Here is a 72,089-nt window from a genome sequence, read left to right as displayed (position 1 = left end):
ATCCTATGTGGAATGTTGATTAAATATGTATGGAGAGAATTGAGGGACAAGAATGGTGAGGGTCTGGAACCATATAACTAACTCATTTTTAAAATACTTAATGTTGTTATGTTGCAGAAAAACGGCAAGGACCGAGAAACTCAAGCGGCACGCAGAGATCAGGGAGAACACAGCTTTATTACGTCGGCGGGCTCAGCGGGATCCTTCCCAAAAGACTGAGCCCCTAGCAAGGTTTTAAGCAGGTTTTTATGGGTTGGGGACTTCCTTGAGTCGTGGAAGGGGTAGGTGTCGTCTGGTGATTGGCTCAAGGTGTGGCTTGGAGGGGTTTATGCAGAAGTGGGCCGGGGCTTAGGCTGGGGACCTCTCTCTCCACTCGGGACACCATTTTAGGTCATTTTCATGTGGCAGGGAACCATTTTAAGGTCAGTTTCCCCATCATGTCCCCCCTGTTGATGATCGTAAGCGGTAACTTAGAGATCATCATATTATCTAAGAGGACAGTAACAACTTAGAGATCATTATATTAGCTAAGAGGACGATAACCCCGTAGGGCAAGGATCCGGGCTGTAGCCCGATGCGTGACGGAGGTCTCTATGAAACGTAAGTACGAGAATGTTGGGTGGCCAGCAAATTTTTCCTGGCAGCCTGAGGGACAGGAAAGGGAGGTTGTGACTCCATCCCGGGGAAGAGATAGTATGAGAAAAAGCCAAATCATGGTTGCTGCCTAAGACAGGTTAGGGAGAGGAGGCAAGCAGCCCAGAACAGAAAGTAGAACCCTAACAGTCCCTTTTCCAGTGGTGACCAGCTCGGTGGGGAGGATGCAATGAGACCAGCAAAGGTTAGAAACAATAGGAGTCAAATAATAGCGAAGACGGAGGCTGGGCAGACAACGGCGAGGCTCATCTGGGCTGTTTGGTCCAGGCATTGGTCTCTGGCTGGGCTCCTTTAACCCAGGTGTGATGGATCCACAGGACAATGCCTGAAACTTTAAGAGCGGTGGGAGTAACAAGTATGACAGTGTGACAGCCTGTCCACCGGGGTCGGAGGGGCTCGTGTTTCCAATCTTTGACCCAGACTTGATCTCCCAAAGGGGTGTACCGGGGCCCCAAGGGAAATGGGGGCCCTTTCCATAATGTAAGCACGTACATCTGTGAGGACCTTGCCTAGCGCGGCCATCTGGTTTTGGAGGCTGGAGAACCCCAGCTGGCGAATGTCGCCAGGGAGACTGGTTAGCAGGGGAGGGGGCCTCCTGAACATAATTTCGAAGGGAGAGAATCCAGATTTGCCAGGGGTGCAGCGCGCCCAAAGGACGGCCAGCGGTAGGAGGTCCACCCATCCTAAGGAGGTCTCCTGGTAGAGTTTAGCCAATGTCTCCTTGAGGGTACAGTTCATGCGTTCAACTTTCCCTGAGCTTTGTGGTCTGTAAGCTGTATGGAGCCTCCAGTTGATGCCCATAGCTCTGGCTACCGTCTGGAGTAGCTCTGCTATGAAGGCTGGCCCATTGTCACTGTGTATGAAAAGTGGAATCCCGTAATGGGGGATAATTTCCCTGAGGAGGACCTTAGCTACTTCGTGGCTTTTTTTCAGTCCGAGTGGGGAAAGCTTCGACCCACCTGGAGGAGGTACAGACCAAGACCAGTAAATACTTAATGCCACGGCATCTTGTCATGTCGGTGAAGTCAACTTCGATGTCCTCAAATGGGGCGGCACCACTTCTCTGAATCCCGGGGATGGGGCTAGGGCCGGACTTTGGATTGTTCTTTACACAAGTGAGGCAGTTACTTGAGGACCTAGCAGGGCTGGGATGAAGAGTCTTCCATCAGGCAGTTGCCACCACCCTTGTGGCAATCTGGTGGCCTCTCCTGACTTTGCCCATCTGAGTTTTTCTTTTGTGTACCACGGGAGGGACATGGTGGTAGTGTCAGTGACCAAGCGTAGCTCACTAAGACTTCCCATCTCCACTGATTTGGCCGTGGTGTCGGCGAGCCTGTTCCATAGTCAGGGCCACCAGAGGGGCAATGAGCCCTCATTGCCCCTCTGGTGGCCCTGACTATGGATAGCCGCAACCTGCTGGGGAAGCCAAATGGCTTGTTAGGAGCTTAAGGAATTCTTGTTTATTTTTAATAGTTTTTCCCTCCGCTGTCAAAAGGCCTCTTTCTTTGTATATAGCTCCATGGCTATGGACGGTAGCAAATGCATACTGAGAGTCAGTATAGATGTTGACTTTTCGGCCCTCGGATAGAGTAAGGGCTCTTATTAGTGCCCATAGTTCTGCCCGTTGGGTCGACCATCCCGATGGAAGTGCCCCTGCCTCGAGTACCTCGCCTGTGGTGGTTATTGCGTACCATGTGTTCCGTTTTTCGTCTCTCAGGAAGCTGCTGCCATCAGTATACAGAGTAAGGTCCGGGTTAGGGTGTGGGCTGTCCTGGAGGTCAGGTCTGGTGGCGTAGAACTCGTTGATAACTTCTATACAGTCATGTTCTGGATCCCCTTCCTCAGTTGACAAGAAAGTGACTGGGTTCAGGGTGCGCACAGTATCTAATGAGATCTGAGGATTTTCCAGGAGTAGCCGCTGATACTGAGTCAGCCATGCATTTGACAGCCATCAGGGTCCTTGACTGTTTATTAAGGTGGTGACCAACTGGGGTACTTTAACTATGAGTGTTTGGCCTAAGGTGTCTCTGAAGAGTTGGGCTTTCTTCCAGGAGACTCTATACCCTGTCTCGGCTAAGTGGGACAGGAGTGCCCGTGACGTGGTTTGGCACTCTGTCTCAGTGGTACAGGCTAGGAGCAGATCATCCACATATTGCAATAGAGTACAGCGGTATTCTTCTCGAAGGAAGGTGGCTAAATCTGAGGCTAGCACTTCCCCAAAGAGGGTTGGGGAGTTTTTGAAGCCCTGTGGGAGCTGAGTCCATGTCAGCTGGAGCTGCCAGCTGGTATCAGGTTCAGTCCATTCAAAGGCGAGCAGTGATTGGCTCTGGGGCACCAACCAAATGCAGAAAAATGCATCTTTCAGGTCCAGGCAGGTGAACCATCCGGACTCCGGGGGCAGTTGACTGAGGAGAGTATACGGATTTGGGACTACGGGGTGTAGGGATACTGTGGCTTGCTTTACCGTTCTTAAATCTTGTACTAGCTGGTATTCTCCATTAGGTTTCCTTACTGGCAGGAGGAGCATATTCCATGGCGACTGGCACTCTACGAGTATCCCTGCTGCTCAGAGATGGGCGAGGTGTTTTTGAATCTCTGCCCTGAGCTTCCCTGGAGATGGGGTATTGGCATAGCCCTTGGGGTTGAGCTCCGGGTCTCAGTTCCACTAAAACTGGGGCCTTATGTTTTGCTAGCCCAGGCGGGTTATCTTCAGCCCAAACCTCCGGGAAATCGGCCCTGTACGCTTCCGGATTCTGTTCTTCACAGCTGGTCCCGTAAAGCCTCCATTCTTTTTCCCTCGTGGTGGTGATAGACAAAATAAATCCTTCCACTGAAGGCTGCAGAGACATGGTGGTTTGGCCTGATGGTTCGAAGGAGATTTGGACCCCTAATTTGGTAAGGAGGTCGTGCCCCAGGAGGGGAACTGGACAGTCCGGTAAGTAGAGGAACTCATGTGACACAGTGTTTCCTCCCAATTTACAAGTCCAAGCCTGGCAGAACGGTTGGCTCTTAGCTTGATCCCCGCTGGCTCCCATTATGGTGACTCTGCTTTCCCCCAGCAGTGCCACCAGCGTGCTGACTACCGAGTGTTCTGCTCCAGGATCTACCATAAAAGTCAGTGTTTGGCCCCCTACATCTAAGTCAACCGTGGGCTCGTGGGGGCTGAATTCTAACGAGCCCGGTCCTCTTTAGTCCAACTCAATTCCCGCTAATCCTATGAAGTCGGGCTCCGGGCTGATTGGGTTGGGACCAGGGGTAGGCCGAGGCTGGAAGCAGAGTGTCTGGAAGCGGTGGGGCCATGCCAGCTGTTGGCCATGTTGCGTAAGGAGGTGGTGGCAGTTCTTCATCAGGGTCCCCCTGGTAAATGGCCTTAGCCATATCTTTCTGGGCACGGCCTCGTGGGTTCTATGCAGCGTATATCCTGGACTGTCCCTTACTATTAGAGCAGAACCGTACCCAAGGAGGAAGGGTTCGGGCTATTTCCAACCACGAGTCAACTTAAGGAAATGGTCTGGATGTCCTGGGGTCCCGGTGACAACTACGTAGACTCGGCGAATTGTGGGGAGGTCAAGAGTACCTTCTGGGGGCCATCCCACGTCAAAACCTGGCCACTCCAGCTCACATAAAGCGTGGAGACGTCCAGGGGTCATTTTGACCCCGCAGTCACCTCCGAAACCTTTCCTGAAATTCTTTAACATGCAATCTAGAACCGTGGGCTTCCTGTGTTTCCCTCCCATGATGTTCGGTGTCGTGCAGACAAGGGAAGGGTTTCAATCAGGCACCCGCCTGGCCGTTTCCCTCATGGGAACTTAGGGTGAGTCTTGGGTAAGGTGTGGCTGTATAAACCCTGGGCCAATTCGCACCCCAAGAGTGCGAATCACCGTTATGCCTTATGATGCTACCACGGAAACGCAGGTTGGGGCTCACTCGGGTTCCGTAGCCGACAGGCCATGGATCCACACAGAATCCCATTCATGACCAAGCACACACACACTCATTCAGGCAGGAAAGACGCCCTCCCCCGGAATGGCCCTAACTGGAGTCCGAAGTGGAACTCATTGGGAGGTGATCAGGCTCCCCTCTGTCACATGGGACAGGACTGACTTGGACAGTGGCCCCAGGGCTTACCTGGTCCAACGGGAGGATCCAGCTGTTTGTCCCCAGTCCCTCTCAGTGGGTATAGCTGGGGAGGCGCAGGCCTCGGTCACCCGGGAAAGGTCCGGTTCGGGGTCCACCGAAATCGGTGGGGCATGCCTGTACCCTTCTCTGGTTCCCTGTCACTCCGCGGCCCGCCTCTCACCCCACACCGGTGGTGCAAGGGGCCAGCATGGTTGGGTTTCCCGGTCAGGAACCAAATGTTGAAGAAAAACAGCAAGGACTGATAAACTCAAGAGGCACACAGAGATCAGGGAGAACACAGCTTTATTATGCTGGCAGGCTCAGCGGGATCTTTCCCAAAAGACTGAGCCCCTGCAAGGTTTTGAGCCGGTTTTTATGGGTTGGGGACTTCCTTGAGTCGTGGAAGGGGTAGGTGTCCTCTGGTGATTGGCTCAAGGTGTGGCTTGAAGGGGGTTATGCGGAAGTGGGCTGGGGCTTAGGTTCGGGACCTCTCTCTCCACTCGGGACACCATTTTAGGTCAGTTCCACGTGGCAGGGAACCATTTTAAGGTCAGTTTCCCATCAGTTATATTAATAACAGCAGCAGGCATTTCTGAGTGCTTAATGTGTGCTAGTCATTATGCTAAACACTTTCTATGTTTATATTATATTATATAATATAATTTGATCTTCACAATGACTATATGAGATAGAAATTACTATTATCCCCACCCCATTTAAAGATAAGGAAATCACCTAATGGAAATTAGGTTGCTTGCCAGGTCATAGAGTCCATATGTAGTTGACCCAAGATTTGAAGCCCAGGAGTCTGACATTGGAGTCTATATTTCATCAAGAACTGAAAGGACTAAGGAACTTTACTCTAGGAAAGAGAAGGCTCAAGGAGACCACAGTAGTTATTTTTACATCCTGAAGGAGCTAGCTTATGGAGAAGCAAGAATCAATGGGCCAAATAATTCCCCGAAATGTGTCCACAGATCTGTAGCCTAGAGTGCCTACTATATATGCCAGTCATTCTTAGCTTCATTCATTTTTTTATTCAATGTCACAAAGACTTGTATGGGGATGACATGTTGAAAATGCTAAAGAACAAGACCGGAACCAGATGGGAGGAAGGTTTTGCCTTATTTGAAGAATTTTGGTTAAAATGATAGAAATTTAACCTGAATTGGATAACAACAACAACAAAAATAATGCAATTGTTCATATAACTCAAAAAATCCACAGTAGTGAGCCTGGATCCAGAGACTCAAATGACATTGTCAGATGTCTTTCTTTTAACCTCTCAGCTCTTATTCTTGTGTTTTGTTTTTTCCCCCCCTTTGGTAGGCATTCTGTAGTTTGTAGCAAAAATAGTTGGTGGCATCTCTAGGCTTACCTGGTCTTTAGTGCCTACAATTTTGAAGTAGAGAAATCTCAAAGATCATAGCAATCTCTGAAAAAACCTGTCTCTGCTGGGGCTATGTGCCCATCTCTGAACTAATCATCATGTCTGTAGTAGGGAAGACATCTCTGATGGACCAAAGTGAATCACATGCCCAGCATGGTTGTGGGATTCTATCTCTCCTAAGACTCTGTTGGACAGATAATCTAGGTTGGCCAATCAGAATATTTCAACATTCCACCCCTACTCCCTCCCTCCCCGACATGAACCAGCCCAGAGTTGGGGAGGTGCAGTTCCTAGAAAAGCAGAATATTTATCAAGGATGGAGAAATACTTGAAGGAGAACATAAAAGTGTTCAGTGTGTATAAGTGGAAAGGAGATTGAAATTCAAAATATAGAATAAGGCTGTTGATGTGATAGCTGATGTTTTAGGTAAAGTCAAAAAGAGAATATGGCTTCTCATCACAAATACCCATGCTAATAAGCTAAACTAAATATTTAACACAATCATTGGTGTCAGTAATACTCTTTGATTCTGGCAAAGGGATCCTGCCCTAGGTCCCACATTTTAGAAGAACTCATTATAAACACAGCAAAAATGAATTTATTTAAAACCACAATGGTGCTTCTGCTCTGGGGATCCAGTGTCCAGTAGTAGCCTAAGGACATATAACCTTACATCTGCTCTTGTAACTAATAATTTTACTACCCTAGAGAAATGCTTCTCCACGTTTCTTGTCTTATGTCCTCAATTGTGTCTAAATACCATTAAGTTGGTGGATTGTGGCACTTTGAAATTCTTCATAGCATGAGAAGATGTTTGAATGGCAGAAGCTTTTAGGACAGAAAAAAAATTAACTTGTCGAATTTGTCTCCTCTGATAACATGAATGTTCTTGTGTAAAACATAACATGAAGTTCTTGTGTAAAAGATTATCATGTCCCAGTAGTGTTGATTGTCCATTTTCTTGCTTCTCTTTGCATTTCAATTTGTAGTTCCACAGAGACTCACTGACTAGCACAGGTTGCACATGGTGGATGAGAAATGTTTCGCAATGTTAAACAATTCACACTACTCTTAAGTTTAGATATATGTAGCCAACATGATACTCATAATATTCAAACAACATGGCACCAATTCTTTACATTAGCTAGTAAACAGACATTAAACTCTAGAATTGTGAATATTTTTATAAACACCTTCAATATGATTTAAATAATCATATTGATTAAATCAATATGATTTAAATAAAATATGATTTTAAAAGTTTCAAATATTAATTATAAATAGCTTAAAATTTTTAAGTAAATTTTTGATACTTATTAATTATAATTTATATTTGCCTTTTAATTTTTAACACCTCTATTTTAAAAAACAACTTTCTTGAAAACAAAAATTATTTGGTTTGTAAATCTACATTTACTTTGATTTGTATTACAAATTTGTATTACAAATATATATATGTAATATACACATGCACGCAAAATGAAACATTTTTCAGCCATGAGAAAAAAGGAAATTCTGCCATTTGCAACAATTGGATGAAATTTAAGGGCATTATGCTGAGTGAAATAAGTCAGACAGAAAAAGACAAATACTGTATGAAATATTAAAAGAAAAAACAACTCAGAGAACAGATTGGTGGTTTCCAGGGTCTGGTGGGGTGTGTGTATGGGGGAAATGGGGAGATATTTGTTAAAGGGTACAAACTTGCAGTTATAAGATGAATAAGTTCTGAGATCTAATGCACAGCATGGTAATTATAGCTAATAATACTGTATTATATATTTGAATGTTGCTAAGAGAGTGGGCGTTAAATGTTCTAACCACAAAAAAGAAGTGGTAATTATGTGTTACAGAATGGAAGTGTTAGCTAATGCTATGGTGTTAATTATTTTGCAATATATAATATAAAAGTATCAAATTAATACTTTATACATCTTGAACTTGCACAATGTTATGTGCCAATTATATCTCAGTAAAGCTAGAGGAAAAAAGAAATTTGAGCTTATTAAAGAAAAAATGCTAAAAAGAAGAAAAGAGAATGAACTATTTAGAATTATAAACAATGAAAGTGACACATTTCTGATATATGAGTGTGATCCAAAATTACAGTGAATGTTTCAACATAAATAATTATTATAGTAAAAGACACATTGTCATTAATCCCCTTCAAAATATACCCCCTCGACTGGAACACATTTATTCCATCATTCTTGCCACTTTCTGAAACAGTTCTGGAGGTCCTCTTTCCTGAGTATCTTTAGTTGTGCTGTCGTAGCTGCTTCTATGTCCTGAATCAATTCAAAACACTTACCTATCATGGTCTTTTTGACTTTAGGGAAGAACCAGAAGTCTCATGGTGCCAGATCTGGTGAATAAGCTGGATTACACACTGTAATGTTTTTATTTGACAGAAATTGCCATATCAAAAGCAATATGTGACACGGAGCAGTGTTACGATGGAGGGTGATTTATGGCACACTTTAAAACACACCTTCTCTCAAACATAGCTCACACCTGATTGACTGCATCGAACAAATTAAAACTTGTTACACGCCGTTACTAAGGATCAATGTGCTGCTTCTCACATTGAAGATCCCTGACTTTCCATTGGATGGCACTCAGCACTGCTTCAGAAAGTGGCAAGAATGGTGGGATCGAATTGTGTTCGAATCGAGGGGGATTATTTTAAGGGAGATTAATGGCATGTATCTTTTACTGTAACATTTTTTTAAATTGGGGAATATTAAGGAAGAGTGTGTTTTTCCAGGACCCATCAGCTCCAAGTCAAGTCGTTGTTTTCAATCTAGTTGTGGAAATTGAACCAGTGACCTTGGTGTTATGAGCACTGCACTCTAACCAACTGAGCCAACCAGCCGCCCGTAATAACTTTTTTTTAATTTAAACATTGTTTGATCACACCTTGTACACAATCAGCATAAAATCTATGATTATGATATTATGATTACAGAAAGAGTTAATTATTTATGAAAACAATGTATAGGAACAAGGAAACTATTCTCATCAAATCAGACCTTTCATTTTATCAGGTGAAATAAAATGCTTGCAACTTCATATCCCTTACCAAATGTAAATCTAATTAATAATACAAACAATGAGAATGAGGAAGAGAATTACTCAAATCAAACTTACAATTTGTAAATATCAAATGTATATTTGACCTGCCCATTGGAAGATGAAGAAAATTACATTCATGAAATTGCAAATTACATGCCTGAAGAATGCTAAACCTTTTGTACTTTATTAGATGAAGATCTTAGAAAATGGCCATTGCATACTTTCGGCATTATATAGATATTTTGAGCAAAACAGAATTCAATTTAAATTAATATGTCTATGCCTAAATTTTAGCCAAAAATTCAGAAGGTATTTTTGGTGATATACATATATTGCATGGTTTACATTTGTCACTAAAAGTCATATCCTCAAATGTGCCAATAGAAATGACGTTCTTTGGAAAAAATAAAAAATGACATACAATATTTTCTGACTATACAAAAGATGGAATACCTTGATGAAATGCCTGTCAAATTGACTTTACTACTACTGTTGGACACAAAATGGGAATGTTACTAATCATTTTTAGAACAAATAAATTCAGGTTAAACAGGTGAAGTTCTAGAAGAATTAAGTAAAACAAGCGAAGATCTTTAAATAATGAATCATGATCTTCAGTAGAAAATAAAATAAAATTTAATTTGTGTTATCCATAGTTATTTGTTAAGAAATGTTACTTGTTGGGTCATCAAAATGGCGGCCTGAGGTGAGCCTCTGTAAAGCTTCCCTGGAATTTACAACTAATCGAAAAACAATAACTCCACAAAGGACTCCCTACACAGAAGATAGGCAAGACAAAGAGGCCCACTACTGAAATCACCGAAAGGTGGGCGAATCACGTGAGCGGGGGAGGCGGGAAGGGAGAAATGCGGAGATGAAGCCGCGCGGGCGGGCAGGCGCAGGACACAGACCTAGCTCGGTGCTCCGAGCTCGCTGCATCTCGGAACTACCGCAGCTGCGGGAGAGGGAAGAACTCAGACTGCTAAGGCTCCGCTTATGGCCCACAGGGCTGAGGGGGCAGCATATAACACGGCTGAACCCAACGCTCACGGCAGAGACCTCAGAGCAAAGACTGAGAGAAGAAGGCTGAAAACGGTGGTTTAAGCCCTCACTGCCAAGCAGAGAACGGAAGCCTTAGGCACTGAAACTAGCCGACCCCTCCAACTCTCCCAGAGCTCGCCCTGCCCCCACCTACCCAGTGCTAGAAGCGGAACAGTAGCAGTGTCAGATCAAAAGAACAGAATATTTGCTGTTCTGAGAACTGTGGGCCCCAGACACAGATTCGCAGCCCAACTAGTTCCGGCAAAGGGGAGGGAGCTGTGGAAGCAGGACCGGCTGTGGTGGTGGTCGCTGCCATTGCTCTGGGCCACCTCTCACAACTCACCCCGCCCCTGGCCCCACCTATCTGGGCGGATCCCTGCAGGAGTAAACAGAACTGCTGAAACATACGGGCTCTGAATCTGGTGCAGGAAGAGCTTTGGAACTTCAAAAGCTCTCTGCATACCCACATGGACACTGTGCCCTGTGACCCAAGCGAACTATTAACAGAGGAGAAGCCCGTCTCCCAGGGAATCCCCCCATTGTGTGAGAAGCTGGAATAGTGCAGAGAAAACATAGCACTACCTAGTGTGAGAGAGAGAAAAGGCTGCAGTCGGAGAGAAAATAAAACATTTTGCCAACAAGTACTGGAAAACGAAAGACCTCTTCCTATCAACTTGTTGCAGAGGCCACTCCTGTAGATGTCTAGGAAGAGAAATAATAAATCAGTAATTGCCATGAATAACAAAGACAACAAGACTGCTCAGAAAGAAAGTGAGAAGTCTCCAGAAAAGAAACTTAAAGGTATGGAAATATGTGACTTAAACGACAGAGAATTCAAGATTGCAATTCTGAAAAAACTCAACGAGATGCAAGAAAACACAGAAAGACAATTTAATGAACTCAGAAACGCAATCAAAGAACAACATGAGCATTTTACAAAAGAGATTGAAATTTTTAAAAAGGACCAAGTAGAATTTCTGGAGATTAAGAACTCAATAGAAGAAATTAAGAATGAAATAACCAGCTTAGGTAGTAGAGTTGACCAGACGGAGGAAAGAATCAGTGACATCGAAGACAGAAACCTGGAAATTACACAGCTGGAAGAAGAAAGAGACTTGAGACCTAAAAAAAATGAAAGAACTGTACAAGAACTTTCTGACTCCATCAGAAAGAGCAATATAAGAATAATGGGCATACCAGAAGGAGAAGAAAGAGAGAAGGGAACAGAGAATATATTCAAACAAATTGTTGATGAGAACTTCCCAAACTTGTGGACAGAACTGGATCCTCGAATCCAAGAAGCAAATAGAACACCTAATTACCTCAATCCCAACAGGCTGTCTCCAAAGCACATTGTACTGAAGCTGTCTAAAATCAATGACAAAGAAAAGAATCCTCAAGGCAGCCAGGGAAAAGAAGACGGTAACCTACAAGGGAAAGCCCATTAGATTATTATCAGATTTTTCAGCAGAAACTCTACAAGCCAAGAGGGAGTGGAACCAAATATTCAAACTATTGAAAGAGAGACATTATGAGCCAAGAATAATGTATCCAGCAAAGATATCCTTTAGATATGAAGGAGGAATAAAGACCTTTCCAGACATACAGAAGCTGAGGGAATTTTCTAATACACGACCTGCACTACAAGAAATACTATAGGAGGCCATTCAACCACCAACAACGGACGATTTGTGGCAACCAAAACATAAAAAGGGGGAGAGTAAAGGCCTGAACCAGAATATGGGAATGGAGAAAGTAGGCATGCTGAAGAAAATGGAATACTCTAAATATCAAACTTTCTTTTACTTAAACTTAAGGGTAACCACTCAAGGAAAATCCAGAACTGAAATATATACTGTAATAAAAGAAGAAACAGAGGGAAACATCATAGAATACCACCATACAGAAATAATAGACAACAACAAAAAGGCAAAGAAACAATGGAGACACAGCCTTACCAGAAAACTAAAGATAGAATGACAGGAAATCCTCACATATCAATAATCACCCTAAATGTAAATGGACTGAACTCACCAATAAAAAGGCACAGAGTAGCAGATTGGATCAAAAAACTAAACCCAACCATATGTTGTCTCCAAGAGACACATCTGAGCTACAAGGACAACCATAGACTCAAAGTGAAAGGGTGGAAATTGACACTCCAAGTAAATGGTACCCAGAGAAAATCAGGTGTAGCCATAATGATATCAGATGAAACAGACTTCAGGGTGAAAAACATAACAAGAGACAAAGATGGACATTTCATTATGGTAAAGGGGACTATACAACAAGAAGACATAACAGTCATTAATATTTATGCCCCCAATCAGGGAGCACCGAAATATACCCAGAAACTACTAACAGAACTAAAGGGAGAAATTGACCAAAACACAATTATACTAGGGGACCTAAATACATCACTGACAGCTATGGATAGATCATCCAAACAGAAAATAAATAACGAAATAGCAGCCCTAAATGACACATTACATGAAATGGACATAATTGACATATATACAGCACTTCATCCTAAAACATCAGACTATACATTCTTTTCTAGTGTAAATGGAACATTCTCAAGGATAGACCATATATTGGGACATCAAATCAGCCTCAGCAAATTCAAGTAGATTGAAATCATACCAAGCATATTCTCTGATCTTTGAAATTGATCGGATATCAACTGCAAAAAGATTGATCAGGCTTTGAAATTGGATATCAACTGCAAAAAGAAAACAGGAAAAAACACAAATACATGGAGATTAAACAACATACTTTTAAAGAATGACCGGGTCAAAGAAGAAAATAGAGGAGAGATCAAAAATGCATAGAAACAAATGACAATGAAAATACATCCTACCCAAATTTTTGGGATGCAGCGAAAGCAGTTTTAAGAGGGAAATTTATATCATTACAGGCCTATCTCAAGAAACAGGAAAAATCCCAAATAAATAACCTCATGTTACACCTTAAAGAACTAGAAAAAGAAGAACAAGGGAAACCCAAGTTCAGCAGAAGAAAGGAAATAACAAAAATCAGAGCAGAACTACATGAAATAGAGAACAAAAAGACAATAGAAAAAATTAATGTGACGAAGAGCTGGTTCTTTGAAAAGATTAACAAAATTGACAAACCCTTGGCTAGACTCACTAAGATAAAAAGAGAGAAAACACTAATTAACAAAATTAGAAATGAAAAAGGGGAAGTTATCACGGACACCACAGAAATACAAAGGATCATCCAAGAATACTATGAAGGACTATATGCCACCAAATTCAATAACCTAGAAGAAATGGACAAGTTTTTAGAAACATATAGCCTTCCAAGCCTGAACCATGAAGAACTGGAAAATCTAAACAGACCGATCACCAGTAATGAAATTGAATCAGTCATCCAAAACCTTCCCAAAAGCAAAAGTCCGGGACCAGATCGCTTCACTAGTGAATTCTACCAAACCTTCAAAGAGGATCTAATACCAATCCTGCTCAAACTCTTCCAAAAAATTGAAGAAGAGACAGTACTCCCTAACTCATTTTATGAGGCCAACATTACTCAGATACCAAAACCTGGTAAGGACAACACAAAAAAAGAAAACTACAGACCAATATCTCTGATGAATACAGATGCAAAAATCCTAAACAAAATTCTAGCAAATCGAATACAACAATGCATTAAAAAGGTCATTCATCACGACCAAGAGGGGTTCATCACCGGGGCACAAGAATGGTTCAACATCCACAAATCCATCAATGTGATACATCACATAAACAAAATAGACAAAACACATAAACACATAGACAAAAATCATATGATTATGTCAATTGATGCAGAAAAAGCATTTGACAAGATACAACATCCATTTATGATTAAAACACTTAATAAAATATGTATAGAAGGAAAATACCTTAACATAATAAAGGCCATATATGACAAGCCCTCAGCTAATCTCATAATTAATGGTGAGAAACTGAAGCCCTTTGCTCTATGTTAAGGAACACGACAGGGCTGTCCCCTATCACCTCTGCTTTTCAACATAGTGTTGGAAGTTCTCGCCAGAGCAATCAGGCAAGAGAAAGAAATAAAAGGCATCCAAATTGGGAATGAAGAAGTTAAATTGTCACTCTTTGCAGATGACATGATGCTATACATAGAAAACCCTAAAGACTCCACCAAAAAGCTATTAGAAACAATCAACGAATACAGTAAAGTTGCTGGCTACAAAATCAACGTACAAGAGTCCAATGCATTCCTATATACTAACAATGAAATCAGGGAAAAAGAAATACAAGAAAGAATTCCTTTTGCAATTGCAGCAAAAATAATAAAATACCTAGGAAGAAACTTAACCAAGGATGTGAAAATGAAAACTATAAGACATTTTTGAAAGAAATTGAAGAAGACACAAAGAAATGGAAAGACATTCTGTGCTGATGGATTGGAAGAATCAACATAGTTAAAATAGCCATATTACCCAAAGCGATATACAGATTTAATGCAATCCCCATCAAAATCCCAATGGCATTTTTTAAAGAAATGGAACAAAAAATCATCAGAGTTGTTTGGAACCACAAAAGACCCTGATTAGCCAAATCAATTTTAAGAAAAAAGAACAATGATGGAGATACCACACTCCCTGACTTTATCTTGTACTACAGGGCTACAATAATCAAAACAGCATGGTATTGGCAGAAAAACAGACACATAGACCAATGGAATAGAATTGAGAACCCAGAAATAAACCACATAAATATGGACAGATAATTTTTGACAAAGAAGCTAAAAATATACACTGGAGGAAAGACAGCCTCTTCAATAAATGCTGCTGGGAGAATTGGAAAGTCATGTGCAAAAGAATGAAACTGGACTGCTATCTGTCACCATGTACCAAAATTAATTCAAAATGGATCAAAGATTTAAGCATAAGACCTGACACAATAAACTGCGTAGAAGAAAACATAGGTACTAAACTTATGGACCTTGGGTTCAAAGAGCATTTTATGAATTTGACTCCAAAGGCAATGGAAGTAAAAGCTAAAATAAACGAACTTAAATAAACGAAAATGAACGAAAATAAATGAAACTTAAAATCTTCTACACAGCAAAAGAAACCATTGACAAAATAAGGAGGCAACCAACTGAATGGGAGCAAATTTTTGCAAACAGTGCCTCTGATAAGGGGCTAATATCCAAAATATACAAGGAACTCACGAAACTCAACAACAAAAAAACAAACAACCGAATTGAAAAATGGGCGGACGACCTGAAGAGACATTTCTCCAAAAAGGACATACGAATGGCAAATAGACATTAAAAAATGCTCAACATCACTAATCATCAGAGAAATGCAAATAAAAACCACAATGAGATATCCACCTCACCCCAGTCAGAATGGCTATCATCAACAAGACATAGTAAGAAGTGTTGGAGAGGCTGTGGAGAAAAAGGAACCCTCATACACTGTTGGTGGGAATGCAGACTGGTGCAGCCATTATGGAAGGCAGTGTGGAGTTTCCTCAAAAAATTACAAATAGAATTACCATATGACCCAGCAATCCCTCTCCTGGGTGTCTACCCAAAAAATCTGAAAACTTCTACACATAAAGACACGTGTGCTCCAATGTTCATTGCAGCTTTGTTTACGGTGGCCAAGACATGGAAACAACCAAAATGTCCTTCGATAGAGGAATGGATAAAGATGTTGTGGTATATATACACAATGGAATATTATTCGGCGGTAAGAAAAGATGATAGGAACATTTGTGACAACATGGATGTATCTTGAGAGTATGATGCTAAGTGAAATAAGTCAGAAAGAAAAAGCAGAGAACCATATGATTTCACTGATATGTGGTATATAAACCAAAAAGAACAAAAGAACAAGACAAACAAATGAGAAACAAGAACTCATAGACACAGACAATAGTTTAGTGGTTACCAAAGGGTAAAGGGGGTGGGGGGTGGGAGATGAGGGTAATGGGGATCCAATATATGGTGATGGAAGGAGAACTGACTCCAGGTGGTGAACACACAATGAGATTTATAGATGATGTAATACATAATTGTATACCTGAAATCTACGTAATTTTACTAACAATTGTCTTGTCACCCCAATAAATTAAAAAGAAAAAAAGAAATGTTACTTGTTATTAATATTAGCAGAAGCTTATGAACATTGACACCAACATTAAACAAATAATTTTTAAAGGGTAAATAAATATTTCTCAAAATTTTAGAGAAAATGTTTTTTCTAAGTCAAAAGAAACTTCCTGTGAAATATGCAACAAAAATTATATACAAACAACATAAAAGCAATTAGAAAAAGGAAATAAAAGTATTTTCATAACTCTGAAGGAAAAGATACATATATTAAAAATCACAAAATTAATTTCTATAGACTATTTTAAGTCCATTAATGATAATGGTATAGTTTCATTAAAGATAGCTATGCATTGTCACTTTTAATTTTCTTTGTAATATTCCAGCATTGAAATTTTTGAAAGAAGAACTAAGTAATACTGTATGGATCTAGATATTGCTTTAGAAGATAGCAAAAAAATTGTGGTATAATTTATATGATGAAATCTAAATATTTTGTCTAGACATACTCTTTCATAATTTATTACATAAATTTATTACATATTCATAATTTCATTACAATGTTTGAACATAAAACGTGAGATTTATATTTTATTTCCATTTAAATGTTGCTTTTCTTGTCAGTTGCATTTGCTACTGCCTCAGAAAAGCAAATTTTCTAATAAAATTAATAAAAACGATTTAAGAAGCACCATAACTCAAGTAAAATTATCTAATTTGGCATGCTTTCAATAAGACAAATACGTTAAAATTTTAATAGAAGAACGTAATTAGTGATTTTTCTGAAATTAAGTCAGGACAAATAAATTTCTTGAAATAAAAATATATTCAATGTGCCTATTTCATTTCTTATCCAAAATAACTAGTCCATATACTGAACACCCAGACATATGCAACAATAGATAATTTCAGGCATCTTTGATGTTTTGCCAACTTTCAGTCACATCAAAACCATAACTTTATGCATGTTTTACTTTTGATATTACAAAGCTATATTTGTCTAGATAACATTTTAGAACATATTTTATTTACCAATTTTTTCGCTTGATTTACAACTTTTATATATTTAGATATGTATGTTTAGAAATATATGTTAAGATACATGTAGGCCTCAACTTGTACTTTTCCAGAACTCACAACTCATGTTAGGGGGAGTCATGGGTAGTACAACGAAGTTCTTTGCTGGGTGATCCTTGCTCTAAAAAATCTTTTTTCAACCCCCATTTCATAATTTATGGAAAGTCAAATGCCTGCACCATGATTTCTTTGAATTCTCAGAAGTTTGCATTCTTGTATTTACCTTTGGTTTCCACTGCATTTGTCCAGGTTTCATATGGCTTCTAGTCTAAAACATACTGCCTCATTTATGTATTCATCTTGGTATGGGATCCCCTTTTCTTCTGCTTAAAGCTACTCACATATGGTGTGTGTCAGACTTTACTGAAAGTTCAAGATGATAGGGAGGGCTCTAGGATATAGAATTCATTGCAAACATGCATACTTACAAAAATCAATATTGGTCATCTCTTCCCTAAAGGTTATTTTACTCATGCTCCTATGAAAAGTGCTCAAGTTCATGGCACCTATATGAATTCACATATGTTATCTTATTGGCTCCTTTTCCCTCCTCTCTTTCTCACCATTTTTTCCTCACACATTTCTCTCCCATATCCACCTCCTGTCCCTCCTAGGAATTCTGAATTATTTTCATACTATAATGCAAAACAAAGCTCTCTCTAGTCTTTACTCTAAAACTTAGTTCCAGGCCTACATTGGCTGTACCAAAACCATTAAGGTACTTGGCAAAGTGGCTCAAAAGACCAGCAGAGTTTGAGATGTTCTGACCCTCTCCCCTTTAGAAAGCAGCTATTGTTTTAAATAGCAGTATTCCTTCATTTTTTCCTTTTCTCTCTCTCTCTCTCTCTCTCTCTCTCTCTCTCTCTCTCTCTCTCTCTCTCGCTCTCTCTGTCTCTTTCTCTCTCTCTCTCTCTGTCTCTCTCTCTCTTTTTCTTTCTTCCTCAGTTTCACCTAAAATAGTTTCATAATAGCACAAGAATATAGGCCTGTAACCCATCAGGACATAAACCTAATAGTATGGCTGCTGCTGATGGGTGTTGGATTTATTTAGAGTCATACAGTAATTAGACTGATAGCATAGCTTAATTTTAAGTGAAAACTCCTTGTACAGAAGAATAAACAGTTAAAATAGAGTACTATTGTAGATCTGAAAAACATCTTTCACAGGCCAGTCCAAATGAGGAATAGCCACCAGAAAGAGGAATGCTTACTCAAGTGTTAAGATACCCTGGTCTGGTGAGAGCATTGTGACTCTCATTTCTTCTCAGGGAACTGCTAGAGATTAGGACTTGGGTAAGGGGGAAGCTAACTCTCAATTTACCAAGGGGCTCTCCATGAAGGAGCACCTGCCTAATGATGGACAGGAGAATCTTGGGAAACATTAGATCTTTCCCACTCATCCATACTATCTCTGGAAAAGATGAGAGTCAGCTACTTTGGCTGACCCCTTCCATCCTCTATGAGATTTTCAGTTGCCCTCATATTAAAATTCCCCCTTGTTGGTAGTGTAGAGAAGCTTCTAAAGATGTTTTTTTCCTAGATTCTGATTCTTTCTCACCCTCAGGAACTAGAAATTAGTAGTCTAGAATTCAGAATGGACTACTAGAATTCAGTAGTCCAGGCAAGAGCTCAGAATGGTTTGGCCACTACTTTTGAGGAACTCCTTATCCATTGCATCTCACCCTGAGCACATCTGATTGGATCAGGGAGGAGGTGTTTTTGATATAAGTGCAACATTACAAGGCTGGCCGGTCACCTCTCAAACATCATATACAAGCAGTTCTGAGCCCTAACAGTTCTACTTCCTAAATATTTCTCCCTTCTCTTCACTTTTTTCTCATCATACCCATCTTTTCTTATTTGGATCATTGAAAAAGCTCAATAACTAGTTTTTTGGTGTGTGTGTCAAGTCTTGCTCCCCTTCTTCCAACTGTTAACAGAATGGTAGTTCCAAAATGTCAATTGGTTTATATCATTTTCATGATTGAAAGTCTCCAGTGTCTTCTCTCCAGGGGCATTTATGATAAAGTTCAAACTTACTGATGTGATTAAAATGTCTTAATAATCTATACCATGCTTGTCTTTACTACATTATCTCTTCATATTTCTACCACATCCTTCTCCCTGCTTACCATTTTATAATCTATATTCTAGTCATACTAAACTACTTTCTGTTTCCCAGACATTATGATGTCTTTTTAATCCTTTATGTATACTGTTCCCTTTTGTCTGTAACAAAGACTCACCACAGTTACTTTGCTGATAAAGTCCTCCTGTTTCTTCTAAAGTTCAATGTTACTTCCTACAGAGGGATTTTATTGACCCCCCTGGACTTGATTAAATACCCCTTCCGTGTGCTCCCATTATATTATACCCTTAGGATCCCCCATTATAGCATAGCAATGATGTTATAATTACCAATTTGCTTATCTTTCTTTTTGTGCTGTAAATTCTGTGCTCAAGAACTGTATCTTGTTCCTCCTTTCTATCTCCAAAGTATGGCAGAGTGCCTAGCACATAGAATGCTCAGCAAATCTTTATTAAGTCAGTCAGTCAGTCAGTCAACCAATCAATCAATCAATCAATGAAACATGGAGAGAGTAAGAGAAAGGGTAATCAAGTAAAAAGAAAGTTGAGAGGCTAGAAGTAGAAATACAGACAGGAGTTGAGTAACCCACATGGAGGACTTGTAGCACTGCTGTTGGTTTCTTGTACGAACTTTGAAATGAAATGTGTTTTTTTTCCCCTTCATCCGCCTTCGACCCTGCCCCCTCCCCCCGCCCAACTTGGGTTCAAACCAGTTGTTTCTCAGTCTAGTTGTATCAGACACAGTTCCCTGGCCCATGCTGGTATTATGAGCCGTGCATTCCCCCCTGGGCTGAGGCAGTCGGTTGCGGGCTGCTCACAATGGCTGCCGGCCACTCACGCTGGCTGCCAGAAGCTCATGGCAACATGGGTGGCCCACGGCAGCACACAGCAGCAGGCGGCAGCTCACGCCAACCTCTGGCTGCTGACGGCAGCCCAGCTCCAAGGAGAGACATTGTTCACAATCTTAGCTATAGAGGGCGCAGCTCACTGGCCCATGTGGGAATTGAACTGGCGACCTTGGCATTAGGAGCATGGCTCTCCAATCACCTGAGCCACCAGGCTGGCCATACGAATGTATTTATTATTGTGTCTTGAACTAGTAACAAAGGATGTGTCAGCCATTTGTGGGGTGTGGCTGTTTGGCTGCTTTATCCTCTCCTTCTTACCTTCACATCTATCCTTCCAATAAGCCACTATTAACTGTGGTGACCTGAGAACACCTCTGTTCTGAAAGTCTAATGGAACCTCACTAACATTGAAATGAAAGAAAAGTAATTCAGCCTTTGGACTATTCTAAACATTTAATTCAATATTTCCTATATGCCTAATATGCACTTATAACAGCACAACTAGGGATATAATAGTTGTATAAAATGTTGTCCCTCCCATAAAAGAGCTTATAGTTGAAGAGGCAAGTTCATCCATCCAAAATCAAGTATTACTAAGTAGTAGTCAATTAAGTGCAAATTAAGAGAAACACACACACACACACACACACACACACACACACACACACACACACAAAGAAGGGGATGAGGATTTAGACTCATAAAGGTGAGCCTTTATTTTTTTTTTTAATTTATTGGGGTGACAATTGTTAGTAAAATTACATAGATTTCAGGTGTACAACTCTGTATTACATCATCTATAAATTACATTGTGTGTTCACCACCCAGAGTCAGTTCTCCTTCCATCACCATATATTTGATCCCCCTTACCCTCATCTCCCACCCCCCAACCCCCTTACCCTCTGGTAACCACTAAATTACGTTCCCCAGATTAATTTTCAAAACCCCGTGGCCATCTTGTGGTTACTGATTGTTTTCTAATCCCCTCACCTTCCCTCTTACCCCCACCCCCGCCCATCTAGCAACCCTCAGTTTTTCCTCTTTGTCTCCAAAACTGTTTCTGATTAGTTCATTCACTTATTCTTTTCTTTACATTCCGCATATAAGTGAGATCATATGGTACTTATTTTTCACGGTCTGACTTATTTCACTTAACATAATGTTCTCTAGGTCCATCCATGTTGTTGCAAATGGTAAGATTTCTTTCTTCTTTATGGCATCGTAATAATACTCCATAGTATAAATGTACCACATTTTCTTAATCCAGTCATCTACCAATCGGCATTTCAGTTGTTTCCATGTCTTAGCTATTGTGTATAGTGCTGCAATAAACATAGGAGTGCATAAAGATTTTTGAATTGGAGTTTTGGATTTCTCCGGATAGACACCTAGGAGTGGAATTACTGGATCATAGGGTAGTTCCATTTTCAGATTTTTGAGATACCTCCATACTGTTTTCCATAGTGGCTGCACCAATCTGAAATCCCACCAACAGTGCACAAGCGTTCCCTTTTCTCCACATCCGCACCAGCACTTGTTGTTTGTTGATTTATTGAAGATAGCCATTTTGACTGGGGTGAGGTGGTATCTCATTGTGGTTTTTCTTTGCATTTCTCTGATGGTTAGTGAGGTTGAGCATTTCTTCATATGTCTGTTTGCCATCTGTATGTCCTTTTTAGAAAAATGTCTCTTCATGTCCTCTGCCCATTTTTTAATTGGGTCGTTTGTTTTCTTGGATTTGAGTTGAGTGAGTTTTTTTTATAGATTTGTGATATTAATCCCTTATCAGATATATCATTGGCAAATATCTTTTCCCATTCAGTAGGATACCTTTTTGTTTTATTGATGGTTTCCTTTGCTGTGAAAAAACTTTTTAGTTTGATATAATCCCACATGTTTATTTTTTCTCTTACTTCCCTCGCGCGAGGGGATATATCAGTAAAAATCTTACTCCGGGTAATGTCTGAGAAGTTTCTTCCTATATTTTCTTGTAGGTATTTTATGGTTTCAGATCCTACATTTAAGTCTTTAAGCCATTTTGAATTTATTTTTGTATATGGTGTAAGGAGGTGGACCAGATTCATTTTTTTGCATGTGTCTGTCCAGGTTTCCTAGCACCATTTATTGAATAGACTGTCTTTACCCCATCGTACATTCTTGCTTCCATTGTCGTAGATTAAATGGCCATATAGGCATGGATTTATTTCTGGACTTTCTATTCTGTTCCATTGATCTATGTGTCTGTTTTTATGCCAGTACCATGCTGTTTTGATTACTGTAGCCTGGTAGTATAATTTGAAGTCAGGTATTGTTATACCTCCCACTTTGTTCTTATTTCTCAAGATTGCTGAGGCTATATGGGGTCTTTTATGGTCCCATATAAATTTTAGGATTATATGTTCTATTTCTGTGAAAAACGTCATTGGTAGTTTGATAGGAATTGCGCTGGATCTGTATATTGCCTTAGGCAGTATGGACATTTTAACTATATTAATTCTTCCTATCCATGAACATGATATGTGTTTCCATCTATTTCTATCTTCTTTCATTCCTTTCTTCAGTGTCTTATAATTTTCTGAGTACAGATCTTTTACTTCTTTGGTTAAATAAGTTCCCAGGTATTTTATAGTCTTTGGAGCAATTGTAAATGGGATTTTTTTTTTAATTTCTCCTTCTGATGTTTTATTATTCGTATATACAAATGCAACTGATTTCTGAATATTAATTTTGTATCCTGCTACTTTACTAAATTCATCTATCAGCTCTAATAGCTTCTTGGTGGAGTTTTTAGGGTTCTCTATATATAGTATCATATCATCTGCATATAATGACAATTTTACTTTCTCCTTACCAATTTGGATGCCTTTTATTTCTTTTTCTTGTCTGATTGCTGTGGCTAGAACTTCCAGCACTATGTTGAATAGAAGTGGAGATAGTGGGCAACCTTGCCTTGTTCCTGATCTTAGGGGGAATGGTTTTAGCTTTTCTCCATTGAGTATGATGTTAGCTGTGGGTTTGTCATATATGGCCTTTATTATGTTGAGATATGATCCCTCTATTCCCACTTTCTTAAGGGTTTTTATCATAAATGGCTGTTGGATTTTATCAAATGCTTTTTCTGCATCTATTGATACGATCATGTGGTTTTTATTTTTCATTTTCTTAATGTGGTGTATCACATTAATTGATTTGCGGATGTTGAACCACCCTTGCATACCAGGGATGAATCCCACATGATCATGGTGTATGATCTTTTTAATGTATTGCTGAAGTCTGTTCGGTAATATTTTGTTGAAGATTTTTGCATCTATGTTCGTTAGAGATATCGGCCTGTAGTTTTCTTTTTTTGTGATTGTCTGATTTTGGGATCAGGGTGATAGTGACTTCGTAAAAAGTGTTTGGGAGTCTTCCCTCCTTCTGGATTTTTTGGAAGAGCTTGAGGAGAATAGGTGATAATTCTTTTTGGAACGTTTTGTAAAATTCACCTGTAAAGCCATCTGGTCCAGGGCTTTTGTTTGTTGGGAGATTGTTGATTACTGATTCAATTTCCCTGGTGGTAATCAGTCTATTCAGGTTTTCTGTTTCTTCTTGAGTTAGCCTTGGAAGGTTTTACGCCTCTAGAAAATTATCCATTTCTTCCAGATTGTCAAATTTGTTGGCATATAGTTGCTCATAGTAATTTCTTACAACTTTTTGTACTTCTGCAGTGTCCGTTGTCACTTCTCCTCTTTCATTTCTGATTTTATTAATTTGGGTCCTCTCTCTCTTTTTTTTTAATGAGTCTGGCTAAAGGTTTTTCAATTTTGTTTATCTTCTCTAAGAACCAACCCTTGGATTCATTGATCTTTTGTATTGTTTTTCTGGTTTCTATTTCATTTATTTCTGCTCTGATCTTTATTATCTCCTTCCTTGTGCTCCCTTTGGGCTTATTTTGCTGTTCTTTTTCCAGATCCCTTACGTGTGAAGATAAACTGTTGATTAGTGATGTTTCTTGTTTCTTTAGGTAGGCCTACAAAGCTATGAATTTCCCTCTTAGAACTGCTTTCACGGCATCCCATAGATTTTGGGTCATCGTGTTTTCATTTTCGTTTGTCGCGAGATATCTTTTGATTTCTTCCTTGATCTCCTGCTTGACCCATTCATTATTTAGTAATAAGTTATTCAGCCTCCATGAATTGGTGTGTTTTCCATTTTTTTCCTGTAGTTCATTTCTAATTTCATAGCATTGTGATCAGAGAAGACAATTGGTATGATTTCAATTTTCTTAAATTTATCAAGACTTGTTTTGTGGCCTAACATATGGTCTATCTTGGAAAATGTTCCATGTGCGCTTGAGAAAAACGTGTATTTTGCAGCATTGGGGTGAAATGTTCTGAAAATATCGATTAAATCAAGTGGTCCAGTGTATCATTTAAGGCTGTTGTTTCCATATTGATTTTCTGTCTGGAAGACCTGTCCCTTGTTGTCAGAGGTGTGTTTGAAGTCCCCTACTACGATAGTGTTACTGTTGATCTCTGTCTTTATGTCAGTCAGTACCTGTTTTATATATTTAGGTGCTCCTATGTTGGGTGCATAGATGTTTACTAGGGTTATGTCCTCTTGTCGGATCGATCCCTTTATTATTATGTAGTGCCCATCTTTATCTTTTAATATGCTCTTCATTTTAAAGTCTATTGTCAGATATTGCAACTCCAGCTTTTTTCTCATTTCCATTTGCATGAAATATCTTACTCCAACCCTTCATTTTCAGCCTGTGTGTGTCTTTTGTTCTGAGGTGAGTCTCCTGTATACAGCATATACGAGGGTTTTGCTTTCTTATCCAGTCAGCCACCCTATGTCTCTTGATTGGAGCATTTAATCCGTTTACATTTAAAGTGATTATTGATAGGTACGTAGTTATTGCCATTTTAAAATTTGTAGTTAGATTATTTTCATCTTTCTTCTATTTCCAGAAGTCCTTTTAATTTTTCTTGCAATGCTGGCTTGGTGGTAATAAATTCCTTTAGTTTATTTTTTTCTGGAAAGCTCTTTATCTCTCCATCAACTTTAAATGATAGCCTTGCTGGATAAAGCAATCTAGGTTGTAGGCCTTTGTTTTCCATCACTTTGAGTATCTCCTGCCATTCCCTCCTGGCCTTCAATGTTTCTGTAGAAAAGTCATTTGATAGTCTTATGGGAGTTCCCTTGTATGTAACCCTCTGTCTTTCTCTTGCTGCTTTTAGGATTCTCTCTTTGTCTTTAAGCTTTGCCATTTTAACTATAATGTGTCTTGGTGTGGACCTGTTTGGGTTTATCCTGGTTGGAACTCTCTGTACTTCCTGGGCTTGTATGTTGGTTTCCTTCATCAGGTTGGGGAAGTTTTCGGACATTATTACTTCAAATATGTTCTCAATCCCTTGCTTCCTCTCTTGACCTCCTGGTATTCCTATCATGTGCAAGTTCTTGCACTTGATGTTATCCCAGAGGTCTCTTAAGCCATCCTCATTGTTTTTTATTCTGTTTTCTTTCTGTTGTTCCATTTGGGTGATCTCTGCTACCTTGTCTTCTAAGTCGCTGATTCGATCCTTTGCTTCATCTAACCTGCTGGTAATTCTTTCAAGTGAGTTCTTTATTTCGGTAATTGTGTTCTTTAATTCTAACTGGTTGTTTGTTGTGATTTCTACATCCTTCTTTATGTCTTCTCTAAGCTCCTTAAACATTCTTATGACCAGTGTTCTGAACTCTGTCTCTGAAAGGTTGGTTACCTCTGCTTCATTTGGTTCCATTTCTGGAGGTTTCTTCTGTTCTTTTATTTGGGACGTGTATCTTTGTTTCCCCATTCTGGCTGACTCTCTGTGTTTGCTTTGATGTATTAGGTAGATCCCCTAGAGTTCTTAGTTCTCGCTAGGTTATCTTACGTAGTATGTGTCCTGTATATTTGAATTGCACTACTTCGTTCTTCTTCTCTGCGTGTGCTCCAAAGGTGACTCTTGTGTTGTGTATATTGCCCTGTTCAAGAAGATCTTTAATTGCTTTTTGCTTGTGAGTAGGTGGGGTTAACTCTTAGGCTGACTAGTTGTGAGACTTGGCTCTGCCCACCGCAGGGCGTTCTGCTGCGTGAGGGTTGACCACTTAAATGTAGTTTGGCCTCTATGGGCTCTAGTGCCTGCAGAGAATTCCCTCTGGGTGTGTGACTTGTAGGTCAAACCCAGTAGTACTCTGGTTTGGTCTGGAGTTGGCCTCTGGATATGTTGAATCTTGTGCCTCTTAAGCTGGGCCCTGGTAGGGCAGTTTCAGAACAAGCAAATCACCAAGCACAACAACAACAACAACAACAAAGAAAAAAATCAAATACATTCACATGTAAAAACACCGAAAACCCCGATAACCCCCCCACTCGAATTCTGATGAATTGCTGTAGGTTAAGTGTGGACTATCCTGAATGAAATTTCTTGGGGCTGTAGCCTTAGGGAACCCCTCACAGTATTGTGAGTTTCACCTCCAGATACTGCACAGTGTTCTTACAGTGAAAAGCTAAGGAAGAACCACTTCTTTCTCAGGTAAGAAGGAAAAGATACAGCAGGAGGAGGAGAATAGTAACTGGTGTGAAATACAAAGTCTCTGATACCTACAGATACAGGAAATATTAAACACAGCCCAACTCACAGCCAAATTACCATAAAGTCTCACCTTAAATGTCTATTTACCTCAGAATAGATACCTCAGTTTCTATTACCCAATACATCATGTCCAGCTTTCCACAAAAAATACAAAGGATGCTAAAAGGCAAGAAAAAAAGTACAATCTGAAAATATAAAGCAAGTATTATCAGAAGGACATTCACACATGACACAATCTTTGGAATTATCAGACAGCAGATTTAAAATAACTGTGTTTAATATGTTAAGAGTGCTAATGGAAAAAGTAGCCAACATGAGATACAGGTAAGGTAAACATTGATGGAAGCTGTAAGAAACAATCAATAGGAAATCCTAGAAATCAAAAACACTGTAACAGAGTGTCGTGTGGGGCGGCCTGCGGGGTCTCTGCTCCCGCTCCCCACATAAGAATGCAGGATGTGGTGAGGCCAAAAAGGAACACCCACGGAGCCATAGGTAGGGGAGTCATACCACTATGGTCTCACTGGAGGCTGGGTTCACATGACGTGTGAACTGCTGTCTGCTTTGCTGCCAACCGACCAACTCTCCTCGACTCCCCAACGTAGCCGTGGCAGTTATATTAGTGGCCAATGGCTCAATGGTTACAGCTGATGGCCAACGAGTCACAGTTGACGACTATCTACTACTCGAGCCAGAACCTTTCCACATGAGGCCTAGAGCCTGGAAACTGCTCTCTGGGGCTCTGTCCCCACACAGAGATAAAAAATACCTTTAATAGTCTCATCAGCAGACTGGACATGAGTAAGGAAAGAACCAATAAACTTGATGATAGGTCAATAGTAACTTCCCAAACTAAAGTGCAAAGAGAAAAACAACAACAACAAAAAGAACCCACAGTAAAACAGAACATAACACCCAAGAGCTATGGAATAATTTCAAAAGTATAGTATATGTGTAACTGGAAAAATGGAAGAAGAAAGAGATAGAGAAGAAGAAATATTTGAAATAAGAATGGAGAGAATTTTCCAAAATTCATGACTGACAACAAACCACAGATTCATTAAGCTCAGTGAACATTGTCAAACATAATAAATATTATACCAAAATATCTATAACCAGGCATATCATTCAAACTCCAGAAAACCAAAGACAAAGACAAAATCTTGAACAAAGCTAGAGAAAAAAACCTTATTGTTAGAGAAACACAGATAAAAATTAAAGCAGACTTCTCATCAGAAACTATGCCAGCAAAAGGAGAATGAAGTGAAATATTTAAAACTTTGAGAGAAAAAGCCACCCAGCTAGAATTTTGCACAAATGTACTTCAAAGATTAATGAGAAATAAAGACTTTCAAACAAATCAAGACCAAAGGAATTCATTGTCAAGAGATTTTAAAAGAATTTTTTCTAGCATAAGGAAAATAGACGGGTCAGGAATTGGGATCTAGATTTAAAAAAGGAAGAACATCAGAGAAGAAATAAACAAAGGTAAAATAAAATCTTTTAGTTTTTATTTTTAAGTTATATAAGGGATACCTGTTCAAAGTACTAATAGTAACAATGCATTCGATGATTATAGTGTATGGATAACTGAAATAAATGACTCAAAATCATAAGAGATGGGAAAGAGGAATCGAGAATACTCAAGTATAAGGTACTATACTAGTCGTGATGCAGCATAGTGTTGTTAGTGGACTCAGATTAGGTAAAAATATATATTGCAAACTCTATTTGCAATCTGTGTGTATCCATATCTTCTCCTTTTCTGTCTCTTGTAAGGATGGACACTTGTCATTAGATTTAGAGCCCATCTTAATGCAGGATAAATCCCATTCCAAGATCCTCACTTTCATTATATCTGCAGAAATCCTTATTCCAAATAAGACACATTTTGAGGTTCTGGGAGGACATATCTTTTAGGTGAACACCATTCAACTCACTACAGTAAACATTGTAAGTTCTGGCTCTGAATTTACAAGTTGTGATTTAAAAAAATATGGTGACTACACTATTTGGAACGTCATAGGAACGGTGGCAGCGAGGTGGTCTTCTTGAGTTCTCCTCCGGAACTTACCACAAATTGAACATCTATAACCCATCAAAGGACTCTCTGCTCATCACACAGAACAGCTAAGAGACTCGTAAGAGGATTACTTGAAGGTGGGCAAACTGGGTGAGCAGGGGAAGAGGGAAGGGAGTGGAGTGGAGATGTGGCCTGCATCTGTGGCTACGGAGATGCAGGGGGTCCCAGGACAGAACAGAGACAAGAGCCAGGAGGTGGGCTGTCTCTCTGCATCCCACAGCTGATCAATCCTGCCAAGAGAGCCGCATATCCAGCTTTTGAGGCAGTAACCTCAGCTGAGATGTACAGCTGGGCCCTAGGTGGGACAAAGGAAATAAACACTTACCTGGGCCCATTCCTCCACTCTCCCAATCCTACCCCCGACCTTCCAGAGAGACTCAAGCTGACCCGTAAACTAAGGAGTAGTGTCAGATTACAGAGGAGCAGTAGATCTCAGGATCTGGGAGGACCCAGTTTTCAGTTGAGATCCAGTGAAGAGGCTGGGAAGACTGTGACACTACTGGGCTGGGAGAGAGAAGACTCCTCCATCCCCAGCCCTCCACCCTCTTTCTGGTCAGCCTAGGGCAGGGCAATTACAACTGCAGAGACTCTCCCAGGGGTCAGCAGCAGGTGGGAGAGGCAGCTCAGGGCTTTCATCAGCTCAGAAATCTCACAGCCTACACACACACACACACACACACACACACACACACACACACACGGAAGAAGTGCCCTAAGAATCAAGAGACCTGGGCACAGGGCTGGCTGTGTTATTCTCAGTGTGCATATGTGCAGGCAAGAGCAGAAACTATGCTGACTTTGTAAAAACTACCATCCACGATGGAGGAATATTTTTCCTGTGAGTCCCCAAATGACGTAGATGATGTTGGATCTGCCGGCAGTTTCTGGGTGTAGGCCAGGATCGTGTCTCATTAGACCGAAGAATGGAAACACGGACCCAGGAGAGGCAAAGAGTTTTAAAAAGAGGATAGTTTATTGAAAGCAAAGAGTTAGAGCTCCTGAGAGGGAGAGGGTCCTGAATGGGGGTGCCCCGTGACTGAGGCAAAACCCCTTACTTTTATACCTTCCCTTGCTTGCTTGGGGAAGGGGAGCTGTTTGAAGAAGGAAACTTATTTGAAGAAGGGAACTGGCACCTTCTAGTGAAATTCGTCTCCCAGGTTTGTTCTGCTTGTCCATCTTAAAGGAATTAGCAAAGTAACCCATGCTTATCTATCACATCTGTTCTGTTTGTCAGGCCAAAAGGAATTTTATGATTAACCTCAAGGCCTTGTTACATTTTGTCCTGGGAAGGAGTGATTTCAAAATCTGGAGTTTTAGGATATAGCTGTCTTTGTTTAATCCACCAGTGACCTCCTGTCTACCTAGGGACATGCAAACTATTCTGTCTCATCGAGAACCCATAGCCCTGCTCATCTAGAACTGCAGTCCCAGGGTCATTCTGGGCACCAGGTGACCAGCTCTACCTACCCAAGACACAGAGGACTCTTTGGTACAGCAGAGGACAACCTGGAGATTGTGGGCTTCAGCCAAGACTGGCGCTGCTTTTTTTGTTTTGCTTTGTTTTTGTAGTTTTGATATTTTTGCCTGTGTCGAGTGTGGGTTAATTGTTGTTATTACATGTGAGTGTATTTGGTTTTTTCTTTGTTGTTGTTGTGCTTGGTGATTGGCTTTGTTCTGAAATTGCCCTACACCAGGGCCCAGCCCAATAGCACAAGATTCAACATATCCAGAGGCCAACTCCAGACCAAACCAGAGTACTACCGGGTTTGACCTACAAGTGACACGCCCAGAGGGAATTCTCTACAGGCACAAGAGCCCATAGGGGTCAAGCCTCATTTGAGTGGTCAACCCTCACACAGCAGATCATCCACTGAGGGCAGAGCCAAGTCTCACAACTAGTCAGCCTGAGTCGATGCCACCTACTGACAAACCAAAAGCAATTAAAGTTCAACTTTAACAGGACAATATACACAACATAAGGGTCACCTTTGGAGCACACGCACAGGAGAATAGGGAAGTGGTGCAAGTCAAACATGAAGGACACATACTACATAAAATAACCCAGCAAAAACCAAGAACCCTAGGGGATCTACCTAATACACTGAAGCAAACACAGAGAGTCAGCCAGAATGGGGAAACAAAGAAACACGTCCCAAATAAAAGAACAGAAGAAACCTCCAGAATTAGAACAAAATGAAATAGAGGTAACCAACCTATCAGAGACAGAGTTCAGAACGCTGATGATAAAAATGTTTAAGGAGCTTAGTGACGATATAAAGAAGGAGAGAGAAATCATAATGAACAACCAGTTAGAACTAAAGGATACAATAACTGAAATAAAGAACACACTTGAGGAACTACCAGCAGGTTAGATGAGGCAGAGGATCGAATCAGTGACTTAGAAGACAAGTTAGCAGAGATCACCCAAATGGAACAACAAAAAGATAAAAGAATAAAAGCAATGGAAATGGTTTAAGAGACCTCTGGGATAACATCAACATGCGCATCATAGGACTACCAGAAGGTGAAGAGAGAAAGCAAGGGATCAAGGACATATTTGAAGTAATAATGACCGAAAACTTCCCTAACCTGGTTAAGGAAACTGACATACAAGCCCAGGAAGTGCATAGAGTTCCAACCAGGATAAATCCAAACAGGTCCACACCAAGACACATTATAGTGGAAATGGCAAAGGTTAAAGACAAAGAGAGAATTCTAAAAGCAGCAAGAGAACGACAGCGGGTTACACGCAAGGGAACTACTACTATAAGACTATCTACAAATGACTTTTCTACAGAAACTTTGCAGGCCAGGTGGAGTAGCAGCAGGTACTCAAAGCGATGAAAAACAAAGGCCTACAACCTAGATTGCTTCATCCAGCAAAGCTATCATTTAAAATTGAAGGAGAGATAAAGAGCTTCCCAGAAAAGAATAAAGGAACTTATTACCACCAAGCCAGCACTGTAGGAAATATTAAAAGGGTTTCGGTAAACAGAAGAAAGATGAAAACAATCTAACTACAGACAAAAGAATGGCAATAACTATGTACTAGCCAATAATCACTTTAAATGTAAATGGATTAAATGCTCCAACCAAAAGAGGTAGGGTAGCTGAGTGGATAAGAAAGCAAGACCCTTGTATATGCTGTATACAAGAGACTCACCTCAGATCAAAAGACACATACAGGCTGAAAGTGAAGGGTTGGAATATGATATTTCATGCAAATGGAATGAGAAAAAAGCTGGAGTTGCAGTAGTTATGTCTGACAAAATAGACCTTAAAATGAAGAATATATTAAAAGACAAAGATGGGCACTACATAATAATGAAGGGATCCATCCGACAAGAGGACATAACTTTAGTAAACATCTATGCACCCAACATAGGAGCACCTAAATATATAAAACAGATATTGATGACACAAAGAAAGAGATCAACAGTAACACTATCATAGTAGGGGACTTCAACACACCTCTGACAACAAGGGACAGGTCTTCCAGACAGAAAATCAATATGGAAAAAATGGCCTTAAATGACACATTGGACCAGTTGGATTTAATCGATATTTTCAGAGCATTTCACCCCAAAGCTGTTCTAGAATACACGTTCTTCTCAAACACAGATGGAACATTTTCCAAGATAGACCACGTGTTAGGCCACAAAACAAGTCTCCATAAATTTAAGAAAATTGAAATCATACCAATTGTCTTTTCTGACCACAGTGCTATGAAATTAGAAATCAACTACTGAATAGCATGTTACTAAATAATGAATAGGTCAACTATGAGATCAAGGAAGAAATCAAAAGATATCTTGAGACAAATGAAAATGAAAACACCACAACCCAAAATCTACGGGAGGCAGTGAGAGCAGTCCCTAGAGGGAAATTCATAGCAAGGCAGGCCTATCTAAAGAAAGAAGAAAAATCACTATCCAACAGTTTATCTTCACACTTAACGGATCTGACAAAAGAACAGCAAAATAAGCCCAAAGGGAGTACCAGGAAGGAGATATTAAAGATTAGAGTGGAAATAAATGAAATAGAGAACAAAACAAAAAAAAATTAGAAAAGATCAATGAATCCAAGAGCTGGTTTTTAGAGAAGATAAACAAAATCGACAAACCTTAGCCAGACTCATCAAAAAAAAGAGAGAGGGGACCCAAATTAATAAAATCAGAACTGAAAGAGGAGAAGTGACAACAGACACCACAGAAATACAAAAAAATTTAAGAAATTACTATGAGCATCTATATACCAACAAATTAGACAATCCAAAAGAAATGGACAATTTTCTAGGAGCATACAACCTTACAAGGCTAACTCAAGAAGAAATGGAAAACCTGAATAGACTGATTACAACCAGGGAAATCGAATCAATAATCAACAAACTCCCAACAGACAAAAGCCCTGGACCAGATGGCTTTGCAGGTGAATTTTACAAAACATTCCAAAAGAATTAGTACCTATTCTAAAAAATCCAGGAGGAGGGAAGGCTCCCAACACTTTTTACGAGGCCACTATCACCCTGATCCCAAAATCAGACAAAGACATTATAAAAAAAGAAAACTACAGGCCGATATCCCTAATGATCATAGATGCAAAAATCCTCAAGAAAATAGTAGTGAACAGAATTGAGCAATACATTAAAAAGATCATACACCATGATCAAGTGGGATTCATTCCTGGTATGCAAGGGTGGTTCAAAATCCGCAAATCAATTAATGTGATACACCACATTAACAAAATGAAAAATAAAAATCATATGATCATATCAATAGATGCAGAAAAAGCATTTGACCAAATCCAGCAGCCATTTATGATAAAAACTCTTAAGAAAGTGGGAATAGAGGGGCCATATCTCAACAGTAAAGGCCATATATGATAAACCCACAGCTAACATCATACTCAATGGGGAAAAGGTAAAGCCATTCCCCTTAAGGTCAGGAACAAGGCAAGGTTGCCCACTTTCTCCACTTCTATTGAACATAGTGCTGGAAGTCCTAGCCACAGCAATCAGACAAGGAAAAGGCATCCAAATTGGTAAGAAGGAAGTCAAGTTGTCATTATATGCAGAGGACACGATACTACTATATAGAGAGAACCTAAAGACTCCTCCAAAAAACTATTAGAACTGAGAAATGAATTTAGTAAAGTAGCAGGATACAAAATTAATATTCAGAAATCAGATGAATTTGTATATATCAATAATAAAATATCGGAAGGACAAATTAAGAAAACAATCCCATTTACAATTGCTTCAAAGATTATAAAATACCTGGGAATAAATTTAACCAAAAAGTAAAAGATCTTAGAAAACACTCAGTAAAAGATCTCAGTAAATGTACTCAGAAAATTAGAAGACACTGAAGACAGAAATTAAAGAAGATACAAATAGATGGAAACACATACCATGCTCATGGATAGGAAGAATTAATATCATTAAAATGTCCATACTGCCTAAGGCAATATACAGATCCAGCGCAATTCCTATCATACTACCAAGGACATTTTTCACAGATATAGAACATATAATCCTAAAATTTATATGGAACCATAAAAGACCCTGGATATCCTTGGCAATCTTGAGAAACAAGAACAAAGTGGGAAGTATCACGATACCTGACATCAAATTATGCTACAAGGCCACAGTAGTCAAAACAGCATGGTACTGGCATAAAAACAGACATATAGATCAATGGAAAAGAATAGAGAGTCCAGAAATAAATCCATGCCTATATGGTCATTTAATCTACAACAATGGAAACAAGAATTTACGGTGGGGTAAAGACAGTCTATTCAATAAATGGTGCTGGGAAACCTGGACAGACACATGTAAAAAATTAAAGCTGGACCACCTTCTTACACCATGTCCAAGAATAAATTCAAAATGGATTAAAGACTTAAGTGTAAGATCTGAAACCATAAAACTCCTAGAAGAACATATAGGAAGAAACTTCACAGGCATTACCCAGAGTAAGATTTTTACTGATATATCCCCTCGCGCGAGGGAAGTAAGAGAAAAAATAAACATGTGGGATTACATCAAACTAAAAAGTTTTTTCACAGCAAAGGAAACCATCAATAAAACAAAAAGGGATCCTACCGAATGGGAGAAGATATTTGCCAATGATATATCTGATAAGGAGTTAAGATACCAAATTTATATAAAACTCACTCTACTCAACTCCAAAAAACAAACGACCCAATTAAAAAATGGGCAGAGGACATGAAGAGACATTTTTCTAAAGAGGACATAGAGATGGCAAACAGACATATGAAAAAATGCTCAACCTCACTAATCATTAGAGAAATGCAAATAAAAACCACAATAAGATACCACCTCACGCCAGTAAAAATGGCTATCATCAATAAATCAACAAACAAATGCTGGCGAAGATGTGGAGAAAAGGGAACCCTTGTGCACTGTTGGTGGGATTGCAGATTGGTGCAGCCACTATGGTGCAGCCATTATGCTACAAGTCCACAGTAGTCAAAACAGCATGGTATTGGCATAAAAAAAGACACATAGATTAATGGAAAAGAATAGAGAGCCCAGAAATAAATCCATGCCTATATGGTCATTTAATCTACAACAACGGAGGTATCTCAAAAATCTGAAAATGAAACTACCTTATGATCCAGCAATCCACTCCTAGGTATCTATCCGGAGAAATCCAAAACTCTCATTCGAAAAAATTTATGCACCCCTATATTTATTGCAGCACTATACACAATAGATAAGACAGGGAAACAACTGAAATGCCCATTGGTAGAAGACTGGATTAAGAAACTGGTACACTTATACAATGGAGTATTACGCAGCCATCAGGAAGAATGAAATCTTACCATTTGTAACAATTTGGATGGACCTAGACAACATTATACTAAGTGAAATAAGTCAGACAGAGAAAGACAAATACCATATGATCTCACTTATATGTGGAATCTAAAGAAAAGAATAAATGAATGAACCGATCAGAAACAGTCTCAGAGATAGAGGAAAAACTGAGGGTTGCTAGATGGGAGGGGGAGGGTTTGGATAAGGGGAAAGGTGAGGGGATTAGAAAGCACCATCGGTAACCACAAGATTACCAACGGGGATACGAAAGTCAATTTTGGGAATGTAATCAATAATGTTGTAAAAATTTTGTAGGGTATCCGATAGGCACTTGTCTCATTAGGGAGACCACCTCAGGGATGATGTAGATGCTTGATCACTGCACTGTACACCTGAAGCTGAAGCTGAAATAATGAATGTCAACTACAATTTTATATATATATGTGTATATATATACATATATGTATATATGTATATATATATATATATATATATATATATATATATATATATATATATATATATATATTTACAATAGTGGAGTATAGCATTACGAATAGAGTCAGTAGAAATGTAATGGCTGTATGAGATGCCAGAGGGGTAGTAGATGGGGGATGGGGGTTATCACTGTGTGAGGGATATAAATGATAAATGTTTAACTATTACATTGTTTTGTATACCTGAAACTAATAAAAAAAAGTTAAAAAAAAAAAAAGATGAATTAGTGAAAAGGGCCTTGGGGGAAGAAAAACTGATGTGGATTTAAAGGAGAAAGAGTGATCATGCTGGAGGATTGGAAGATTAAAGTGGACACAAGCTGGGGAAAAAATAACATAAATTTTATGATCTAGGTCCCTATAAGTTATTGTTTAACATCTGCCTTCCTGTCTTGTTAGCACTATGAAAACCTAGTAGGACAGAAGAAGTCTCTGAAAATATATCAAATTTGGCTGGTCAGATAGTGGATCATCAGGGAATCAGATGAAAATTTGTTGATTTATGGACCAATGGGTTAGCAGAAGTTAGGTAACAAGAGGGTTGGTAGTTCTGGAGAACCACAACAGAATTTTAGCAATTGCTGGCCATACTCATGGACATGCATAAACAGCGTATCATCATGATTAAGAGTTTTAGTCTATGGTTAGGTTTTTAAATGTTTGAATCCCAAACTAGCCATTTAGTACCCTAAGACAAGTTGATTAATTCTTTAAGGTCCAGTTTTTCTATCTATAAAATGTAGAGAATGAAGGTACCTGCTTCATAGGATTATTGTGAGAAATGAATGAAATATCCCCTGCACCCCATTTTTCTAAGTTGCATTGATTGACAGTTTAAAAAAGCCTATGCCTTTCTCCTACCAGATTCCAGGTGTGAATATGGAGGTGGGATGGGGAGTATAAAATTGCCCAATTAGGCACCATTCTGAATATTATCTGCAGAGAAGGAGGCAAACCAAAACACAGCTGATGAGTTAACCAGATATGATACAGAAAACATTTCCTTCCTCTTTTTGGTTTTCAGCCTGCTTTAAGGCCCTAGAATTTTGCAGCTCAGTCTGCTCTTGGAGGCCACAGAGGCAATGTCTACTCCCATGGGAGGCTCTGCCCTGCTGTGGATAACTTTACTTCTCTTCTGTAAGTAGAGGTTCAGTTACGCCTCCTGGAGAGGCTAAAATGAAACTGGGGAGCCTCTAGGGTGGGAATGTTGACAGTATTAGTGGTGATTTTTTTCTAGGCCACGTACAAACCATGGGGCATTTCTCAGGGATTCTGTAGTGCAGACAAGCTGGAGAGCAGAAGAAGTAAGGCTGAGCAATGCCTAAGGAAGAAGTCAGACTGAAAACCTGATTTCTTGCAATCACTCTGTCATCTCACAGATGCAAGGGAAGGAGGATAGAGGAAAAAGAGAAGCTCCTTATTTCCCTGGATCAAATTCCTGAGACGATGGTTGGCCCTTAAAATTCTGTGAATGTAGTCCTCATCACCACACCTAGATCCCAGTCCTCAGGAGTTCCAGAAAGCTGGGGATAGACACTAACTTATCCTTTTTGGACTTTTGCAGCTCCAGATGGTATGTCAGCAGGTGAGTCCTCTTTCCTTGTTCTCTCAGTGTTTCAATGTTTCTGGGCATAGCTCTTCCTGTACTGTTTCCTTTCATTCCAGTCTGCTCTTCCCTGTCTAACCCACTTTCTATTTCCATTTTGCCTTGTCTTCCTTCTTTTCTCCCATTCAAAAGCTTCTAATAAATGAATTCATTCTCTCAAGTCACCACTTCCTCTTTTTATACCAACAACCATATCTGTTGAAAATGTAAATATCTTAGCTTCTCTTTCAGGCAGTATCACGTAATCTCATTCAGTTTTTACATCATCATCACATCATTATTGCCATTTTATAATTGAGGATGCTTGAAACTCAGATTCAGTGATTTTCTGGAGGTTACACAGCTAACAAAGAACTGGATTCTAACATAAATCCCTCATCATACCCTGGCCACTTCTTTGGCTTCAGTTCAAATTTGTGTCACATCTCTTTGTTCTTGGAAGCCTTTTAAGACTTATCTTCTTGGTGCTTCACACTATCCTCTAGAATTGACATATGTTGTTGCTTCACATACACTCACAACACAATTATTCATCTATTATTCACTGATTCATCCATTCATTGTATGAGCCATTGTGCTGAGCTATGCTTGAACATGACAGACATTGTCTGCCTGAAAAGAGAGTGCAGTCCTCATTTACCTATTCTGAAATTGAAATCAAGAGAATTAAAGTGAGTTATCCTACATCACACAGTAAATTTTTTTGTCTGTTTTTTAAATATCTTGTATTTGTGTCCTGTTTTTCTCACTAGGTTGGGAGCTCTTTGGGGCCACAATACTGTTTCCTTCTTTTAGCTGTAAGGATCAGGATAGGGTCTGACTATTGATTGACTATTGGTATGTCTGTACTTTGGAGCCTAGACAATTTTCAATGATTTTTTTTCCCTCTGTGTCTCCTCATTATTTGATCTTCTTGAAGCCACCTGGAAATCTATGGTGTCCTTGAATCCCCCATGGAATAGAATATTTAGAGGAGAGAATGTGACTCTTACATGTAATGGGAACAATTCTTTTGAAGTCAACTCCACTAAGTGGACCCACAACAACACCATGTTAGTAGTGACTACTTCAAGTTTGGAAATCATAAATGCCACAATCCAGGACAGTGGGGAATACCGATGTCAGAACAAAAATTTTATCCCAAGTCAACCTGTGTATCTAGAAGTCTTCAGTGGTAAGTTCCAAGGCTATGGAAATATAGATTCTCTCATGTGAGAAATGGCCCATCTGAATTTGGGAAGAAAGCAAGTTATCCCAAGGCTTAGGGTACCAGGATGGGACTCAGGGTCTCTCACTCAAGACCCACCCATCTCTTTTTTCCATTTCTACTCCTTCTACCTGCCAGCCCTTCTGCTTTTTTTTCCCTCAATGTTCTGGCAATCTTCCAATGTTATTCCTTTATTCTATTTGACCTCTGACTATGTTTTCTACATAGGTGCAGATGTATATTACATGGTCAATAGCATGTTGGATATATGGTACATTGCAAAAAGCTATATATCTGAAATAGGATCAAAAGGTTTGATTTAAAGATTTGCTCTGCAATTTCCGTGTGCAATGACCTGAATATTAGGTTGTATTCTTCACTGTGTGCATTCCTCAAGTCCTCTACTTTTACTTAGAAACAAATCTTTTGTTTGCTCCATCTTTATCACTTTTCTACTGCTAACAACTAATGTAGCATGCTTAGGCATATGTAAGTCAGTTAGTAAATGTTGAATGAACAAATGGAACATTTCATTTGGATGGCTAGGCTATTATCATATTTTACTTTATATTTTAAAATTTAAATATATATATTTAATATATAGATGGGGTTAATTTTTCAATTACAGTTGACATTCAATATTATTTTATATTAGTTTCAGGTGTACAAACTTTGTATTTTTCTCTTGAGTGAAAAGAGATATTTCAGCATCCATATGAAAATTCCAAATACAAACTAAAGGAGTATAGAATAGCTTCTTTAGTTTCTTGGAGTAAAGAAGATTCTGGAAAAGTTCTCAAGGATTTCTCTTAAATAAAATATGATTGCAAACTAGCAACACTTCCATTTAAAATTCTACTTTAGTGAATGCTTTTCAATTTTTAAAACGATGTTATCCATAGAATCTGACTCTTATTTTTTACTGATTCATTATTGAAAACTATTTGTTGAGTACTTACCAACTCCTAGGTATTGTGCTAGGCACTGGGGATATAATGTATGGAACAGACATGGCTGCTGACTTCTTTAAATATAGGGCCACATGAGGACAAGGACATTAAACAATTACACAAATAATTAATAAAAATTGTGATACATATTCTGAGGAAGTTTTGGGGACCATTATGATTAATAATGAAACTGGGAACCCCTATGGGGTAAAAGGGGACAAATCAGATACTACCCTAGGCTAAGACACCGTAGGCAAAATAAGTTTATTTCCCTCTCAGTGACTAGAACTAACAACAATGGAGATAAAGGGAATACTGTGTTTCAGATGTTCCATGGATAGGCTCAGCAGAAATGTCAGAGAAATTTTATGGCCCCTGACTTACTCTTCAGGAAGAGACAGTATTTATCAATATAGAAGAAAGTTCTAAGGATTATTTTGTTTTCTTTGTATTGAACTTACTTATGAGCCCAGAAATGTGTTAATGATGAACAATGGTTTCTGAACACATGCTATGCATGACATCTATCTATCTATCTATCATCTATCTGTCTGTCTGTCTGTCTGTCTGTCTGTCTATCTATCTATCTATCATCTATCATCTATCTATTCATTCATTGTTAAATAAATAACATAAAACATGCTCTTTAGACTGGCTGCTCATTCAGTCTTCTACTGACGTGGTGTTGGAGGGTGAGTCCTTCCTCATCAGATGCCATGGTTGGATGAATCGAAATGTCTACAAAGTGATCTACTACAAGAATGGCAAAGCACTCAAGTACTGGTATGAAAACCACAACATCTCCATTACCAATGCCACAATAGGAGACAGTGGCACCTATTACTGCGGGGGCATACTTTGGCAGATAAACTATACCTCTGATCCCATCAAGATTACTGTGAAAAAAGGTAAGTCAGTAAAGAAAAGGAAGTTAATAAAGGAAGGAGCCCATAGTGGGGGAAGGGAGAGAAGACATGAAGTAGCTGCATCTTGTAGAATGGGAACAGCTGTGATACCTTGGAATGTCTACTAAACTTGCAATGGGGAGATCTGGGTTATACGTAGTACATTTTTCAATCTCTGTCTTGGATTTTTTTAAAAAAAAATTTTAATGGCAATAGTAATACCTGCTCACATTACGGAATTTTTATGAAGATTAAATGTGGTAATATTTATGAAATGGATCTGTAAACTGTTAACCACTACCCAAGCATAAAAAATTATAATTAGTTTTGATCTCAAAGTCATCTGCTGCTCCTGGGGTGAACACTTATATTTATTAAATTGAAAAGGAGTTTCAAAGTTGAAGGAACAAAGGCTGTGAAAAGCTTGAAGAGTCTATTCTAGCATAAAAGGGCTGGGAAAGGAAACCAACAAATCAATAGGCTGTGTGCCTGTGTACTGGAACAGGAGAAAGAGGGCTTGATGAGGAAAAGATAGGCAGGTGGGTTACCTCTACAGCCAATGAAAAAGACTGCTTTTTCTAAAATTCATATAAGAGTGGAAGCCTTTGAAATATTTGCCTTACAAGGAGGAAATTAGACGTTTTGCCTTGCAACCTTGCCTCATACTAATGTCTATGAAAGCATGACACCATAAGCTAGAATTAAGCTCTAATGGCAGTTCTCTATTAATTAATTTGAGACCTAAGTGCTATTTAATTGTCACTGGGCTTCCAGTATCCTTATCTATAAAATAAAGGGTTTGGTTTACACTCCATTAGAATTATTTGGGAAACTTAAAAAAACATTGATATCCATATTCTCATCCCTAGAAATTCTGATTTAATTGGTTTAGATGAGGCCTGGACATCAGTATTTTTTAAAGCTCTTTCAATTAATGGTAAGTGTACCCAGCATTGAGAACTACTGATCTAGGTGAGCTCTAAGTGATTTTTGGCTTTAATATTCTGGGAACCCATAATTCTAGAACAATCCCAAAAAGTAGTACTTTGTAAGAGTAAACAGAGTAATAAAGCCACAATTTAGTGGAACTGGAAGGAAACTTAAAGATGGTCTAGTCCAATATCTTCATTTCATCCAACAGAAATGCAAGAAATTGATTGATTTATTGACTGGTTGATTGAGAAATAAGACAGTGGTGACTCCCTGCCCTCACTCTGTCTCCTTTCCACCTCCAAATAATATCTGGATATTGGTCTTCTCAATTCCAAGAAAGGAGTCATATTTCCTGTGACTTTCCCTCTTGGGCATGTTGACTAGAGTAATTGTTGGAAAAGGGATGTGGAGAGATATTCAGGGCTCCCTAGGATGCCAGGGAGCACAGTCTGAGGAACCCAAACTCAGGAGTGTTTTCTGTCTGCATCTAGATGCCACACCATGCTAGAAGTTGGAAGAACATGCTGGACCCTTCTCTTAGGGAGGATGAAGCCCTGAACCTCATTCTTCAATTTCTAATTTGAGTTATGTTTCTTGTTGCATTAGGTTCTACCATACCTCACCAAAGCAGCTACTACTGGTTGCAATTTCTTATCCCATTGTTGATGGTGATTCTGTTTGCTGTGGACACAGGGTTGTTTATCTCAACCCAGCAGCAGTTCACAGTTCTCTTGAAGATTCAGAGGACCAGAAAAAGCAACAAACTTATGGGCCCACATCCTATGCCAGACCCAAAAAATGACTGATGTCATTGCTCAAGAAACACTTGCAATAGCAATTTATTTTTAGCATCAGCAATTGCTTCTCAATTATCAAACACAACTCACAATGTACATAGAAAGATCTGTGCTCAAGGCTTTACAGAACTGCCTCATTAAGCCAACTGAAACTGGTTAAGTAGCATGTAATAGTAAGTGTTCAGTAAACATCATTTAAGTAAGTAAAATAATGTATAGATTCATTTGTTAGCATCTGTAAAAGAGAACTACAATTTAAATAAAAGAATTATAAAGCCACGTAACATGAAGCTTCTAAGCACTTGAGGCTTAGTATTTTCTTTTTCTGCTTCTAGAGGTAAAAAAACATGAAGTTCTAGATTAGAAATGTTCTCTCTTGACCATTGTGTGAGCTAGGAATGAGAAGACATGGTGGAGTGCTGGTGAAGTTGATCATTTTTATGCTCTTTCTTCAACTTACTATCCAGGAGCTTCTAGTTCTTGGCAGAATCTAGAGCAGTCTTGAGTCATAAGACTCTGGGGATGAGATTCAGTCTAAAATTCCCTTGTGATTGTTTCATTCCTCTACAACCTCCCAAAATTATATCTTGAATACCTTCTTGCAGCACCTGAACTAAACATATTGGAGAATTCTAGTGAATAATAATGATCAGAACTCTCAGCTCTGAAAACACTCTAGAAGTGAATAAATCTCAGGCAAAGGATCTAAACATTTTTTGTTTGTTAATTTCTCCTTTCATTTTATGTCCTCACAATATTGTTAGAGGCCCAGGCTTCTCTCATGGAGAGAATGGGACTAAGTTTCAGCCACTTATAAAGCCATCCATTAGAAAAAGACTAAACTATGTATGAGAAAAAATGGATCCAAATCCTGGATCTTCTATTTTCTCGTTTGTGATTTGGGAAAATGTTTGTATACCTCCACGGACCTTAGTATTTCATTTGTCATATAAGGATGATAATAATTATCCTGTCAACCTTCTAGTGTTCTTCTGAAAATTGAGAGCCTGTATCTGGAAGTTCTCTGTAAATTGAAAAGATTCAAGGGAACTTCTAGCATGTATGAGACACAAACTTTGCTCTCTCACCACTCCCTATTTCCACCTTTGAATAGTTATACTGGGGGCTTGAGGGAACATTAGGCAAGAGAGGCAACTCGGCATCAGTATTGACAATGAGTATATAACAGTCAATGGGAGATCAGGGCACCTATGTTTTAGAACAATTAACACCAGTTTACCTATGTTTTAGAACAATAACAGAAGGAAGAAGTGACTCTAGGGTGCATTTTGTAAATATCCATGACACTGACAAGTCCCACTTTCTAAAAAAAAAAAAAAAAAGTTTTTGTGCCACAAAGCATAAAGAAATTATTGGACTCTTTTTTTCTTTTTAAACACAGGTATTTAGTATGAACCACCTTAAACACTCAATTTTTGAAAAAATCATTTTAGAGAGGTAAGAAATGACCAGATTTGCCATGAATAGCCTTGTCACCTGGCTTCATGTAAATAGGCCTGGGGAGTGGAGAAGAGATTTTTCCTGCATCAGTAGGCCAGGAAAAATCCCTATAGGAGTCTCCTTAGTCACCTCCTCTGCCCTTAATAAAACATAGGCGGTCTATTACAGGAACTTTGGGATGACAGTCTTGTAGAGCATTCATTAATAATATCTTGCTTCACAGTGTTCTATACATTAAGCTAGAGAGCAAGTTACTTACTCTATTATTTGGTCTGAGACAAAAGAACCCAGAGTTAAGAACTAAAAGACATTTAATGTGTGGATAGAAACTCTAGGTTTGAACACTTGCAATACATCTTCTAAGGGACTTTCTGGGTTTTTGAATATTAAAATTCAATTTCACCTCCCCTTTTATATGCACTCCAAGCTTATGATGGCCATGGACAGAGCACAAACCTGGAAGTTCCAACTGCTGTTAACTAGCAGCGTGATTGGAACAAGTTAGTTGCCAGGCTCTGAGATTCCATTTCTTCTTTGTCAAAAGAGAGGTTTGTGATGAGACAAGTAAAGAGTTAACAGAATTGTGCTTGTGAGCTGGGAGATGGGACAGGCAAAGAGTTAACAAGAGTGAGCTTTTAAGCTAGGAGGAACAAGCTTAAAAATTAACCACTTGGCTCTGAATCCCCTGGCTAGCATGGCACCTGCAAGCTGACAAGCACCTTACATCCATCATAGGTGGAAACAGTACAGTCCCCAATTGCAATGGCGACCCCCTCCAAACTAACAAACACCCATCATAGATGGGAACAGAACAGTCTTCAATCACAACAGCAACCTCCTACAAGCTGACATCCATCAGAGATGAGAACAGGAGAGTTCCCAGAAGACAATTGTGATGGCAGCTCCTCTGCAAGCTGACAAGCACCCTATGTCCTGCTTAGAAAAATATAAAACTTGAGCTAAACAGAAACTCGGCACAGCTTTCCCCTGTCAAATTCCTTTTGCCAGCATTTCTCTTACCCTTCTGCCTCAGTGGCTGTCTATCAGACTCTGCCCTGGCAAACTTCTTTGCCAGTATTTCTCTCTGCCTGACTTTCACTAAACCTTTTCTTGCTCTTGTAGAGTCTCATGAATGATTTCACAGTCTGTGAATGACCAGGGGTTAATTCTATGCCAAGACAGTTTGGACTAGGTGGTTTCTAAGTCCCCTTTTGTCATTCACTACTTAGGAACACAGTTTCTATGTGGTGGTTGTCCCGGCACAAAAGTTCACAATACATTCCCCAACAAGCTTCAGTGTGAATTTTTTTCCTTCATCCTCCACACATTGGTCTCTCCCTTCACTGTGCTAGTTCATGTCCTGAATTTCAGGTTTGTCTGAGACTTATGCCTACCATTCATTTCTAGTTATTTTCTTTTTGATATTTATACCTCTCTTATTCCATAGGGAATGTGGAACACAGAGTTAGGGCTTGAATATTTCATGGACCCCCAAAATATGATACTTATAAATATGTATTTTTACTTTAATACACATGAAATCGTATCTATCTATGCTGGAGAGGGAGTACCTATGTTATACAGATGGCTGAATAGAAATAATTCACCCCAGCTTCATCCTTGGGGCCTCCTCTGTTACCTCGAATCTCTTACCTCAAATCTCTTACCAAATTGATCTAGGCTAATTCATAGAACAAATTTTCTCTCCCATACTTACTCTTCCAAATTGGCTGCCACAAATCATAATGAACTAGTAATAATTAGGGATTATTTTATTTTAGTTTTTGAAAATCAAGTCAGCAGCTCTCTACTGGTGGCCAATAGAAGACAAATTCCCTTGCCACTTCAAGAGTGGAAACTCAGACAAAAAAAATCCAACCTGTCAGTAAGTTGGGGAATTGAATGTTTAAAGAAAGTCTCTGCTCTTTCTTTCTTCTTATAAAATGGGAAATGGGACAACAGGATCATCTCCTTGAACCCAAAGATTTGAGATTTGTTAACTTCCACTGACTTGTACTATCCTTGGCACACAGCAGACTTCATTCTAAACTTTACATTGAGAATGGCAGAGGCACTTGGCAGCCTGGGTCCTGGATAACCTCAGAGAGTAGTAATGTCTTCCTTCCTTAAGTTTCTGTCCAGCACTGGACAGTTACTTACCAGCCCCAAGTCCCCATCTGGGGTTTCATCAATCTCCACATTTCCACTATAAAGCTTTTACTCTACAAATGTGCCCAGAATCACTATCAAGTTTGCTTGTATATGTCACCTATAGAATTTGCACCCTTTCCCTTCTTGAAAATTGGAATGGCCCATGCTTACTTTTAGTCTTTCCTTTATTTGCAACTTAAAAAATATCACTGAGAGTGGTCAACAATCTTACTGCAAAGTAAGAACACTGGACTGCAATAAAATTGAAATTGCTCATAGACAAATTTTTAAAGACAAAAGGATAATTTCTTGTGGATTCTGAGAAAATTAATATTTTAATTTTTAACCAGTTTCCAAGAAAATAATATTAAATTACTGTGGACTGAATTGAACAACAGTAAATATAGTTGAATTGACAGGATGAAAAAAATTTTTAATTAAAATACAGGAGGACTTACATCACAGAAATGGCAGCAAAAGGAGAGCTTCTTGAACTCTCCCCTGGAGGTTACAAGAAATTGAACAGCTATAATTCAACATAGGATCCCCTGCAAAATACAGAGGCACATCTGAGAGACCTGCAAATTGAATCACTTAAAGATGGGCAAATTGGGTGAGTGGGGGAGGAAGGAAGTAGGAAGTGCAGAGCTGTGGGCCATGGGACTGCAGGATGCAGACCGGAGCTCACTGCAGTTGTGGGACAGGGAAGAATCCAGGCTGCAGGTGCACAACTTGTGGCGCACAGTCCTACCTGAGGGATTAACATATAATACGGCTGAACCTAGCACTCATGGCAGAGACCTCAGAGCAAAGACAGAATACGGAAGGGTGAGAATGGTAGTTTAAGCCCTCACTGCCAGGCAGAAAACAGAAAACAAGGACACGGAGGCTGGTCACCAACTGCCACCCTCCCAGTGGTAGAAGTGGACTCCAGAAGAAACAGTAGGAGTGTCAGATTGAAGAACAGAATATCTACAACCCTGAGAACTTGAGCGATGATCCCAGAGCCACAGACTGACAGCACAAGTAATTCTGGAGAAAGAGAAGGAAATGTAGGGGCAAGACAACTGTGTGCTTGTAGTCGCCATTACTCAGAGCTGCAAATGCACCAACTGCCTCTTACAGCCCACCCATCCTTACCTTTCTGGGTGGATCCCTGTGGGGACAACCAAAGCAGCTGGGACACAGAGGCTTTGCATGGGGCTCCAGGAACAGCACTGAGATTTCAGAAGCTCAGAACTCTATTGACTTCCACATCCTCCCACAGAGACAGTGCCCTGAGATCCAAGCGACCTACTCACAGAGGAGAAGCTGAAATTCCAGGGAATTTCCCATTGTGTGAGAGGCTGGGACAGTGCAAAAGAAAAAAAACGCTACAGCATGAGAAAAAAATAAAAGGCTACAGATGGAGAAATATAAAATATTCCAGCAACACCTACTGGAAACAAAAGAAAGACCTTTTCACATCAACCTGCTACAGAACCCAATCCTATAGATGCCCAGGAAGTTCTCTTAATAATTCATTAATTTCCATGAATAACCAGGGAAAAAGGCAGCTCAGAAAGAAAATTAAAACTCCATAAATGAACTTAAAGACTTGGAAAAATGTGACTTAAATAACACAGTATCCAAGATTGCACTTCTGAAAAAACTCAACAAAATGCAAGAAAACAGACAGACAGTTTAATGAAATCAGAAACACAATCAAAGAACAAAATGAACATTTTACCAAAGAGATTGAAAATTTAAAAGAGAACCATATAGAAATTCTGGAGATGAAAAACTCAATAAATAAAATGAAAAATGAAATAACCAGCTTACGTAATAGAGCTTATGAGATAGAAGAAAGAATCAGTGACATTGAAGATAGAAATCTAGAAATGAGAGGTTGAAAAAGAGTGAGACTTGAGAGTTAGAAGAGATGAAAGAAATCTACAAGAACTTTCTGACCCATCAGAAAGAGCAACATAAGAATAATGGATATACCAGAAAGCAAAGAAAGGGAGAAGGGAACACAGAGTATATTCAAACAAATAGTCAATGAGAACTTCCTGCACTTGTGGAAAGAACTGGATCCTCGAATCCAAGAAGCAATTAGAACACCTAATTACCTCAATCCCAGCAGGCCTTCTCCAAGGCACCCTGTATTGAAACTGTCAAAAAATAATAACAAAGAAAGAATTCTCATGGTAGCCAGTGAAAAGGAAAGCCCATGAGATTATCATCAGATTTTTCAGCAGAAACTCTACAAGCCAGGAGAGAGTGGAATCAAATATTCAAACTATTGAAAGAAAGAAATTATGAGCCAAGAATAATATAGCCAGCAAAGACATCCTTTAGATATGAAGGAGGAATAAAGACCTTTACAGACATACAGCAGCAGAGGGAATTTTCTAACACATAACCTGCATTACAAGAAATACTGAAGGAGGCAATTCGATCTGAAACAAAAAAATGAAGAGGGCCAGCCTGGTGGCTCAGCTGGTTTGAGTGCCATGCTCCTAACGCTGAGGTCACCAGTTTGATTCCCACATGGGCCAGTGAGCTGCGCCCTCTACAGCCAAGATTGTAAACAATGGTTCTCCCTGTAGCTGGGCTGCCGAGCAGCCAGAGGTGGACATGAGCTGCCGTGGAGTGCCGTGGGGTGCCGCAGGCTGCTGTGTACTGCCGAAGGCTGCAGTGCTGCCATGGGCTACCATGTGCTGCTGTGAGTGGCTGGCAGCCATCATGAGCAGCCGGCAGCCAGCAAGAGCTGCTGTGAGCGGCGGACCAATGACCAACGACTGACTGCCTCAGCCAGGGGGAGCACAAGGCTCATAATACCAGCATGGGCCAGGGAGCTGTGTCCTACACACTTAGACTGAGAAATAATGGCTTGAACCAGAGTGGCAGGGGAGGGGAAAGAAGGGGGAAAAAATCAAAAGAATACAAACCATGAGCAGTATTACAAACAGACAGACAGAAGCAGGAAATGGTAACTCCTACACAAAATAGGGCACTATACTTGTATACTTAACAAAGCATAAAGGGTAAGGAAGAAAAAAAATGAAGGAAAAGTCAACTTGCTACTGCAACTCAGAAATCAACTCACAGCATAAATAGAGGTAACAACAAAAACATAAAAGGGGAGAGAGTAAAGGTCGGAAACCTGCAAAGGGAAATGGAGGCAAGAAGCATGATAAAGAAAAAGGACTACTGTATATATGAGACTTTCTTTTACATAAACTTGATGCTAACCACTCAAAAAAAAAAAAAAACCAGAACTGAGGTATATAACATTAAAAAAGAAGAAACAGAGGGATAAATCTTAGAATAACACTACACTGAAATAACAGACAATAACAATAAGGCAGAGAAACAACTGAGATACAGTCCTATCAGAAAACAGAAGGTAGAATGATAGGAAATCTTCATATGTCAATACTCACCTTAAATGTAAATGGACTTAACTCACCAATGAAAAGGCACAGAGTAGCAGATTGGATCAAAAAACAAGAGACACATCTCAGCTACAAGGACAAATATAGACACAGTGTAAAAGGGTGGAAATGGATACTCCAAGCATCTTATCCAGAGAGAAATTGGGTGTATTTATACTTACATCAAATGAAACAGACTTCAGGATAAAAAAGGTAACGATACAAAGATGGACATCTCATAATGATAAACAGGACAATACAACAAGAAGATATAACACTCATCAATATACAGGGGCTGCCAAAAATATATATACAAGTGGACACTTGGTCAACGTTGTATAAGCAGTAGTTCTCTGTAATCAGAAGTGTCTGGACGCTGAGGGTAACCACTTTGAGCACCTCTTGTAATTGCAAAAGTCAAATGTGACTTGTACTCAATTTTTGTTATTGATATATATTGAGTAATAAAATTTTAATACAGTTTTCTTTTCTTAACATGTGTACACAATTTTGGCACTCTCTGTATATGTCCAAGTCAGGGAGTACCAAACTATAAAAGCAACAACTAACAGAACTAAAGGGAGAAATTAACCAAAACACAATTATAATCAGGGACCTAAATACATCATGGACAGCCACGGATAGATTATCCAAACAAAAAATAAATAAAGAAATTGCAGCCCTAAATAATACATTAGATGAAATGGACATAATTGACATTTATAGAGCACTTCATCCTGGAACATGAGATCATATTTTCCTTTGTAGTATACATGGAACATACTCAAGGATTGACCATACGTTGGGACATAAAACTAGCCTCTGCAAATTTAAGAAGATTTAAATCATAGCAAGCATATTCTCTGATCACAAGGCTTTGAAATTTGTATCAACTGAAAAAAAAAAAAAAGCAGGAAGACCCACAAATATTTGGAGATTAAACAACATGATTTAAGGAATGAATGGGTCAAACAAGGAATAAGAGGAGTGATCAAAAGATACATAGAAACAAATGAGAATGAAAATACACACTATCAATATTATTGGAATGCAGCAAAAGTAGTAAGAAGAAGAAAATTTATATCATTACAGGCCTATCTCAAGAAAGAAGAGAAATCCCAGCTAAACAACCTCATATTACACCTTAAAAAACTAGGAAAAATAAGAACAAATGAAACCCAAAGTCAGCAGAAGGAAGGAAAAAATAAAAATCCTAGCAGAACTAAATGAAAAGAGAACAAAAAGATGATAGAAAATTTTAATGCAACAATCTTTGAAAAGATTAATAAAATTGACAAACACTTGGCTAGACTCACTAAGATAAAAAGAAAACAGACACAAATAAACAAAATCATAAATGAAAGAGGGGGAAATTACCACAGAAATACAAAGGATCATTCAAAAATGCTATGAAGGACGATATGCTACCAAATTCAATAACCTAGAAGAAATGGACAAGCTCTTAGAAACATTTAGCCTTCCTAGATGAACCACAAAGAACTGGAACATCTAAATAGACGATTCAATATTAAGGAAATTGAATCGGTCATCCTAAACCTTCCCAAAAGCAAAAGTCCAGGACCAAATGTCTTCACTAGTGAATTTTATCAAACATTCAAAGAGGATCTAACACCTGTCCTCCTCACACTCTTCCAAAAAATTGAAGAAGAGGCAAACTCATTTTATGAGGCCAACATTACCCTGATACCAAAACCTGACAAGGATAACACAAAAAACAAAAAGTACAGACCAATATCTCTGATGAACACAGATGCAAAAATCATAAACACAATTCTAGCAAATTGAACACAACAATGCATTAACAAGATTATACATCACGATCAAGTGGGGTTCATCCCAGGGCACAAGGATCATTCAACATATGCAAATCAATCAATGTGATACACCACATAAAAGGTGAAAATAATATGATTATATCAATAGATGCAGAAAAAGCATTTGATGAGATACAATATCCACTTATGATTAAAACACTTAATAAAATGGGTATAGAAGGAAAATACTTTACATAATAAAGAACATATATGACAAACTGTCAGCTAATATAACAATTAATGGTGAAAACCTGAAGCCTTTTCCTCTACATTCAGGAACAAGCCAGGATTGCCTCCTATCACCACTGTTATTCAGCGTAGTATTGACAGTCCTAGTCAGAGCAATCAGGTAAGAGAAAGAAATAAAAGTCATCTGAATTGGGAAGGAAGAAGTTAAATTGTCACTTTTTTGGAGATTACATGATTCTTTGTATAGAAAACCCTAAAGACTCCTCCAAAAAGCTATTGGAAACAGTAAACAACCAGTAAATTTGCTTGCTACAAAATCAATGTACAAAATTCCATTGTATTCTTATATACTAACAATGAAATTTCAGAAAAAGAAATAAAAAAAATAATTCTTTTTGAAATTGCAACAAAAAGAATAAAGTACCTAGGAATAAACTTAACAAAGGATGTGAAGGACCTACACACTGAAAACAATAAACTGCAATGAATAAAGCATAGGTACTAAACTTATGGACCTTGGGTTCAAAGCGGATTTTATGAATTTGACCTCAAGGGCAATGGAAATAAAAGTTAAAATAAATGAATGGGACTATATCAAACTAAAATAAATTTAACGAAAGATGTGAAGGACCTATACACTGAAAACTACTAGACATTTAAAAAAGAAGTTGAAGGACACAAAGAGATGAAAAGATATTCCATGTTAATGGACTGGATGACTCAGCATAGTTAAAATGGCCATATTATCCAAAGCAAATACATATTTAATGCAATCTCCATCAAAATCCCAATGCACTTTTTAAAGAAATAGAACAAAAAATCATCAGATTTTTATGGAAACACAAAAGACCCTGAACAGCCAAAGCAATCCGAAGTAAAAAGAATAATGTTGAAACCATCACACTCCCTGACTTCAGCTTGTACTACAGAGCAACAGTAATCAAAACAGCATGGTATTTGCAGAAAAACAGACATACAGACAAACGGAATAGAATTGGAAACCCAGAAGTAATCCCACATAAATATGGACAGATAATTTTTGACAAAGGAGCCAAAAACATATAATGGAGAAAAGAAAGCCTCTCAATAAATGGTGCTGGGAGAATTGGAAACCCTATATAAAAGAATGAAACTAGACTGCTGTCACCATGTACTAAAATTAACTCAAAATGGATCAAAGACCTAAACATAAGACTTGAAACAAAAACAATAAATGCATAGGGACTAAACTTATGGACCTTGGGTTCAAAGAGGACTTTATGAATTTGACCTCAAAGGCAATGGAAGTAAAAGCTAAAATAAATGAATGGGGCTATATCAAACTAAAAAGCTTCTGCACAGCAAAACAACGAAGCAACCAACTGAATGGGAGAAGATTTTTGCAAACAACACATCCAATAAGTGGCTAATATCCAAAATATATAAGGAACTCATACAACTCAACAACAAAAACACAAACAATTCAAATAAAAAAATGGGCAGAGGACATGAACAGAAACTTCTTCCAGAAAGACATACAAATGGCCAACAGATATATGACAAAATGCTTAACTTCATTAGCTATTAGGTAAGTGCAAATCCAAACTATAATGAGATACCCCCTCACACCTGTTAGAATGGCTATCATTAACAAAGCAAATAATAACAAGTGTTGCAGAAGTAGTGGAGGAAAATAAATTTTCATTCACTGTTGATGGGAACGTTAATGGTACATCTGCAATGGAAAATGGTATAGGGGTTCCTCAAAAAATTAAGAACAGAAGTATCATATGACCCAGCAATCCTTCTCCTGGGTATCTACCCCCAAAATCTGAAAACATTTATTCCTAAAGATATATGTACTCCAATGTTCATTGTAGCATTATTTATGGTGGCCAAGATGTGGAAACAACCAAAGTGTCTTGTATAGATGATGGGATAAAGAAGATGTGGTATATATATACACAATGGAATCTACTCAGCCATAAGAAAAGATGAAAGACTGCCATTTGAGACAACATGGATGGAACTTGAGATTATTATGCTAAGCGAAATAAGTCAGACAAAGTAAGTTGAGAACCACATTACTTCACTCATATGTGGGATATAAAACTGAAGGCAACAAAGGAACAAAACAAACAAAGAAAGAAATAAAAACTCCTAGACACAGACAATAGTTTAGTGGTTACCAGGGGTAAGAGGGGCAGGTAGATGGTAAAAGAGGGTAAAGGGGGTCAAATGTATGGTGATGGAAAGAGAACTGATTGGGTGGTGAACAAATGATGCAATATATAGATGATGTATTATAGAATTATACACTTGAAACTTTTGTAGTTATGTTGACCACTGCCACCCCAATAAATTTTAATTAAAAAAATAAAATAATATATAGGAGCCATTGGCCTTTTGCCTTCTTTAGAATATATCAAGGCTAAAAATTTGGTTTCTCCAATTGCCAATCTTTGTTCTAGAAATGGGATCCTAAAATGTTGCAAATTGAGATTCCCCAGGAAACAGATTCTGAAACCAAGGTTTGAATGCAACAAATTTATTAGGGAACTTCTCAGCATCAACACCTCTGTGAGAGTGAAGGAAGCAGAACTGGGCAGAGGGAAAAGTTGAAAAGTGATGCATCCGCAGCAAAAATCTCAAACCGCCTCACAGACAAGAGCCCTGGAGCTGGGAGAGTCCTTCCTTATCATCTTAAATTGAGGTAAGGGGGCCAGTGTTTATACTCTGAAATAAGCCAGTCATTGGAAGCCCTCTACCCCTGGGAAGACGGTGTGACTTTGGAAGAGGCTGCTCTTCAGCAAGGGCAATGCAATTCCTGACGAGGGACTCAAGTGAGCGCTGTCAGTCCAAGACACTCCCAGCAGCTGGGGTAAATGAATGTGGGTCCTGAAGGGGCACAATCAAGTAGTGTATCACAGCCTCCACTAAATATAACTTGAAACAGAAGAAAGTGTGCCACTGGCCATCAGACCTTTACTAAACAGCTTTATCTAGATTAAGCAGAACTACCAAGGAAAACAGTTTTTATAATTGTTTTATTACTATCTTCACAGAAATGAACTGGCTCTATCATTTCTAGAAATCTGGACAAAAGACAAAGATACCTTTTATCTCTGGTCAGATTTTACATGTCAATGCTTTTTGCAAAGTGAGACATGTTAACTTGACTTAGAGGATTTGTTAACTTCCACTGACTTGTCCCAACCTCAGCACCCAGCAGATTTCATGACACTCTCACAGAGATATCTTGCTTCTGCAGGGTCACCACTTGGGATCAGCTGGATTCTGTGGACTGCAGGAGCTATGTTTGAAGCTCAGGTTATGTGTGTTCCTCAGAATAGAAGACCAGAGTGGAAGGATCAGGGAGAGAGGATTTTCCCTTGCACCAAAGCATACTGCAAGACATATTCTGTGATGCTCACACATGAAATGCTGTTTTCACCTCACGTTTTGTTTTTTTTAAAAGATTTTTTTTTATTAGGGAAGGGGAACAGGACTTTTATTGGGGAACAGTGTGTACTTCCAGGACTTTTTTCCAAGTCAAGTTGTTGTCCTTTCAATCTTAGTTGTGGAGAGTGCCATTTAGCTTCAAGTTGTTGTCCTTGCAGTCTTAGTTGTGGAGTGCACAGCTCAGCTCCAGGTCCAGTTGCCCTTACTAGTTGCAGGGGGCGCAGCCCACCATCCCTTGCGGGAATCCAACCAGCAAACTTGTGGTTGAGAGGATGCACTCCAACCAACTGAACCATTCGGGAGCTCAGCAGCAGCTCAGCTCAAGGTGTCGTGTTCAATCTTAGTTGCAAGGGGTGCTGCCCACCATCCCTTGGGGGAACACGAGGAATTGAACTGGCAACCTTGTGGTAGAGAGCCCACTGGCCCATGTGGGAATCGAACCGGCAGCCTTCAGAGTTAGGAGCATGGAGCTCTAACCGCCTGAGCTCACGTTTTAAGTTGGGAATATCTAAGAAGAAATTTCTGGAGATTAACATCTGCAGGCTTAGGGTATTACTGGAAAATTTTTATTTATTTATGTCAAGCTTCAGACTTCTGCTTATTAACAAATATTTTCAGAAGTTGTAGTTAAAGTGCTTACATTTATAACACTATTTCAAAGAGTTTACCTCTATACTCTACTAATTTTCTTATCTGAGGGTCTCTAACATCTTACTGAGCAGAGCTATGGTTTAATAAAACCCCCCTGCCCAAGTGACAAATTTTTAGATATTACCCAGAATGTGACCACCTAAGAGAACTAGAGAGAAAAGAAATAATGCCTATCCTAGTCTTCCAGTGCCTGAGACTAGAAGTGAAGGACACAAAAAAGTCATATTAATTTCCTCTAGATTCTCACAGCCTCTCCCACTAGAAGAAGCTCCTCGTTAGGTCACAAATCAGTAACTCTGTCTTTGAGGTTTCTTAACAAGGTACAAAATCATCTGTCCCAGATCTTGGGTCTCTTCCCCAAAACAGCACTGAGTCCCAAGTGATCAACAGCATAAGATGCAATCCAAACACAGAGTGCCTGGAGTCCTCATTATTCATGCAGCTCATTTCCTAATCCTGAGATTAACATTTTGGAGGGTAGCGTTTCCCTGGCTATTAGAAGAAATCTCTGGAATGAAAAAGTTGATTTCAAACTTTGTTCGGGTGGGCCATGGTCCTGCTAAGGTACATGGCATATTTTCTGTCTGTTTCTCTGGCATCAAAGGAGGGGGGCTTAAGACTTTATGGAATTACACTTCGTAAAAGCAAGAAGAGAAGCAACAATTTCCAAGTAGGATTTAAGCATGAACCCTTGCTGCCAGGTACGCAGAGGGCTGACTTTCAGATATTCTGACATCTTGAAGCCAGTTCAAATTCTCAGGGTAGAATCATCAGTCCAGTCTCTGAATTTTGTTGTAAGAGCTTTCATACTTTTAATTGATCTCTCTTATCTCTAGTAGGCTCATCACACACCTACATCATTTTAGATCCCCTAGCTCAGTTCCACACAAGGCCTCAGCCTTGCCAGGTCATCTTTCATGTAGCACATAATCTTATTATCCATAGCCAGCATAGATGTTAATGAATGTCAATAACCTTAAAGCATGTAAAAGTTGGCACTCAGTTGTCACATAGTTTAAACTCTTTAATCATTTTGTTTGCATTGATCTTATATGAGGTCTCACAATTAAGTTCACGAATGCATCCTAGAAAAAGTGCTACATACTTCATTGGTATGTACATATCACTATGGTCACCTTTGAAGTATTCCCCTTGGGAAGCTATGCACTGATGCTAGTGCCCAGTCCACCCTTCAAAGCAATTTTGAAACTCTTTCTGAAATGGCCATCAGAGCTGTCATCATATTACCCTTGGTGTCCTGAATATCATCAAAATGTCTTCCTTTCAATATTTTATTTACCTTTGGATAAAGAAAGAAGTCATTGGGGGCTAGGTTAGGTGAGTAGGAAAGGTGTTCCAATACAGTTATTTATTTACTGGCTAAAAACTCCCTCACAGACAGTGCTGTGTGAGCTAGTGCATGGTCATGGAGCAAGAGTCATGAATTGTTGGTGAAAAGTTCAGCTCATTTTCATCTAACTTTTTGACACAGGCTTTTCAGCACTTCCAAATAGTAAACTTGGTTAACTGTTTGTCAGTTGGTACAAATTCATGATGAATAGCCCCTCTGATATAAAAAAATTTTGGCAACATCATTTTGACTCTTGACTTGAACTGATGGAACATTTTTGGTCATGGAGAGTTGGCTGACTTCCATTGTGCACTTTGACACTTTGTTTCAGGGTCATATTGGTACACCCATGTTTCATCACCAGTGACAATAAGGCCCAAAACATCTTGCCTTTCCAATAGGTCTTGGCAAACTTCTACTCTCCTTTGCTTTTGTTCATCAGTGAGCTCCTTCAGGACCAGTTTTGCACACACCTTTCTCATGACAAGATTTTCAGTTAAGATTTTCCTAACTGTTTCTCTATCAATGTTTACTTGGTCTACTATGATTCTCACAGTCAGCTGATGATTTGGATGCTCAATTTGATGAATTTTTGCAATGCTTTTGTCAGTTCCACTCATTACTGACCACCCTGATCACTCTACATCAGTGACACATTCTCTCCCTTCAGAAAAATATTTAATCCATTTGTACACTGCTGTTTTCTTCATGGCATTATCTGCATAAACTTGGACTAACATGTCCCTGATTTCACTTCCATTCTTGCCAAGTTTAACAAGAAATGTAATGTTTGTTCATTGTTCTAATTCAAACTCAGACATTCTCATGACAGCACACAAAAACATGCAACAATAATAATGAACACCAGTGAGCAAGACACTGCCACACATCGACACAAACGCAGCTGTGAGATATTAGTATATCAAGGTTACAAAACCTTACGGAGCTGTGTGTACAGTGCTGTGAATGTAAGTGCATGGTAACAAGTTCGCAAACTTAATTGTCAGATCTCATTTTCCTAACTCAATTGTAAGCATATTTAGATAAAGAACTCTCATTTATCTATTGTTCTCATTGTCCCTATAGCTGCTACTATTAATAAAAATAATTCTTAAAACTTATTATGTGCGCATATTATATGCTAGGTACCAAATTATGCAATGTACATATATTAACTCATTTAATTCTAACAACAAATGTATAAAGTGTCATTATTATGCTCATTTTCAGAAGAGAAAATAGGCACTGAGACATTATGTAATTTTCCCTAGGACACTGAGCTGATAAATAGGAAACCAGATCTTAAACCCAGGAAATTCAGCTTCAGAAATCATAATAGCACAATTTTGGACACCAAATAGCTGTCAATAAATATTGGTTATATTGAATTTACTGAAATTGTGTTCAATGGCGGTACTGCTAGTGATAGCAATCTAAAAGATACCTTGGTTATGGTGAAAAAAGCATTACACTAGAGATTCTGTTAACTCGGATATTAGTTTCTATATCTGCCACTAACTTGATTAATGTTTGGATAGACACTTATCTGGATCTCTGTTTATTCATCTATGAATAATGATATGACAAAGTGATGATGATGATGATGATGATGTCAGTAACATCTAACTAGATTTTGCCTCTCGGTCTACATTGTTCATATTGTTTTATGTAATCTCCCAATAACATGATGAAGTAGATATATGTTTAAATACCTTTAATCCAAATTTTACAAATAAAAAAAATAGGGCTTAGACAACTGGAATAAGTGACACTTTCACTGTCCTACTCTTCATATCCTTGTAAAATAGAAGGGTGGAATTAGTTTCCCTCCATTTCTACAATGACGTTATAATGACTATGAGATGTGGATATAGCTTCTAAGTCAGTGAATAGTCAAGGGGCCAGGATTCCAGAAAGAAAATATATGTAGAAATGTTAGCCTGACACCCACTTCTTTGCAGTTTCCTTGAGAAATTGTAATTTGTTGTTTGTAGTCTTTGGTCAAAAGACTTAAAAAATGAGCAGAGCATCTGGCAGTTTCCCACGATGGAGGTGAAAGGGTAAAGTAGAAATAAATTAACCCTCACATAGACTGAAACCAGCTTTTATTTAGCTTAATTTGCCCTTGTATTAATATGACTTGATCCCTAGTCTAACTACCTGCCAGGTGGTAAAATCAAATCTCCTCTAGAGGAAGATAATATAATGTAGGACCTCAATATATGTTTACAATTTTTTAAATAAAGAACATGGGTAGGCAAACTATAACTTGAGCCCACCATCAGTTTTTGCACAGCCTGAAAGCTGTATAATGGTTTTTACATTTCCCCCGCTTTCTTCCGCCTCCCCCATCTCCCCTACCCACCCACTCCAGTTCAAGCCATTGTTTCTCAGCCTAGTTGTGTAGGACACAGCTCCCTGGCCGATGCTGGTGTTATGAGCCTTGCACTTCCCCTGGCTGAGGCAGTCGGTCGCCAGTTGTTGGTCGGCCATTCACAGCAGCTCATGGCAGCTCTCGCCAGCTGCCGGCCACTCATGCTGGCCGCTGGCCACCAGCCACACATGACAGCACATGGTAGCTCAGGGCAGCACACAGCAGCACACAGCAGCCCATGGCAGCCCGCAGCAGCACTCAGCAGCTCACGCCAACCTCTCGCTGCTCACGACAGCCCAGCTCCAGGGAGAGCTATTTTTCATAATCTTAGCCGTAGAGGGTGCAGCTCACTGGCCCATGTGGGAATCGAACTAGTGACCTCGGTGTTAGGAGCATGGTGCTCCAACCACCTGAGCCACTAGGCCAGCCCGGTTTTTACATTTTTTAAATGCTTGAAAAAGTCAAAAGAAAATTAACACTTCATGACATGAAAATTGTATGAATTAAAATTTCACTGACTATAAATAATGTTTTTGTTTGTTTGTTTATTTATCTGATTACAACCACACTCATTCACTTATCTATTACCTATGGCTGCTGTCATGATACTAAGGCAGAATTTATTGGTCGCAATAGTATGGTCCATAAATCGTAAATTATTCTATCCAGCACACTTCAGGAAAAGTTTGAGGAGTCTTGATACAGAGTATCCAGGATACAATTCACCAAACATACCAAGAGAAAAGACCAAAGGGCTAAAAATCAAGAAGAAAAAGAAACACTCAATAGAAACAGACCTATACAAAAATTCTTGTATAAAAGTTTTCAAATACAACTTTACGATAGATTGTGGCGTATGCACGCAAAGGTGACCTTCAGTGAGTCATATCCATGTAGAATTCTCTTCTCCTGAGTGTGGACAGAACTGTGACTTGCCTCTACTCAACAGAGTACAGCAAGGTAATGGGACATCACTCCCATACTTACATTACATTATACAAAAATCCATCTCAGCAGACAGTTGCAAAAGATCCTCCCTTGTTGGCTTTGAAGAAGTAAGCTGAAATGCTTTGAGAGCTTGTAAGAGGGTCATGTGGCATGGAATGTGAGCTAGTTCTAGGAACTGAAAGCAATCTCAGTTGACAACCAGTAAGAAAATGCAACCTCATTCCTATAACCACAAGAAACTAATTCTGCCAACAACTACGTAAGTTTGGAAGAGGTCACCAAGCTCCAGAAAGAGATACAACTCAGCTGACACTTTGATTTCAGATTTGTGAGACTCTAAGCAAACAACCCAGTTAAGCCATGCCCAGAATATCCAACCCATGGAAATTATAAGATAATAAATGTGTATTGTATTAAGCTTTTAAATTTGTGGTGATCTTCTCTACATGAAAAAAAATGAATGAAAATATATAAAAAATTGTGGTGATTTGTTATGAAGTAATAGAAAACTAATACAATTTTTATTGTATTGAAGAAAATAAATGGCAAATTGTGGAGCCACAACAGAAAATTGGAAAGTATTCTTCTAAAAAATATAGTGAAAACATCAAAATTCAAAATACAATAACAGGAACTAAGAACTTAATAGAATGTTTTACCAGCATATTAGAAACAAATAGAGATAAAAATCAGTGAATTAGAAGCATGTCAGTAGAAAATATCCAAACTGAAGCACGAAGAACATAAAAGAATGCACTATATATAAAAGAGCACATAGACCCCAATGAAAAAGTCTACCATATGTGTAATTAGAGTTCCAGATGGATAGGAGAAATAGAATGGATCAGAAGCAATACAGAAAGAAATAATGGCCACAAGTTTTCCAAACCTGAAGAAAATATCAAGATACAGATTCAAAAATCACTCTGAATTGCAAGCAGGATATATACACAAACAAAATGCGTGTAGGTATATCATATAAAATGTCTAAAAAATAAAGACAAAAAGACAGTCTTAAAAGTAGTTAGAGAAAAAAGATACATTATTTTTAAGGAATAAGAACACTTTTAACTGACTTCTAAATGGCAATAATGGGAAACAGAAATCAATGGAATGAAAGAAAATAACTACTGAAGTAGAATTTCTATACTCAGGGAAAATATCCTTTACTAAGAAAAGCAAAACAAAAATCATTTCAGAAATGGAAAAAATAAAAGAATTAATCGCCAGCAGACCTGCATTAAATAAACATGAAAAGGAGTTCTCAAGGTACAAGGAAAATCATCTCAGGTGAAAACAAAATATGAAAAATAAACAAGATGAATAAAAAGTAGAAAAAAATAAATGCATGAGCAAATATAAATTAGTAATTATACTTAAACAATGTTATTCAATAATAAAATAATGCCTCATGAAGTTTTAAAATATTTATAGAATTAAAAAACATAACATTAAAATGAGATAAATTAAATTAAGGTTTTATATAGTCTTTGTGTGGTCCTTAAAATGTAACTCTAAAATAACCATTAAATGATGTATAAGAAAAAAAAAGAAATGAATAATAAAAATACTTGATTACTCCAGAAAAAAAGCAAAAACATGAAAGAAAAGGTACACACATATAAAATTTAAAAGAAAAATAGAAAAAAAAACCCTAATCATATATTTAAACTGAAATAAATCAGTAATTGCATTAAATTTAAAATGTAAATTTCATTAAATGTAAAATAATCCAATTAGTAGACAAAGATTGTCAGATTGAATAGGAAAGCAAAGTTTGTTTATAACAGATACACATCAGTTATCAGCATATAAAAAAGAGTAGGAAACTATATTATGCAAACACAAACCAAAAGAAAGTTATTGTCTTATGTTAATATAAGATGAAGATTTCAGTTTTTAAAAATGTATTGAGGCCATTTTGTGACCTGACATATTTGAGCCTGTAAAATATTCCATATATACTTGAAAAGAATGTGTATTCTGTGTGTGTGCGTGTGTATGTGTGTGTGTGTGTGTGTGTGTGTGTAGTTTTCAATAAATATCAGGTTAAGTTGGTTGATAGTGTATTTCAAGTATTCTATATCCTTATAGAATCTGTCTAGTTGTGTCTATAAATTACATAAATAAACTTATTTATTGCACTCAAATTATAAGTTGAATTTTCACTTTCTCCTTTCAATTCTCTCATTTTCACTTTATGGATCTTGGGGCTCCTTTGTCAGGTGCATATGCGTTTATAATTTTATATCTTCCTAACATATTGACACTTTTTATTATAATTAAATATATTTCCCTGTCTCTTGTCTGAAAGTCTATTTTGTCTGATATTAACATAGCCATTTCAGCTCTCAATGAGTACTGTTTGCATGGAATATCTATTTACAAACTTTTACTTTCAAAGTATTTATATCTTTGAAAGGATCCAAGATGGTGGAGAATATAAATGCTGTGCTTACCTACTCCTGTGACCACGTTAAAATTACAACCAAATTATAGAACAATCAACCTGGAAAACCATCTGAAATCTAGCAGAACATAAGTTTCATAACTGAGAATATAATGAAGATGTCACATTGTGACAGGTAGGAAGGGTGGAGACGCGGAATGGGCAGACCCCACACATGCTGTGGCAGCTGAGAATTAGGAGGGATATCTTAGCCACTGAGGCCCCCCCACCCTCTGGAGGAACAAGGGACCGCAACCCCACACCAGGCTCCCCAACCCCAAGCCAGGAAAAGAAGTCCCCACAAAATCTGGCTGTCAAAAACAGTAGGAATTCCCACTAGCCAGGGGGAAGGAAAGGCTGTGGGAAACCCAGATGTTCTCTTAAAGACACAGAGTCACTCACTCCCAGGCACTCAACATGAGAGGGACAGTGACTTAAGGGCCATCAGAGACACACAGAGAGTTGTGTAGCTTCAGGGTGAGGGCTGGAGGGACAGTCATTATTTTCCCTGTGTGGCATCCTCCTCTCATGCACCTGGGAGTTGAGCACCATCTTTCCTGTGTTGAGCTCCTTCTCCCTTCCCCCAGCCAAGACTGCATCTGAACTGGCCTGGTGAATTTCACTTGCTCTACCCCAGTGAGTTCCTGGAAGCCAACTTCACTCAAATTGCCCATTGCCAAAGAGCAGCCAGCCCTTCTTCCACTCTTTATTAGACAACTCTCAGGAGTCTGTGGGCCCCAGGCAGGCAGTGGCTGACCTTGGTGTGCTCTGAGACATTTGCTGAATAATTCCAGCACAGGCACCAAACCAGAATCTACATTAACCTGGTGATCAACACTTGTCCCACTCTGGTGATTCCCTGAAAGCCCACCTCATGCAACTCACACATCACATAAGTCTCTATCACTGGCTGATCCTTATGGGGGCCAGCAGGCAGCATCAAGCCTTGGGGTGCCTTTAGCTTTTTGCAGAGTTGCTCCAGGCCCAGTAATGTTGACAGCCATCCTTAGTTCACAGCATGGCCTCCCACATGCCTCTCCAGGTCCAGCACAGGTAGCAACCAACTACGGAGCTCTTTGTACTTCCTACCAATTATCCATGCTAGTTACTCACAGTAGATGACCTGGGGCTGCCCAGAGGCCCTCCCAAGAAGGCTCAGAACCAACATAACCAGAGGTCAGCTTCATAACACAGCAGAGCACCACAAAATTAACCCCACAAGTGGCATATCCAAAGGGCAGTCTGAGCAGACACCAGAACCCAATGGGGTAAATTCTACTCCATGGGACAAGTCCCCGCCCCCCCTCCCCCCCACACACAGAAGCCCATAAGCTGTGAACATGCCCAAATCCCTTAGCAAGTCAGCCTGAGGGTCAAAAGCACCCACTGATGTGCTGATAGCAATCAAGGCTCAATTATAAGAGAAGGGCAAAAAACAAAACAAAACAAAACAAAAAAAACCACACAAGGAACATTCCTGGAGCATCTGGCACAGATGACTAGGGAGACTGTGCCACTGGGCCCCACAGGGCACCTACTGCATAAGGCCACCCAGCCAAGACTGGGAGACATAGCAGATTTACCTAACATATAGAAACAAAACAGAGAGGCAACCAAAATGAGGACACAAAGAAATATATCCCAAATGAAAGAACAGGAGAAAATTCCAAAAAAAGAAAACTAAACAAAATGGAAGCAAGCAACCTACCATAGACAGAGTTCAAAAAATGGTTATAAGGATGCTCAAGGAACTTAGTAAGAATGTCAACAAACAGATAGCAAGCATAAAAACAGGACATAGAAACCATTAAAAAGAACCAGTCAGAAATAAAGAATACAATAACTGAAATGAAGAATGCACCAGAAGGAATCACCAGCAGACTAGATGAAACAGAGGATTGAATTGGAAGACAAGGAAGCAGAAAACACCCAATCAGAATAGCAAAAAGAAAAAAGAATCCAAAAAAAGAGAAAAACGAGGATAGTGTAAGAGACCTCTGGGACATCAAACATAACAACATTCACATGATAGGATAAGATAGAAAGCAAGGGACTGAGAACCTATATGAAGACAATAGTTTAGTGGTTACCAGAGGGTAAGGGGGTGGGGGGTGGGAGATGAGGGTAAGGGGGATCAAATATATGGTGATGGAAGGAGAACTGACTCTGGTTGGTGAACACACAATGGGATTTATAGATGATGTAATACAGAATTGTACACCTGAAATCTATGTAATTTTACTAACAATTGTCACCCCAATAAATTAAAAAAAAAAACTAGAATTGTAAAAAACTTGTAACTGCACTATAAGATTCATAACTTTCCAATACTTTAAGAATTTTCTGATGAGGTCAGAGGGATATTAATGTGATTCTTAAATATTGTGTTATGAAATGTCAACATTAAATATTGTGTTATGAAATGTTAACATTTGGAAGATCTTCATAACTCAGTGAACTAATATTTTCCAAATGACCTATGTTGGATGTTACAAAATCAAGCCTGGGTAAAAAAATCAATTCCAAGAGTAAGATTGAACAAGTGGATTTTAATGTAACAAAGTACAAAAAGTTCATTGATATGGTTTCAGATCTGAAACCACGACTAACCTTTACGAAATTAGAGTCAAAGAAAAATACTCACAATTACCTGAAAAAGATATTAACATACCCCTTTTCAACTACATATCTGTGTGAGGCTGAATTTCCTTCATGTACTTCATTCAACCCACGTAATATAACACAACAGATTGAAGACAGAATCAATCAGAGATGAGAACCTGCCACTAGACTTATAAAAATATAAATGCCATTCTTCTCATTAAATATTTTCTATTTTGAAAAGTACAGTTATTTTGCATAAAATGCTTTTTATAACATGTAATGAGTTTATTATTTCAAAATAAATTATTAAATAAGATGGGGTTTGGGGGTTTTATTTGCAGTTTTCGTTTCAAATACATTAAATATGGATAGATATGGCCCACATAAGCAAGGGTTCTTTGAAGTCCTTAATAATTTTTAAGAGTGTTAAGAGTCTTATATACAAATATCGAGTCCTTATATTGTATACCTGAAACTAATGTAATGTTCTGTATCAATTATACCTCAGTTAAAAAAAAAAAGGAACCTAAAAAAGAAAAAAAGAAAAAAAGAAAAAGGTAACCTAAAGTTAGATGCAGTCATCTGCCCTAGCAACTTCTACATTGGCATCCTGAATAAACTTACTTCCTTGCTCTCCTCGTTTCAGGCTGAGTCTGTGAATGCTTTTCACCTTTTGCAAACGACCAGGGGTTAATTCCAACGACACAACATCTATCATGAATTGTCCTTACATGTTCCAACAAGTCAAAATCATCTCCATGTCCACCACCCTAGTTCCAGCTCCTATCAGGTTTCCACAAGAGAACTGCAGTAGCATTTTAATTGAACTTTCTGCTGCTAAACTTGCTCTTCTCTAACATTTTCCACATTTCAACCTGACATTTTGAAAAACAAATCTGATTGTGCTGTTCACCTCCTTAAAAGTGTTGCTTGCTCCACATCAGCCTTACAACAAGCTTAAAGTGATACAAGTTGCTGCATAATCTCATTCCCTAACTCCATCTCTCCTGGCTTCTCTGTTGAATTTGGCTTTCTTTCAGTTCTTGGTTACATTGTTATCATTAATCTATCACGTCTTTCACTCATGTTTTTCTCTGTGCTTTTAATTCTCTTGCCCAACTTTACCTAGTTAACTCATATTTATTTTAAAGATCCCAACTCAAACATCATCCCTCTGAAAAATATTTAGAATTCTCAGATTAGCAAAACTTAACCCCTTTTATTATACATGTGCTCTCACAAGATCCTGAGTTTTTTCTTTGTAGTATTTGTTTTCATTTGTAATTTTGTGTTTGTTTGTGAAATTATTTGTTTGAAAACTGCCTGGTGTATAGGCTCAAGGATATCTAATCAAGAAGAAGAGTGAGGTGCTCTTGGAGTAAGTAACCAAAGGTAGAGTTTTGTTCTACTAATTACCCAAGTTCCTAATCAGGGCCCTGGGAAAGAGCCTCAGCTATTTCTCTACTGCACCTTGTGTCCTGGAGTGAGTCTCAAGGAGAAGTCCCTAGAGTCCTAGATCAGATGGATCTGGTTCTCTTAGGGGGAAAAACAGACAGAGTTCTTGGATGGGGTGTTTCAAGAGGTTTCAGGAAAATCTTCTCAGACCAGAGGAGTCAATGCTCTGGACCTTGAGTTGATCACCACACCCTGAGCTTCCTTTTAGCACTCTAGATATGGTAAATTTCCAGCTTAGGGTTTTCAGTTTCTCCCTTATAGGCCTCTTGGAGAAAGTCCTTTCTCTGTCTTCTTCTTTTTTAAGTTTAAATGCACCAGCAATTCAGATAATTACTTTCATCTCCTTTGTCAACTTTGCAAGAAGTAAATGGTTTTTGATAGGAAAAAAAAAAAAAAGAAAAGAGAGGAAAATGGATTTTAAATTTTCTAAGTTTTTTCCTTTCCCATTCTGATTTTCTTATAATTCTCTTGAACATTAGAGTTTCATACTTTCCCTGTATCTTCCATGTTGGCTGATTGAGACCAGGTACCTATAAAGTGAGATAGAGTATTCTCATAGGTTTCATTTTTAAATAATGGAAGGATCTGTTTGAAATAATGAAGGATAGATAGTAAATAAGACAACCTTTATAATCACAGAGTTTTCATCTACCACAGGTGCCCCTGGAATCTTTTGAGTGAATAAGGCTGAGCGTCAGGCATTTTCATACAACTGTTGTCTCCTTCCCCTCTAACCTGAACCTCATCCCTGAATATTCATTCAATAGGATTTTGATTCAATGAAAGTGAGTGAAATTTGAAGTCTGAGTTACCTGTGTTTCACACCTAGTTTTGCCAATTACTAGACTTGTGAGTCTGACAAGTAGCTTATCCTCCTGAGACTCATATTTTCCACCTATAAAACGGGAGTATTTTATTTCCTTATAGGGTAATTACTAAACTTTAAAATATGTAGCTTGTCTTAGTAGGCTAGCATATAGTATATTTTAACCAAATGTTAATTTCTGTATTTTGATTTCTAACTACCTCAAATATTCAGAGCGTAAGGTACAACTTTATTGTCCTATCTGCTTTTGAGGTCTACATGCTATGATTCCCCCTACATACTATGCTCAATTCAGGGTCAGGTTCTTTGCCCTGATCCCGTTCAGCATTATAACATGGGGGCATCCAAATCATTACTGCCAGAAAAGGATGTTTTTAATAATCCATGTGTACATGTGTTTCTGTGTGAATGTGCATGCATGTGTGCATGCGTGTGTGAGGTATGGATGTAAATTGGACTGGAACTGGGGATTCTAGACAGATAGATGCTAGACTTGCAGCAGGCAAAAACAAATAAGGGAAACATCATTTGCCTCTGAGCCCTTGCCCTCCTAACAGATGTTAATAGCTGTTAGGAACTAAAAGGAAATTGGGTAATACTTATCAAGTCCTTGTCTCTGCTCTTCATGAAGATATCAAATCCCCCAGAACAAGATACAGTGATTTCCTGTTGTTGTTTTTTTTTTTAGTATCTTCCTAAAGAAGGCTTCTCAACTTCTCTGTATCAATGTTACATGTATCAGTATCTCAGCTGAGATAGAATGTTATCCTTCAGTTTTGAGATAACTTCAAGAGCAAAGGCCTGAGTAAAGAGAGCTTGCTTCTGTGATAATGATAAGGGCCAAGAGAGTAGCCCCCTCACCCCCCGAAAAACTTTTAAGTTTTCTTTCCTATAGGAATTTAAAGTTTCCGTTTCCTTAAGTATCCTTTCCCCCAGTTTCTTAGCTCCTTAGTTCCTGATCATAATCACCTTTCAAATCAGCTTTTTCCTAGCCTAAATCATAGGATGTCCTGTGCCCCCTGCTCAAGGCCATTCCAGGCTCAGCTCTTGGGTGAACACCACCACCTGAATAACCAGATTAACCAGAGGAGAAGACCACAGGCTCCATGAAGCTAAAAAGAATTTCTATCACACAGCCACCTTGTGTCGATGGCACAGGCTCCATGAAGCTAAAAAGAATTTCTATCACACAGCCACCTTGTGTTGATGACTTTGGGTCCTGCTTCTTGGGCCAACACTTTTAATACTGTTTAACCAAAATCTATTTTTCCTCATATAGGGGTGTGGGGACAGAGTCCTGGAGAGCAGTTTCCAGGCTCTCAGCCTCACGTGGAAATGTGCTGGCTCGGGCAGTAGATGGCCATCAACTGCGACAAGCTGGCCATCAGCTGTTACCGGTTAGCCATTAACCACTGATATAACTGATGTGGCTACGTTGGTTGGTTGGTTGGTTGATTGGTTGGTTGGTTGGTTGGTAGGTAGAGAAGCGGACAGAAGGTTGTGGATCATACGGCTCCTGCTTCCTGTGTCTCCACCCCAGCCGCCAGCAAGACTATAGTGGTATGACTCCCCTATCTATGGCTCTGTTGGTGTTCCTTTTGGCCTCACCATATTCTGCATTCTTATGTGGGGAGTGGGACCAGAGACCCTGCATGACAGGGGCCTTGGGGATACAGATGATACCCCAACAAGACTACCAGTCCCAACCAAAGAAGCCAATACAGCATTCCAAGCAGATCTTGGTCTTCCAGGAGGATCTGAAGACCCTTTCCTCTCATCTAAGATCAGATAGGGTGAGAGTTTCATGAATCCCCAATAGCTAGGGACAGCTCTATGTCCCTGCCCAGCAGGAAGTAGATACAGAAGAAAAGACCCCTTGTCCCTCAACTTCCCATAGAGATTTTATGGGGATCACATCTCACAAGGGGAATACAAGGCAGGCTGTTAGAGACAGGCATCGGGTCTCTGCATTCCTGCACAACCCACAGAATGCAACTGCCCAAAAGACCCCTCTCTGCCCAAAACTTCCCATTTTCATTGTAATTAGCTACCTTTATGAGAAACAAATGTGTACAAAATACCCGACTGGATTAGACCAGGCACTCACACCGGTGCAGTAAAGGCCAACATGACCTTCATTTCACCTGGGTCTCATTATGCCATCATTATAATATCATACATATGCCTAGAAGTTCATTAATATTATTATAACAGACTGAAATCTGGGAAGGAACATGCTCAGTTTACAAAGATGAGCTAATCTCCAGCTGGGCCCTAGGTCAGACAAAAGACATAAACACCATACCTGGGCCCATCTCCTCACTCCCTCAATCCTATTCTGCCCATCCAGAGACTCAAGCTAGCCCCTGAACTGAGGAGTACTCTCAGATTACAGAGAAGCAGTAGCGCTCAAGATCTGGGAGGACATGGCTTGCAGCTGTTGTGACCCAGGGAAGAGGCTGGGAAGAGTGCAACACTGCTGGGCTGGGAGAGAGAAGACTCCATCCCCAGCTCCCACCCTTTCTGGCCTGCTTAGAACAGGGCAATTACAACTGCAGAGACACTCCCAGGGGTCAGTAGCAGGTAGGAGAGGCAGCTCAGGGCTTTCAGAGCTCAGAAATCTTACGCCCTCCACACACACACACACACACACACACACACACAGAAGACGTGCCCTAAGAATCAGGAGACCTAGGCACAGGGCAAGCTGTGTTACTCTCAGTGTGCATATGTGCAGGCAAGAGCTGAAACTGCACTGACTTTGTAAAAACTACCATCCAGACCCCATAACCCCACTCATCTAGAACTGCAGTCCCAGGGTCATTCTGGGCACCAGGTGACCGGCTCTGCCTGCACAAGTCGCAGAGGACTCTTTGGTAAAGCAGAGGACAACCTGGAGATTACATGGTGGGCTTAAGCCAAGACTGGTGCTTTTGTTTTGTTTTGTTTTGTTTTTGTATTTCTGATATTTTTGCCTGTGTTGAGAGTGGGTTATTGGTTGTTTTTACATGTGAGTGTATTTGGCTTTTTCTTTTTTGTTGTTGCTATCATTGTGGGGATCTACCTAATACATTGAAGCAAACACAGAGAGTCAGCCAGAATGGGGAAACAAAGAAACATGTCCCAAATAAAAGAACAGAAGACACCTACAGAATCTGCTTTGTTCTGAAATTACCCTACACCAGGGCCCAGTCCAAGAGGCATAAGATTCAACACACCCAGAAACCAACTCCAGACCAAACCAGAGTATTACCGGGTTTGACCTACAAGTGACACGCCCAGAGGGAATTCTCTACAGGCACAAGAGCCCATAGGGGTCAAGCCTCATTTGAGTGGTCAATCCTCACACAGCAGATCATCCACTGAGGGCAGAGCCAAGTCTCACAACTAGTCAGCCTGAGTCGATGCCACCTACTGACAAACCAAAAGCAATTAAAGTTCAACTTTAACAGGACAATATACACAACATAAGGGTCACCTTTGGAGCACACGCACAGGAGAATAGGGAAGTGGTGCAAGTCAAACATGAAGGACACATACTACATAAAATAACCCAGCAAAAACCAAGAACCCTAGGGGATCTACCTAATACACTGAAGCAAACACAGAGAGTCAGCCAGAATGGGGAAACAAAGAAACACGTCCCAAATAAAAGAACAGAAGAAACCTCCAGAATTAGAACAAAATGAAATAGAGGTAACCAACCTATCAGAGACAGAGTTCAGAACGCTGATGATAAAAATGTTTAAGGAGCTTAGTGACGATATAAAGAAGGAGAGAGAAATCATAATGAACAACCAGTTAGAACTAAAGGATACAATAACTGAAATAAAGAACACACTTGAGGAACTACCAGCAGGTTAGATGAGGCAGAGGATCGAATCAGTGACTTAGAAGACAAGTTAGCAGAGATCACCCAAATGGAACAACAAAAAGATAAAAGAATAAAAGCAATGGAAATGGTTTAAGAGACCTCTGGGATAACATCAACATGCGCATCATAGGACTACCAGAAGGTGAAGAGAGAAAGCAAGGGATCAAGGACATATTTGAAGTAATAATGACCGAAAACTTCCCTAACCTGGTTAAGGAAACTGACATACAAGCCCAGGAAGTGCATAGAGTTCCAAC

General features: G+C 39.1%; 1 protein-coding gene across 1 annotated transcript; it reads left to right on the top strand.

The window, feature by feature from the left end:
* The first annotated feature begins 37,442 nt into the window (after window positions 1-37,442).
* FCER1A (Fc epsilon receptor Ia) lies at window positions 37,443-43,403 on the top strand. The gene is made up of 5 exons (XM_033093217.1): window positions 37,443-37,543; window positions 37,971-37,991; window positions 38,932-39,186; window positions 40,820-41,077; window positions 42,614-43,403. The coding sequence occupies exons 1-5, from the start codon at window positions 37,489-37,491 to the stop codon at window positions 42,811-42,813; spliced, it is 789 nt and encodes a 262-aa protein (XP_032949108.1). The 5' UTR covers window positions 37,443-37,488; the 3' UTR covers window positions 42,814-43,403.
* The last annotated feature ends 28,686 nt before the right edge of the window (window positions 43,404-72,089 follow it).

This window comes from Rhinolophus ferrumequinum, chromosome 22, assembly GCF_004115265.2.
Source record: "Rhinolophus ferrumequinum isolate MPI-CBG mRhiFer1 chromosome 22, mRhiFer1_v1.p, whole genome shotgun sequence".
Classification (NCBI taxonomy): domain Eukaryota; kingdom Metazoa; phylum Chordata; class Mammalia; order Chiroptera; family Rhinolophidae; genus Rhinolophus; species Rhinolophus ferrumequinum.
The sequence above is the reverse complement of the archived record's forward strand: the minus strand, read 5'-3'. Positions and strand labels throughout refer to the sequence as shown.

Bases quoted from the DNA above. Each gene is read 5' to 3' on its own strand.
- FCER1A (XM_033093217.1), top strand. From the start codon at position 37,489: ATGTCTACTCCCATGGGAGGCTCTGCCCTGCTGTGGATAACTTTACTT. The intron at 37,992-38,931 runs GTGAGTCCTCTT...ATCTTCTTGAAG, and splicing joins TCCAGATGGTATGTCAGCAG to CCACCTGGAAATCTATGGTG. The intron at 41,078-42,613 runs GTAAGTCAGTAA...TTGTTGCATTAG, and splicing joins CAAGATTACTGTGAAAAAAG to GTTCTACCATACCTCACCAA.